The sequence below is a fragment of the Charadrius vociferus genome, unplaced genomic scaffold, assembly GCF_000708025.1.
Source record: "Charadrius vociferus isolate BGI_N301 unplaced genomic scaffold, ASM70802v2 scaffold192, whole genome shotgun sequence".
Lineage (NCBI taxonomy): Eukaryota > Metazoa > Chordata > Aves > Charadriiformes > Charadriidae > Charadrius > Charadrius vociferus.
In genome coordinates, this window is record NW_009647437.1 from 63409 (window position 1) to 128429 (window position 65021).

At 38.3% G+C, this 65021-nt stretch overlaps 1 protein-coding gene across 2 annotated transcripts; it reads right to left on the bottom strand.

Moving 5' to 3' along the window:
* Nucleotides 1–24788: 24788 nt before the first annotated feature.
* On the bottom strand, nucleotides 24789–59817 carry HAAO (3-hydroxyanthranilate 3,4-dioxygenase). 2 transcript variants are annotated; one of them, XM_009880634.1, is made up of 10 exons: nucleotides 59718–59817; nucleotides 55323–55401; nucleotides 46140–46223; nucleotides 44400–44506; nucleotides 41419–41508; nucleotides 40665–40708; nucleotides 28899–29044; nucleotides 27650–27718; nucleotides 26364–26450; nucleotides 24789–24995 (listed from the first exon to the last, which is right to left on the bottom strand). In XM_009880634.1, exons 1-9 carry the CDS (start codon nucleotides 59795–59797, stop codon nucleotides 26364–26366), a joined length of 786 nt encoding a protein of 261 aa, XP_009878936.1. In that variant the 5' UTR covers nucleotides 59798–59817; the 3' UTR covers nucleotides 24789–24995. The 2 variants fall into 2 exon arrangements, with proteins under 2 accessions (XP_009878936.1, XP_009878934.1); XM_009880632.1 differs by having other exon boundaries at nucleotides 24917–24995; nucleotides 26368–26450; nucleotides 59718–59801.
* Between the last annotated feature and the right edge of the window lie 5204 nt (nucleotides 59818–65021).

Sequence of the window (65021 nt, forward strand, 5' to 3'; positions counted from 1 at the left end):
TGATTCTGAACAGCTTTTAAGTTATTCATAATCAACTTAATAGCTTCTAAAGTGACTGTTTCATAAATAGTGACAAATCATCTGGATGTGTGAAGAAACCTTTTTTTTTTTTTTTAATGAAACTGCAGTTCAAAGCAGTATAAGATATTTTCAAAGGCTATTTCATAGTTATGCATAATAAAATCACCTGCAAAAACACTTTACAGAAAAAAGTGACTTACATGACATTTTTTCTTTGTATATAAATGGTTAAGGAAATTCCTACAGGAATTTTTATTTATTACCTAATATGGCTTGATTTAAAGCCAGAAAAGCATGTAAATCAAATTTCTGATTTGACCAAGTGGCAGAGAGCACACATATGATGTATTTAGAATTGGCAAAGACTCATCTTGGTGAAGAGTGCTGTAAATTACTTTTGATTAAAAAAATCAGCAGAGGAAGTGAAAAATCATTACTACCAGAACAAGAACAATAAAACATTAATGTGCGGTGTAAAGATTGATGGGTAGTTGAGAAGTTGATTTGTAAAAATCACCAGTACCACAGGGCATGAGTTTATTAAGAGTATGAAAGAGGCAGAGTAAAAAATGTGCTCGTGCTTTAATCAAGAGAAATGAAAAATAAACAGCTCAATATTTGTAGACTTCTTTCAATGGAATTTTAGTTTGAGGATAATTGGCTCCGCAAAAAGCCCCAAAGACTTTGACCACTTGAAAACCAATATCCCCCAACCCTGATTTGTCTGAGGAGCTGAAGACATAATGGGTGGAGAGGCAGATGGGGAAGGTTGACACCTCCTCTTCTTTCCGATAATTAAAATATACAAGGAAACGCATGGAAAATCTGTGCTTTTTCTTCTTCTCCTTCTTTTCCTATGTGAGTTGTTGTTTTCATATCGTTATGTGTATTATAGGTAGTACCTTACAAAAATAAATTGCGAACTCCAGACTGGGATGAGCTATGAGTCATGCAAACATAGACAGGAGAATTAGGGCTCTAGATTTGGAAGCTGTTGGTGGCTGGGATCATGCCTTCACATCTGTTTCTACACAGGCACCCTATAAATTGTGCTACCTTACTGGGGGTCCTGACCACTCCTGTGTTATGCAAACTGCTACTAGCTTTCTCTGCTTAGGAAAGAAGTGAAATACCCAACAACTTCAGTGAAAACAATTGGCTAAAAGTTAGCGATCTGTTGACCAGACCTTCATGGTCTCAGAAACGGACATCATATGTTTGACACTAATTGTATTTGGCATCCTAGCTTAAAATTCAGAGCAGAAAGTCCGAGGATCTCACAGGCATAAAATATCTTCTATTTTGAGAGATGAGTCACACAGATAAGAAAGTAGAGAGATGCTGATGACTACATGTATTGCTGTGTACGGTTTCCACTGTTGATCTAGAATAGGAAACTTTATCGATAAAAGTCCATGTACAAAATTATGCTCTTGGAAGCTGCCAAATTGACAGTCTTCATACCACTGGCAGAGGTAACATGCATTTCTTATTCTATCTAGCCAGTATGCCTATATTTAACTCTGATCTAAAAGCACTGAAATACAGTGTAAGGAAGATATTTTATCTTCTTGCTCATTTATGGTTTACTGCAAGATGCTGAGCTTTTCTGGGATCTGGTGGGAGTCTTTAATTCCCACTAGTTTTGCTGAAAATTTGGCGTAAATATTTCACAAGAATGCCTGCCATTTTGTGGAGATGAACTCTGAGCCCTTCACCTCTCCTCTGATGTTTTATGAAACACTTCACTTCAAGATGATCAAACACATTGATATAACTGTCAAACAGAGGCTTCCAGGTGTCTAATTATTTAGTTAAATTCCCTCACAGTGAGCTTATTTCTGGGCCTTTGTGTTTGTGTGATTGGATCTCATCTAGAAGTAGGGCTAAATCTAAAAAAGACTTTCAGTGCCTGATAGGGAAAAAAAAAATCACTTGGCCTTGGAAAAGCCTCAGACTCAGAAGCCGGTTCCCTCTTTGGCCTGAGAAGAAGCAGAAACGATCACTCTCTTCTAAGAATGCATGACATGACTGTCTCTGTCTCTCATATGTACAGTAATTATATATGACTACTTCAGTTCATACTTCAATACCATTTACAGTTCTTATTAGTGAGGTTTTATGTGTTTATGATGAGGGGTATTCATTATTGTAATTCATAGAATCATAGAATCGTTAAGGTTGGAAGGGGCCTTTAAGATCATCAAGTGCAACCATTAACCTACCCTGACAAAACCACGTCTAAACCACGTCCCTAAGCACCACATCTACCCTTTTTTTAAACACCTCCAGGGATGACGAATCCACCACCTCCCCGGGCAGCCTATTCCAATGTCTAATAACCCTTTCAGTGAAAAAAGGTTTCCTAATATCCAATCTAAACGTGCCCTGACATAACTTGAATCCATTTCCTCTTGTCCTATCACTTTTCACCAGGGAGAAGAGGTCAGCCCCCACCTCTCTACAACCTCCTTTCAGGTAGTTGTAGAGGGTGATAAAGTCTCCACTCAGCCTCCTCTTCTCCAGGCTAAACAACCCCAGTTCCCTCAGTCGTTCCTCATAGGGCTTGTCCTCAAAACCCCTCACCAGCTTTGTAGCCCTTCTCTAGACATGCTCCAACACCTCAATGTCCAAATTAGTGGTAGCAAGGGACAAATCAGTGGTGTTAGCTCTCCAGAATTTAACTTTCTCTATGTGTAGTAAATGAAACTTTGTTACCACGGAGAAAACAACTACCATGCGTATAAAGTTTTCAAACCCTTTTAACAGTAGGGAAAATGTATAAGGAGTTAATCTGGGTCAATACAGTGTTCTCATGCAATAAAAATATTAATACACAACCCTTTTTTTGTTATAACAGCAGTTGTAAGATAGAGATAGTTGCATTGCTGCTGTCAATATGATTGTCTGAAGATCCAGGAGATACAAAGCTTGTAGGGAAGGTGATATCTCTTCTTGGAACTGTACACCAGAGGGACAGGCAACAAAAATACATAAGGACCCAGAGTCTTGTGGTTATACACTGGTATATTACCAGATTAAATAAAACAATGTGAATTGCGTGTGGGATTAATAGTTTCTTCTTCACAGCCTTGCTCACCAGACTTCCAGTTGCAATACAATGGGGACTCGTGTAACTTGCTTGGTGGTTCCCCATTCTTCAGCTCCCACCATGCTTGGGTCCAGCCACAATTTTTACTGGGATTTTGCTTCCAATTTACAATATTAGTAACATTCAACTGACAGATTTTAAATGTTCTTGTCGTAGAAGGAGCTAAGTCAAACTGGTTTTTGTCTATTTTTAACTTTTTTTTTTCCCCTAAGAAACCCCACATCTATAATGCCTCACTCCTCCTTTGCTGCAGCATTGCTTGTGCATTTGTGTCCCATCCATAGTAATCAGAGATCTGACTAATATTTTATGTCTCTTTTATTGAGGTAGGAGGGGTAGGTAAAAAAGAAAATTAGTGAGAATTCAGTACATCATTTGTTCTTTTAAACAAATGGTGTTACCTCCATGTTACCAACAGCTGTAAGTTGCCGTTTCCTTACAGGACCAGTGGATATGATTGCAGAAAGAGATGAAGAAGGGTATACTTATGCTGTCATATAACACAGCTTCCTGACCTGGTTCCTGGTTCCCTGATTATACACGCTTGTGGATATGTTAGTTCACTCCCCAGCTTTCTTCTGGAGGGACCTAATTAGTTCCCTTGTGCTCTGTCTCGATTTGTAATTCAGCATGCAGTAGCGGAACAGTAGATTAAAATGGATGGCGCTGAGGATCCTCATCTCATATTTGTGTGCTATCAGCATTGTGAAGGATGTCATGGGCTGCTGCCCCCCTGCCATCAGCTAGCTGGGATTCTTGCTGACATGAAAGTTTGCCTATCTCTCATCGTGCACGGTTTTATGTTATGGTGTGCTCTGCCTCCTATGTGCCATTAGAAGCAATAGCATGCCAGCAGGACCTCCACTGTTGCCCCCAATAAAGTCATGTTCTAGGGTCACAGGCATATGACATGGGCTCCAGGCAAGAGGTGTGCCTGTCACACCTGGTAGCTTATGAACGTGACTAGTCAGATATAGAGGGAGAGGAATGTGGACAGAAGGAACTGAGAGAAGGACCCTACATTTAGTCTGAGGACAGGAAGTCACTGCTTTGAATGTGGGACTTTGAAGAGTAAGTAGAGTTTATCTGTGCTCTCTTCCTATAAACTTCACTTTTCATTGAAAGGAAGGACATCTTTTACGGGATACTGTAAAACTGTTGTGTATTGTAAGTAAGTCTGAAGATTTATTTTTAGAGTCCTATTCTCAAGGTCCCTGGGTTTTTCTGAAATCTGGCTATTTAAGCAGTCAGTCTTTTGCAACTTCGGCAATCTTATCTTTGGTGTATTCTTATCTCCTCTCAGCTGTTTTTTCTCATTTAGGAGGGAAGTCTCTGCCCACCCAGGAAGCACAGAGTGTCTTCACAGGACAATATAGGAAATCCACTGCAGCATGTTGTATGGCTGATTAAAGTCCATTGGTAGTAATTCTGTCTGAAGGGACAGCTACTGTGTGCTTGGAATCCAGAACAGTAACTTCCAACACCTACAAAATATGCCCCACACGCTGAGACAATTTATAGTCTATGATGCTGGGGGGGAAGGAGTGTGGTGGTAAAATTATTAATATTTAAGATTGAGAGGTCTGAATAAGAAGCGACTTTTACTTAAAGAACATTCCTTTCAACTAAAAGCTAGCAATCTGTGATTGTTTCCAACTCTCTGCTTCTGAGCTGGGCTAATACTGGGTGTGCCACCAAGAGACATATCTCCATATTGTCATGCTATTTACATGATTTATTTGATTCCTTAGAAATGTGGCAGTTAGCAAGCAACTTAAGGAGTTCATCCCCCGAGAAATGGACATCTGGCTCTGTTAACATTGAAATTATTGATTTTCCTCACCTCTTTCGTTTCTCCTGAAACAGTATATAGGTTGCGTCTGTGCAAACACTTGGCAGAGAACCAGGGAGCAGAGGGAGAGATGCTGTCCCAGTGTTCACAGTTAATAAAGCTTCTGTCTGACCTGTCTTAAATTGTACCGGCATTATCATGCACTTGGAGTTCCCAGATGCTCCAACAAGAGTTAACTGTCAGCTTCTGAGATGGCAAAATTTGAGTCAGATAGGTTGACTAAGATACAAGGTAGGGACTATACACACACACACACACATTTATACAAGCACACTCTAATGAGTGCTGCAAACGTACAGTGCTTTCAGGAAGAATCATTTTCAGCAATGATGTGGCCAGACATCGAAAACATTAATTTAATTTATTTTCAGACATCAACAGGAAGAAAAATGTTGGAAGGATCTCAGGAAAGGAGCTGGTAGAACAGACAGGGATTCTTTCAGGAGCATGCTATTTTTCAAGGAGACACTTGGACACTACAGAAGTCCTGGCATACCTACTATTCTCTGGACATTAGCAATAATAAATGTCTTGCTATGAAAGCCAAAGAAAGTGGTGTCAGGTAGGACAATAGTCCAAAATGTAAGCCCATATGTCTGTATGACTAATGGAACGAGCCCCTTCCAGAAAACAAATGGAGTTAAGGAGACCTTTCCAGAACTTGTGGAATGTGCCCAGTTTAGCATTACACAGAGGTGCAGAAAGGCTAAGAATTCATGTGGCTGTTGATGATACCTGGGAAATATCAATAGAAAGTGCTGGGTGATTGAACAGGAGATCTGATTCATGGACATTTTTCATGAACTGAACTAAAAGCCAAAGGATCCACAAGTCCAGCCTTGTCAAATTTTTTGTAGAGGAATGGAAGGGAAAAAAAAACCAGTGGTAAACTGTGTGATAAAATTTTCTATATAAAGTGTGAATCACTCAGTTTCCAGTTAATTGATTTAATTATAAAGAGTAAAATAAATAACTTGCCCGGTCATCCATGACGAAGCAGATGAGTGATTTTGCAAATAGTCCATGTCTTAAATGATATTTATAAATTAACTGTACTCTGAAGCTAGAGACCCTGCCCCACAAACCTGATTATCTGCCACGACTGTTCAATAACAGCTTACCCTAAAAGCTGTTCCCACTCAAAAACACAGGAAAATTTTTTATCTGTTTTTGTCTGAGCTTTGTTCAGTGATACTGAGATTCTTTCCCCAAAGACCTCCATGCGAATGAAGTACCTAGCTTTTTTTTGGCCCTTTTCAAAAACTGTTTTGTTTTGTTATGATGATAGAGACCACTACTAAGATGAAATCAGTCAGTTGAGTGTCAGTTGAGACAATATTGATAGACCTCGTATCCAAAGCTCTCTTTCAGCATGTAACACACATATTCTGGGGGCAAAGCACACCCATCCCAGTCTCCTCCAGGCTGAACCACAAGTTCTCTTGCTTAACCATTCCTTGCTGAACACAAAACATTATCAAAATCAAAGTCCTTTGTCACTCAAATGTGTGATCCTGAGCCACAGATAAAATGCTGGATTTATTAGTAAGTTTTTCTGGCACACGGTGTTCAACAACTCTTTCTAAGGCTTTAAGGAGACTCTGTAGTCGTAGACCGTTTTAAAATAGCAGATATATTTGGCTGCATTTTGGTATCATGTTGTCATCTCAGTTTCTGAAACTTCCCTAGAACACTGTAGAGGAAATGTGTTCTCTATGATGCTGTTAATTTGGGTACACTCTGAAAGTGGCTTCCAAAATAGCACTGTCACTTACCTGCTAGGATGCCGCTAGGGCATCCCACGCTAGTGCCTAGGGCTTGGGAACTTACATCTCTCTCAAACATTTAGCTGCACTTTTCAAGTTGCTAGAAAGGGAACATCTATTCATAGATATGGCAGTATGATATTCTTCCATATTTATCAGTAATAATTGTTCTCTTCAGTGTGGTGCCTTTCAACCCTGTAGGTACCAGTAGAAAAGCCTCTTCTGAGAGCCATTGTTATGGGGATGAATTTTCAGTGGTTTTTTTTTTGTCCTTCCTTCTTTATCATTGTTACCTTTTTTTATTCCCTTCACACATTATTTTCCATCTGTGCTTGTTCTTTTTCTTCTGTTCAACCTTGAATATCATGAACTATTCCCACTGAAAATGTTTCTGATTACCTTTCACAAATGAGTAACAAGTGTGAACACAGGGATATTGGGTGTACTTCAGTGTCTTCAGTAGTCCTGTAAAAGGCAAGACCTGTCTCACACTGACCTCAGTGATCTCTTGTACTCTTCTGCCTGAGACTGAAGAGCATTTGTGTGACTTGAACAAGCCAGAGTTACTGTATTTAATTGAGCAGGGGGGACGAGTTTTGCCTTTAACCTAAACTTAGAGTTCTTTTCAGTTTCTTGCCTGGTTACAAATTTCCTGTTTTCTTCCTTCCAGGGACTGCAGTCTTTTCCTGTCTGAAAAGAAAAGCTAATTTGTGAAAGACAGGAGTAAAGTTGGAAACCCTAACTCATCAGTGACAGTAAAAATGCTTTAAGATCTGGACAGCAGTGCTGGGTATCTATTGTTTCTGTGATAGTTTATCATGACAGCACAGGAATTTTAGTCCAGCCTTGAAGGATGCCTAGCCACAATTATGCTGTCTTTTATCAATAGAGACTGTGGTAACAAAAATATTATACAGTTATGAATTTTTTTTGAATGAGAAAGGAAAAAAAAAAATCCCTCTAGAAATCCCACAGAAGGCCAATGTCATTTTGATGTCTTTTAAGCTTTGGTTTGAAAACTTCTGGCCTTCTACACAGTAATTACTTCCATTGAGGAAGCGCACACATTCTGCTACTCATGCTAATTACTGATAAGAAAAAGGCAGGAGAGCTCAACGATGAAACATGTTTCATGCACTTGTCTTTCTTTTACTAAGCCAAATTTTGCAAAGCTGGCAGCGGTTACAAAGAGTGCCTTCTGTAATCATCCTCCCTCACTGCAATTTGAAAATTCTTTCACTTCTTTCCATCAAAAATAACAAGGTAGCGGCTCATGTCTTGTCAAAATGGCCTTCACATGCTACATGTACTGAGTGGCAGGCAGGTAGTTAAGCAAAAATCCATGCAGATGAGTAAAAAAAGGGAAAATTGCCTAATTTCTTCAGCTTTGCTACTCACTATGAAGATTGAGGGAACAGGTGCTGTTATAAATATGAGAAAGGGAAGGAGCAACAGCTTGGCTGGATTACAGTCTTGAACCCTAGACACCCAGTTTGTCATTTTAATTCTGATAACCAGGATTGCCAGCTCTTCCTCAGTCACGTAACACTTGGGAGTGAGACAGAGAGGGAGGGAGTGATAAATTCCAGCATATTTCCTGCTTCCTAGATGTCTCTAGCTCTTGAGATAATGCTGTGAAGTTTGTAAAGGAGATGGGTTAAACCTTAAAGTAGATGGGTAAAAATGGAAATTTTAAATACTTTTTTATTTTTTAAAAATATGATTTTTAAATCAGTTTTGTGATTAGAATTTTTAGTATCTGAAAGCAGCAATATTGACTGTTAAGGTTAAACTCAAATTTTGGCAGAAGGCAACTGGTTCCATCTGAGATGATAAACATTGTACCAGATATAACAAAACTTTTATAAACATGTCCTTTGTTTAGGAAATGTATTCTGATACAACTTCCTGCTATTGAAATCAGTACCAATTCCCTAACTTACCTGGTATTACTTTAGATTTACTTCAATAAGAAGTTCGGCCAAACAGTGAGGCCAAAATTAGATAATTTACATCTTTCTCCATGTGAAATCCATGTGCTTAAAAATATTTTAAAATCTAGGCACCCTTAATATTTGCAGAGCAGTGTCCAAATGTGAAGAGTCTTGTCTGGAGTTTGCAAGGTTTTAGAATTCCTTTAAAAAGAAGGCTAAATTGCCCTCTGGGAAATGAAACAGCAATTTATCCTCTTGAGCTGCAGTTTCAGAAGTAGAAAACTGTTACTGAGATTTTATTATAATTCAGTGTTAACACTGGCTGTCCTTTGGCCACTTTGAGGTCATTTTCTTTTAAGATTCTTGACTTTTGCTTGGTAACGTTTGGTAGAAACAGTTCTCTTCTTGTCTATTATGATGTCCTTGTATCGGGGGATGAATAGGTCAAGTCTTTCTAATTTGAAGTTTCTATTTGAAGAATGACAAAAAGAATAAGCACCTGATACAGAGACACTGCTTTACGAATCTCAGGCTTTCAGATTTTATCAGCCGTACTTAAAATCAACATTCATATGGAGAATTAGCCTGTGTTTGTTTAATTCCCCTCACCCCACTCCACCCCCACCCCCACCACCCCCCATGCTGTAGTTTAACCAGGACACCACAAAACTGACATAGAAAAATTTTTAAAATCTAAAAATAAAATTTTGGGTTTTTAAAAGAGCGTAAGATATTGTGGGAATCTTTGGAAGGTGCTCTGCTTTGAGAAGTGTAACACAAACTTTATATGACGGCTCATGCACAAGTCTCTCTTCCATCTTAGTGGAGAAAGTATTCAGATGTTCCATGTTAATCAAAAAACCTAGACTGACATTTTTGCAGGGTGGTTGTATGAGGGGGTGTGGGCATAACTATGTATTGCTTACCTCCCTCCGGAGATGTGGTACTCACAACTGGTAGCAAGACTTGGCCTGCAGCCTTGTAATCCACAATAACCTCCAAATGTTTTCCAGTAGAATATTCACATAGAAAGTTGTTGCCCATGTTTTTATGCAGTAGATTTGTTTGCATTTATGTGCATTCATTGTTGTTCAGCTGTCCCCACTGAATGTAACTTTATTGTTTTTAAAACTTTCTACAAATGTATTAAGAAAGTTTTAGATTCTAAGCCTTACCTCTACAATGCTGGAACTTTACCTTGTTTGGGATTCTGTGTGTTTTAAATTCGTACGCTGTCTGTTGCATCATCCAGATTATTGTGATTTATACAGTATTGAATACAAGACCACTCTGTCAGACAACAGCTAACAATTCTCTGCAGTACTTTGTTCAAGTTTTAAGTATTGCTTAAAGTTCAACTGAGAGTATTTTCACATAGACAATAATTTCTTGATTTGCTTCTCTCCTAAGTGAACCAGTGTCTAATGGGGTCAAAATATGACAGTCACTATTTCTCCTTTATTTGCCTTGTTTCTAGATGGAAATTAGATTGGCTCGACCCAATGTTAGTTATCAACCCATTCAAGCAATTGCAGACTGATATGCTATATGTATTTTTGTAGAAAAAATACTGTTTTGAGATGCTGTTCTATTCTGGGTAATCAGAAGACTAATAAGATATAAAAAGATTCTTTAAGAAAAACAGATTCCATATACCATACATAGCATCAGTAAGACCCAAAGATCAAACAAGGTGGACTGTTTCTGGTCAAACTAGAGGGAAGTCAAAGATATTTATTAAAAATATAAAACACCGGGATAATTTTCTTTGCTTCTATTGAAATATTCTTTAGAATAGTTAATGGGATCTAGCACGAGTGGGAAAGAAGATACTTTCAGGAAGTTCAGTGGAGGTTTTTCAAAATCACATAATATATGGAAGTTGCAAATATAAATTGTGGTGAAACCATCCCGTATTTATGTAAGTGGATTTGGTAGCCAAGATTGGACTATAGAAGTATTTTGATATAGTGTGATGTGAAAGGGGGAGAGCTCTAGATGCGTATGTCCTGATTCTTATGTTTATATGATTTATTAATTCTAGAATTAAATAATATAAAGTACAGCTGAACAAATGCACAGAAAAAAAGTAGGACAGCCAGTCACCCCTGGAGAACACAGTCAGTTAAAATGGTGTGATAGTACAACTGCAGTACCTTACCACAGAAAAGCTTAAGTATCAACAAGTTTTCAAAAAGACTTTATAGTATAACCATTTCTGTCAGATCTCAAAACAGGTAGTGTTTTTCTGCATCCCAGTGGAAATGAACCGCTTAAAGAAAAAAAAGCTTTTATTAAAAGGGATGGAGAGTGGGGGGAAGGAAGTACTCTAGGCCTTGTCATTGTTGAGAAAAATGAAATGTAACCTTACTTCAAAGTAAGGCCTGAGAACTCAGGATTACAAAACGAAACTCTAAGAAACTGGCATAAAAATCAAGATGGTGCTCAACCTACTAGTCTTTGAGAGTATAGGGAGTTATAATACTGAAACGTACTACTAAACCTAAACATATCCTACTAAACATATACTACTAAACCTAAACATAACATAGGTTAGCGGTGCAAAGAAAGACCAGACCACAGACAGCCATATAGCAAACAGATGATATGTACAGAACAATTAAAGTCAAGGTAATGTAGTATTGATCTCTAAGAAGGTTGTCCAATAAATCTAACTCAATCTTTCTTACAGTAAAGGCATAAATATTAAGGGGCGTAAAAATCAAGTGTATAAGGGTAACAGACCAAGAAGCAATAAGCAGCATAAGCTGATGATGGAGGAAAAATCATGTCAGATAAACTTGATTAATATTTTGGAGATTGAATTACAGATGGCTGCAATGGAACAGATGTAATTTGTACGGCTGTCAGAGCCTGCTCCTATTTATACAGATGAAAATCCTGACTGACTTTGTTGACATCTATTGAGTTTTTGCGAACTGAACTCGGAGAACTGGGAACACATCCCTAGCGTTCACTGAAACAACATTTTCATTGTAAATATTCATTCAAACGTGGCTATGCACATTAGTGTAGTCAGGTAAATTTATGCATTATGATAATGAGGATAAATTTACAGATCTGTGGTTGCGGGGGAAGTAGGAAATAAGCTGTGGATAATAATAACATAAACTTGTTTTGACTTGAAAACAAGATGGTCTAAATGAGAAGTTCCTAAAAGTGTGTTTACTGAGAGGACATGGTGAGCTTGAGGAGCTTGTGCCACATGTTTTATGGTCTGGGATGTGGTATGAGGATATGCCAGGAGTGATGGAGAATGAAAACCGTGGTGGGGTGATGCCAGAGGATTGCAAAGGCTGGAGGGAGACAAACTGGTAACCTCATTCATCCTGCAGGGAGTGGTCCTTAGGAGTGCTCTTCCCTCAAAGTACTCCCAAATTTTGAAGGGTACTAGCTGGAACACCCCAGAACAGAGCTGCGGGATGAGGCTGGGAACAGCTCTCAGTCTTGCTTCCAGCACTTGCCTGTTCAGCAACAGAGATGCATCCTGAATCACAGGGTAATCCAAGACGTTTTAATGACTGAACTTGTGCCATTCTCACAGTTCCAAAATGTGAGTAGTTTCCTTTTTGCAATGGGAATTAAGATCCTCCAGACAATGTCTAAACTGGTGATAAAGTACGTATTCAGATTATGAAGGGTATTAAGGTGTGAGGTACTGACAGAACAGTAATATTGCAGAAACTGATCTGACTGAAGTTGAAATATGAGTAAAAAAATAAAATTACTTTAATATAAAGTTATTTTTTAATGTTAAAGAGGATTAGAATTATTTTGAAACTGGTTTCAATAATGCTGGATTTCAAATTCCCTGTAGCAGATTCCAGAGGAATGTGTGAGAGAACCATCAGTGCATAATTACAGGTCTTGAAGTAACGTGGCTCACTGACTCCCGTGTTACTGCTGCCAGCCATGGCAAACAGTTCTCTCTATAAAATGGAAACACAAGTGCTGATAAGCTTCAAAGTTATGAAGTTAGTACAAAGGGATGGAATAATTGGAATTTAATAGTGTCTACAGCGTAGGGATATTTTTAAGTATACTCAATGCACAGTGCGCCAAATACTGAGGAAAAGACATTAGGACAGGAGAGCACATAGCTGTTGCTATATAGCTGGAAGGAATTATTTGATTGCTATATTACTGCTCACCCTGAGAATATAGCTAATTTGATGTTTACACATCAAGAGGTAATATCTTGGTACAAAAGCAATTAAAGTGGCGGGAATCTTTTTCTTAGTCATCTCTGTTCTACTCTAGGTGTCTTTTTCTCAGTCGGGCACCCGAATTTTCACAACACAGAGCGATTAGAGAAGCAAAGTTTCAACACAGTAACTCTTTAACTCAGAGGACTATGCAGTCTTTGTTTCTCGCTGCTGGATGCTTAGGATAAGTACTGAGCATACAGACCTTCGGAAATGCCAGCTCTGAGAAGAAAAAAACATATGCTGTGGGTTGAAGCAAATGGAGGGCTAATGAGGCTTTTGTCAGATGCCTTTCTCTGCTTGTTGTGTAGCTCCCTTTCTCTAGCTTGCTATTTAGCCTACAAGCCTCAGGGAAACAGATTGCCTCGATCTAAGTTTTTACAGTGCCTTGCTGAGCATGGGAGCCTCACATCATAGAGTATTTGCTTTATTGATCACTCAAATATAGCGGGATTTGCCTTCTGTGCAGCTTTTCGTTTCCTTCCTGGTCTCCAGCACTAACACAAGCCTAAGCAGAGAAAGGGTGAGTTTTTTTTTCCTAGAGGACAGGGAATCCTAAAGAAAAACTCCTCTGAACATGCAGCAATAGCAATGTCTGTCTAAGCCACAGGGGACCACACTATGTCTCATTCCCATGCTTTGTAGCTGCATGTGGCAGTGAATGCAGTAAAAAATCTACACATAGCATGTGCAGGAACTTAACATTTTCACCCCTGGTGAAGAAAAGCACTTAATGAACTCAGTGGGAGCAAACAAAGACAAGGAGGGTATGGCATTCTCCAGTGCCTACGTTGAGAGGCAGTGACATTAGCTGCAGGAGGCAGCGAGAATAAATATCGCCTCTCCACTCAGCTCTGGCAATGGGATTGTTTCTGTGCCCAGTCCCTGCTTTCAGGACACTAGCTGATGAGCAGGTATAGGACTTTGTGCATTAACTCTTCCTTTGTTCTTCTCTAGCTCAGCTCCTCCTTTCCTTTGTCCCATATGAAGGGCACCCGTAGCAAAGGCTCTGCTGCCTATCACTCCAATCCCAAGGCAAGTACCTTTAAACCTTGCCATCTTCCTTTTTCCCAAGAGACTAAAGGGTAAAGTATTTTTCAGTGCTAAAAATAGGCAGAGTAGAATTGTTCAGGGAGTTCATGTGTAGCCTGCATGTGTGTGGTTTCCTCCAGCTGACGTGGCTGCTGACAGTCTGACTCATTGCTATTCCTTCGTACGTTTCTCCACCAGTATTATGTCTTTATGAATGAGTCCTTAAATGTCCTTTAAAATGAACAATATGGTTTTGTCATTGTTTGACCAGTCAGAAGACAAGAAGATGAGATGGTTTATCACAGAGAACATTTATTTCCAGGCACTTTTACTGTAAGAAACTGCCTCTGTGACTATAGCTCTGACAAGTGTTTATGGGAAAAAAGGACATCTGTTCAGGACTTCCATGAAGTGACAGTAATATCAACTTAATGGAGAAAACTTCCAACAGGAGACTGTTAAGCTTTCCTGAATAAATTAATGTTATGCAGTTTTAATGGAGGTCTGAAATAAATGCGAGAATCACATAGTATATAAAAAAGCTTTCCTTGATACAAAGCTTTCTTTGATACAAAATTCTTTCTTTCAGATGATTGCATAAAAGTAAACTGTATTTTTTCAAGTTGTCTTTAATGCTCCATATCAACTGCACTATTTTGCAGAAGGAGAGCTTTTAAAGTATGACTTTAGTTGATGAGTAAGGGTATCAGCCATTGGCTCTGTGAGATGAATACATTCAGCTGGATCAAGCAATCACCATGAAGACCAAGGCTGAGAAGAGTTAGTTGGCACCAAATGGTTTAAGGACTTGTTCCCTATCATTCCACGATAAATTAACCTTGGATTGCACCTATACTGGCTGGTTGTGATCACTAAAGCATCTGCAGGTTGGGACTGGCAGAGTGTGTTTAATTCCTGCCCCTAACTCATGCCTGGTAAAATCAAGACTGCACCTGGAGGGAATGGAAACAGGTATAAAGGATCTGGCTGCTCTAGCCTTGTGTTTGCTGAGGCAGGGATCAGATTGTTTTTTTCTTCTTCACTCTGGAGTAATGCTTATTAATTTAGGTTCCCCTTTTTACTGCTATATCATGCCAGAACTTCAATTTGTTGTAGCAGCTTCAGTACACTGGTGAGTACTTATTTTTTTAAATATTTTAATGACCATTGAGCACTTGTCATCTCTTTGGAATCTCATTGCAGGTGAATTTCAATAGGCTTGGAAATGTTCCACAAAATCTGTTTCTGTGCCTCTTTGACTTGACCCTGTTGTAATCTTCTTCATGTAGACACTCTATAGGCTGATGTACTGTATACTAGGTAATTTAAGGAACACATTATTTCAGCTATATGCGTATGTGTAAATGCATTATTTTTTCTTGTAAAAAAATTTGATAGAAAACATAAGGTTTTTCTTAAGTTAGTGAATGATTCTGAAGTTGGTTCCCGTAGAGGCAAAGGAAAGTTAGTTTACCTGGCCCTGAACAAAAGATCTCTGTTTAGGTGGTTTATGTGGTATTATTACTGTAGCTAATCATATCCCTGGGCTTTCAATTTCAAAAATTAACGCTTATGTCACTTTAAGTAGTTGCCATGGAAATCCTCACAGCATGAGCCTCTTCAGTGAAGACCTTATGGCAGATAACTTAAATTATGTCTATTATTTCCCTGAACACATCGGGCACTAGAGTGAAAGGGGTTTTGTGTGCCTTTAAAACACTTGCACAAGAATTGCTACTTGCTTGTTCTAGCATGTTCCCTAACCTTACTTCTTCAAATCAGATAAATGAATGGAGATTCTAATAGTGTGCATTTATTTGAGAAAAACAATACAACGAATTGGAGAAATCTCTTTTAGCTCTTAGTACCCTTAAACATTTTCAGATGAACCTCTTTCTTTTTTAAAAAAATCTTTTATATGCTGAGCTTTTAGGAATACAAATATGGTAGACATTACCGGCATTTGAATGCTTTCAATTGTTCTGCTGTAGGGTCTGCTCTGAGCAGGTGTAAGCTGTGCTAGGGCAGGGTCAAATCTGAAAAAATAGAAAATATGAATGGTCTTTCTGTTTCAAATTAGAACCCTCTTTTGTTTAGTTTATTAACAAGCTAATTTTACAGATTGCTTTGGACTAGATTTAATTTTTAGTTGAATTCCAAAATAATGAGAAAGAAAATTAGTTAACTGAGTTGGGTTTTTTGTTGGTTTTTCTTGTTTGTTTGTTTTTTGAGATGTTCTTATTGATCTCCAGTGCTGTCTTCTCCATGTATCCAGATGTTAACACTGACATCTGGAAGCTGTTCCTTTTCAACAGAATGTGGCTAATAACATCTGTTTTTTTAGCATTTCTGTGAAGACTAACTGAGCTGTAATAAGGGTGTTAAAGCACCAAATTTTTTTCTTTTATCTTGAATAAGGTACACTGTTAGAGTGAAGTTATAACCTGCAGATTAGAAATGTCATGTTGGAGTGTACCTTGTGTTAGGCAGCCTTCATGTGCTGATGCAGTCCCATCATTGTGTCAGGCTTTAGCTATAATGCCTATTTAGACAGACAGCTAAATTGTCCTCTGTTGCAGTGCTGTGAGATCAGGGTTCTTCCATTAGCTACATATTTACACAAATACAGCTGAGAATAGCATTTGTCCCAATATAGATACATCAAGAAATTAATAAAATGTGTTCAATGCAAAATGTTAAGAAATAATTATGGAAAATAAGTTTAATAAAAAAATACACAGGCTGTATAAAATGATCAGTAACACAGGTTTTCAAAATATTTTCTACTATTTCTACATGTCCTATTTTTAAGCAAGACAAATATTAGTACCTTTCACAAAGAGTATCTTGATTAGTCCTGTAGGGCAAGGAACTTGAAGATGACTGTTCATGTGATCATACAAACTGTATTTATCTCTGTCCAGCTCCCACTGCAGCGGTGCTGATGTCATGGAAATAGCATCTGGGACTAACTTGGTGCCAGCTGCAGCAAAGGCCGGTCTCAAATATGAGTGGAGGTAGCACTAACGGTGGGTTAAAGCACACAGATGAGCAAGAATAGGAAAGTTTGCTTTGCTGTTTAACAGCTCCCCCCCCTAGTAGATAAAAGGCGTACTTCATTCTCCTGAGCTTTCAGTTTGTCTCTCCATTCACTATACTCCTTTTAAAATTGAGTCTGTTTAGCTTCCCCTGCCAGACGCTCTGGCACAGTTCCTCAGGCACTTAAATATCATTGTGGATTTGGGCTTCCGAGCCTACATCTTATTTCCCTCTGAGGGGGAGGAAGTTCTGCAAGTAGAGTTAATTTTGCTATAGAGGAAATAAATGCCATGAAACCTTTCTATTAGATTAAAACTGATAATAAAAAACACCTTTGGCCCTCCATGAGGAATGTCTGTGAGCTGCACAGCTCCACTGCCTGGGCTGCTGTGAAAAAGCTGGGTTAGGTGGAGCATTTAGTGTAGTCAGCTTCCAGCGAAGCCCAGGATAGCGCTTCCCTCTTGTACGATCTGCTTTTTCTGTCCTCCAGCAGCAGTATGTATGGAGTGGATCCAACCTTCAGAGAGCACAGATGTAGCTGCTCCATAAAAGCGTCTGAAACATCCTGTGTCTGACATAAATAAAAATGACCTTTAGTATCAATCTCTATCTCTGTGACTGCCAATAATGGGCTAGTCGTGTTACAATACGCCAAGCACACACGGTACGCTTGGCACAAATTTCACCAGTATGGGCAAGATACGACTAATTACTGCATAAAAATACTCATAAGGCATATATAGGTGTGTTGGTGTACATATATATGTGTGTGTATATATAAAATAAAAAACCTGTATGCGACTATGCAATGGTATTTTGGGGGATGCAGAATACAGCAAAGCAACATTTGCATTATTGTAGTGTACCAGCCTGATTCTGTTAACATACTAGCATAAATCAGGGCAGCTACATCTAAAATGGCAAAGATGTAAGTGGTGGCAAATTGCTTTCAGTGAAGAATTGGGTGTAAATTGCCTACCTTATGTCCAAAAGGTGGAAGAAATAGCTTTAGACAACTGAACAGTATCATCCATATTGGAAACAAGCCAGAGTTGGTTAATTTTCACTTTAAACTCTAAGTCTGATGAGATAAGGCAATCTGATTCCTAATTCCAATGTTGTCATACAGTTCCCTCTCTTGGTTTAAAAGTAAAGCTAGTAGGTTTTTGGTGGGTAAAAAAATTAAAGACCATTCTTGTCTTTCTGGGAAGTTTTTACTCAGTTTCATTCATTGTTTACCATTTTCCTCCTGAAGAGAATAACAAGATAGTGTCTAATGTGGGGACCTGCACATTGAATGTTTATTTGCCACTCAGTAATAAAGCATATAGGGTTTGAACCATGTGGGTTGTTAGTCGCCAATATCAGGAAGCAATCAGTAACTGTTAACATTTTTCTCAGGTTGTCATAAACAAAGCTGATCTATTTGTGGTTCGACAATCTGCTGATGATTTTTTTCCCAAGTCAAAATGTGTTGTTCACCTTCATTTTGTAATGTATGCCAAGATGCTATAGACAGCTCAGATCACAAATGTGTTCAGGCAAATAATTGCCACTGCAACAATGGTTTTGTAATGACATGTGCTTTCTGTCAGTACTTGCTTTCATTTTATAGGGTAATATTTTCTGTAACTGCATTTGGGGAGTAGGAATTATCCTCTAGCTCACTAGCAATACTGTGGTGCTTCCTCCATGGTTCAGTTGACCTCGCTGCAATACCACAGAGCTGTGCCAAGAGGGGGTGGAAGTGCCCCTGACAGCAGAGCCTGTGACTGGGAGGTTCCTGCAGGACAGCAAAGGTTTGGGTTTGACTTCCCGCTCCTGTGCGCAGATGAGAGCTGTCCCTGGGACTTCTGCTTCTTGTGAGACTGCTCTTTTCCTGGGACTGTCGGGTAAAGTGAGGTTATAGATCTCTGGCTGTGATTTGCAAGAAGAGAATGAGCTTTGCTCAGCTCTTGCAAAAAGTAAAGTACAGGGCCCGGTGGCTCCTCAGTGGAGGTGGCTCTCTGCAGTACCCTGAGAGCAGAGCGTGGCGTTTAACTAACCCTCCAGGCACTGAACCTTGTGGTTCAGCTGTGGGCAGCTCTGTGTTGTGTGTGCAATTCTCTGCTCAGCACAGCAGTTACTGTGGAGCCTATTTGGAGATGCCCAAATCTGCCTTCTATGTGAAGTCCAGATGCTGCCCTGGGGTTTTTGGAGGAAGAGAGAGATATTAAAAAGCAAGGTAAGTTGCAATGACTGTATTTTGGGACCAAACCCCAGTCATGTTTGGAAATTGTATTCTGAAGCTTTCAAGCTTCAGTTCTACACATTGGCACATGTTTAGTTGCTGTACTCAATTGGATTGTCTAATTTATTTTCCAATCATAAAGCATATGGTTTGAACTTATGGGCAACTTACAGCAGACAAACTCTTCTATATGATGAGTGAAGTACACGCTTCATCACCTACATGCTTCAGTATTGCTGTCTAAGCAAACTAGTTTCCTTCAAGGGGAAAAACATTAAAACATCTTTAAATAATATTTTTGCTATAGTTATACAGCACTGCAGAAGTCCTATTTTTCTCTGACATAATAACGATGTACCCAAATTCCTCACTGCAGTTCCCAATGTGCTCATGCTTACTTTACTTTGTCATATCCATGACATCTTTCATAGTGGCTTATGAGGTTATATAATGTAGTGGTTTTAGAACCCAAATAATTTTGCTCCAATTTCAGTGTAATTTATCTCCCAAACCTGGGACATAATCTTTTATTTAGCTATGTAATGTCCATGTACATGCACCTATTTAGCAATTCTAAAAACACAAAGCAGTTTTCAAATATTCCAGCATGTTGTTCTGATGCAACTTACAATAAATTACTAGGCCAAAGAACTTGGAGGTGTATTTAACCTAGAGTAACAGCAATTGAGAGAGAATTGTATGATTTGTAGACACCAAACAGGAGAAAGGAAGGGAATCTGATGTATGCATTGGGATTGATTAGCCTAGTAACTTTGCCGTTTCAGGGCTTGTTTCTGGAAAGGTGCTGAATACAAACTGTCTGACTTCGTGTGTATGTATATCCCTAGCTTTCAAGCTCCAATCAAAATTCCAGTAGCATTGAAAGGGAGAGTTTTTATGCACTTCCACACTTTCTGGATAATCACTGAAAATATCGCTGACTGGATCCAGCATAAGATCTTTCTGTACCGGATAGTGCTAGGACCTGTAGGTCAGATATTTACTCTAAGGTGCAGGGCAGATATTAACTTTGTCTTCATGCTTATTTTAAAATCAACAATTATTCTGCATACTTTTGATGTTGAAGAGTAACTCTACAAGTACTTGTGTACTCAATCAGAAATAGGAGGTGATGACCTCCATTAGCCTGAAGCACTCATTCAAGTGCACTCTGGATTATTAACTGAAAATAAAATAAATAAAAAGAATACCCAAAGCCCTGACAAATCTGCATTATGAGCACAAGCTGTTTTTGTAGGAATTTGTTAAATAGCTTAAGTAATTTTTCTGCCTTTCATTATATGCAATGATGGTGGGAGGGTTGCTTTCTGTACATCTGTTCTATAAAACAAATGTGACTGGAGAGCTGAAATCAGAGTACAATGAATGTTTTTAACAACAGAATGAAAGCATTTATTATCTTCACACAACAAGATAAGACTGGTATACAGGTGTGAGTAAACGCTCCATGGGTTTGAGGAAAGAGTTTACTATAACACATCTGATTTTTACCAGTTCACTGATCCACCTAGTCTAGTATTCTGCCTCTGGTAGTGTTTGTTACTTCAAAGGAACAAGATCTAAAAATAAAGAAAGCATGGAGGAAGAAGAGTTCCTCTCTTGACTTTTACAAGCTGTCAGTTTATGCATTGCAAGATGAAATGTAGTTAGTGTTAGATCATTATCTTGCCTTAACTGTTTTGTGTTATTTTAAAAAAATAATTGGACAATCTTGAGTTCTGCTGTTGATCTGTGATGTTTACTACATGATCTCTGAGGGTCATCATTTTGCTCTTGTAGTTCTCTTGGAACTACAAAAATACATGTTTTGCATAAAGTTGCTTTTTATAGGTCTTATTTCAGTATTATAGAAACAGCTGGTGAAGACTTAAGCTTTATTTACTGTACCAGGATTATTTTTTTTAAGTATTATGGTTACTTCAGTCAATACTAGTTGTTTTGAACCAGTGCTAATGTATACTATAAACTTGCTAATCAACGTATTTTTGTTACTGTCTCAAATTTTAACACTTAAAAAGGAGGAATATAGTGAGATACCATCAATTTATTTCCATAATTCATGTAAGTCAGCATAGCTCAAAATAAGAAGATAAGTACCCTATGAGGTCAGAACTGCCTAGCCTAGTGGCAATAGGAACACTAAATAATTTAAATACTTTTGATCTATATTGCTAATTTACATGAACTGAAAGACTGACTGTAAGATGTAAGTTACTTGTTCAATTTGAAGTACTATAATAATGCCTATATCACTCATTATACCATTTAAATGCTATAATAATAGAAGTCAAAATATATCAATAGCTAAAAAGGAGTGTTTTATCTTTCTGTTTGCAGAACTTACCAGTTTTCTCATTGGGATTAAACATTTTAAAGGCACTGAACAATGAAAGCCTCTCTTGATGCTTTATTCAACAGCTAGCAGGATTGGGCTGCATAGTCTTTCCCATTTGAAGTGAGGGGAAAGCTTCTGCTGACTTCCAGGATAGGTGAGATTCAGGCTTGGAATAACACTCTATAGATGCTTGTAGGTAGACTCAAATTCCTTTGTGTGTATTTCTAATCTTTCAAGTCAGCTCCAGCTTGTGATTCCAAACAATCCTGCATGTAATAATTCATTTATGAAGCATGGTGCAGGTATGGCTTCCAGTCTGTGTAGGCCTTATTGCAATACTGTTTAGAATAGCTTTTTATAAAAGCTTTGCTTTTGAGTCTTGGAGAAACAGTGAGCAACAGATGGACTGTCTGTGCAGGACTCGAATAACGAGGTTAGCACAGTCCTGCCAAAATGTAATAAGTTTAAGTTAGAGGTGACACAATATTGGTATGATTCAGACAGAAAACGGGTGCCCAAATCAGGGTGCAGGTACATCTTGTATAGAAAGAACTGTAAAGAAAAGGTCCTGTATATGTATAGGACATGGTTTTGTGCTGGTGCGCTGCCATGGACACACACAAACAAGCACACTGACAACAGGAGTGCATTAGGCTACTTTGCAGGCTACATGCCTAACTAAGCCTTTGCCACTGACCTGAGTCTGAAATCCTTTATGAGGCAAGATTAGCATTGGGAGTCCCCAGGCTCCCCCAACAGCTCTGGTGCCAAAGTATCTACTGAGCTGACCACACATACACAGGCATGGTGTCTAACAGCTAAAAGGATGCCAAGAACCAAACTTGCATCTGGCCAACTTCCTCATAGGTAGAGGAGCATGGGTGCATCTAATTGTAAAAGTACCATTGTTGGGACAGTTTACAATATATATATATAATATGGAGGAAGAATAAAGCACCTGAAAAGTATTCACTGACTGATAGGAGCCCCCTGGAACTATTTGAAGACTTGGAAAAAGAGAAGTTGCAGGTTTCTAAATCACAGTGGTTAAACATCTTGGAAGGAGTAAATGACAAGTTCTCTCTGTGCTTTCATTTGTCCTCTGGCTATCAAATAATTATTGAATTGGGGGCAGGGCAGCGGGAGGAAACACAACAACTGAAATAACTCTCAAGAGATACTAAACACAAAATTCTCTCCTCCCAGTCCTTGCTATCTAGGCCTTTTTACAAGTCTTCACATGCTGGTTTGATCCTAATTCTTATGGCGTACTTATGGGACATGACACCTCTTACCTAATCTTTAGATCACAGCAGCTCCTCAAAATAAGTTAACTGACAACCTCTTCAGCCCTTGTTTCTGAGCATGGGCAGTGGCAGAACTGCAGGTGACAGAGCTATGGCTTAATGCTCCTGGTCTGGTTCTTGCTCTGATTTGAGGCAGTTGGCATGGGACTTGGGTAGAATTCAGGTATTCAAGCACAATTTGTCATAAAAGGACTTCAGCACAAATATAGTTTGAGTGGAGCGTTTAATTTAAATCCTTAAGTCTTTAAAGCTGGGATGTATCTAATGCAGAGGTGTCTTAATTTTCTTCTGAAATTGCCATGGCTTACAGTGCCTCTGGATGGGTAAAGAGCTGTTCATTATTCCGGACGTTGTTCTATGTGTTGCTGTGTTTTATCCACTTATCATTCAGTGTGAAATACAGAAACACTTCTGTGATATGAAGTAAATCCATTGGTTGCACTGCACTGGTTACTCTCTAAATGGTGGACTAAAAATATAACACTCTGGTACCCTAGGTCCCTCAGTGATAGATGTTCACTCAAAGACCAGGCAATTCTGTAGACACACAGACACCAATACCAATGGTAATCAAATAAATTACTCCCTTGTTCAAAGGCAATGTTATAACTCCTTTTCATGTGTGATAGCTCACCCACAATAGCCTTAAGGAATGGGCTCAGTTTCTCAAATTAGGTCCCCTGTTATTAGGAGGATGTAGCAAAATTCTGCTGCATGCTTTACTGGAAAAGCTAGTGAACTTAAGTATAAGTTATAGATTAAAGCCAAGCCATCTGAGTCCTCAACTGAAGAATGAACACGTGAAAAAAACCCACATATGACATCTCAGTTTAATGAGCTTTGTAGGTGAGACATATTAAAGAAGTATCTTCTGAACTTAATCAGAATTAAAAAAAAAAAAATCAAGAAAGGTAACTCTCTTTGGTTCCTCAAACATATAATTGATAATACCTGCAGATGTTTAAGCAACTCATTTTCTGATGTTAATATTGTTAAGGACAATTAAAAAAAAAACAACTCCAACAACCAAACACCCACCCCCACCCACCCCCCTCCCCAAGAGTTCCTGGAATAAAAAGCAGGAAAAGATAATTTGACACTTGTTATTTCTGCAAGAAACCTCATTGTTAAAAAAGAAGTAGCACTTAGTAGAAACTGATTATAATCATTTTTCTGCACCCTCGTACCCCAACACACTTAAGCTACTTTAATTTGAACTTTCTGCTGCACAGGAACATCCATGACGTGGATGCTCCTGTGTTAGTCACGTTGCTGTGCTTTATCCTTGATAGTGTAGCGCATAAACAGCATCCGGCATGGTAAGTGTGGCATGTTACTGTTAACTGTGATTGATACTCTATTGTTGGATTTAGTAAACTGATTAGAAGTTACTTGAAGCAAGTACAGTGGTTATCTAAGTAATACTTGATGGTGTTGCAGGTACTGCTTCCCGCTTTACTAATGCACCTTCCTCTCTCACAAAACTCTTGAGGTCCTCGAGCAGTGCAGCAGATTGGATAAAAGGGCCTTTAAAAAACAAACCGAAGATCTGTGAGCTACTGCCAATAAAGCCCCTTACTGTGGGCTGGGTAACTAACATTATACCCAATTTATTACAAATGACAAAACTGAGACAAAGAAATTGAGACTGCTACCTAAGCAGGCATAGCAGCATCTATCCTGTCTTTTTTTCTACACCTTGTGGCAAAGACTTGCATTTGAAAAGCATTTAACTTATTCTAGGTAGTATCATATATATTATTATATATGTAATTCTGCTGCTTGAATCCTTTTTAATTTTCTCTCAGATAAGAACTATTGTTCTGTTTGTTTTGTAAAATATACTGATTGTAGATTTTGCTGAAACTTTAACTACTTGGAGGGGAAAAAGTTTTAATTGGGCACAGCACTTTATTCCACTTGATTTAGTGTAATCATTGTGTTAGACTCTTCAAATTTCCAGGTATTCTGACTAAAAGATCATTAAGATAAGACAAGTAGGTAAAAACTTAGTTATCATCAAAGTCAGCTGGCTCAGGAGCTAGGTATAAGGCTGCTTGCGTTTCGGATCCTGAGCAATGCAGAGTGCAACACATTCTTCTGCTCTCTTCCAGCAGTATCTGGAAAAATAGAAAGAGAGATGATCTAATGTGTACCACATTCAAATCAACAACTAAAAACATAGATGCTACTGAAATGTAGGGGAAAACATACAGGTTCTGTTCTGATTACACATGTTCTTTTTCCATACTGGTATATCTTGTGGTATGTCAGGGAATTATTCTTCGTCATCACTAATATAAGCCAAACATGATGACATGGTGGGGAAGAATGTATATCTACTTACGGATGAACCAAGGGTGAAGGCGTCTACTCTGATCTCAGTGACATGAGGATTGAAACAGAATCGCCTCAGTACAGATATTATTTTAATGAAATAAGTATCTATGAATTCAATAGTATTTTTCTTGTGGTCATCATTTTTGTATTAGCTATTTCTGTGCCAGTTGCAGAGATGGCCAGAGATCAATCAGTGTGCAACAGTGACATGTACAACAAAAGGTGCCTGCTGTACAGATCTGATAAATGTCTTAATCCAGTATGAACTGTGCTGGCAGGTCTCTGCATGTGCATCATGCCATGATTTTGAAAACACACACTCATTGACTGGACTGCAGGACTTGGAATTAAAGTGATTTCACATAAGTGGTGGAAGTAATAGTGAAGGGAGGAGGTGGCTACATGTTGGAATCACAGGTGCAAAGAACAGTTCTGTGCACAGCTGGAGGGTTTCAGCTCTTTCAGCAAACGTTATCGGTGCTATACAAAAGTGCTGTCAGCACTATTTATTAGATTTTTTTCCTGTAGGAAAGAAGGCCATTTTTATCATCTGCCTATAATCTGTTGTATTGCATTACCAGTGAGTATACATTGTCCTTCATCTCCTTCATGGTGGGCACTTTATCAGCGTATGCCACTCTTCACAAGACTTGGCAAATACTTTGCCTTTCCGTTCTTTCTATTTTTAGTCTTTTTTTTTCCCCTTTACGTATATCATGTGTGTCAAGATTATGAAACAGCCATATGCATCCTACTCCAGGAAGACAGCTGTGTTCTTACTCTGAACCCCAAATTTTGCTGCATTGATATTGATTAAGCCTGGTCTGAAGCTTAGAGGATCTGCTGTGATTGCCAATTGGTGTATCTCTGCTGCCTACCTTTATGCATGGTCTTTTGCATGCTGCTTTTTCTTGGTATTGCTTATCCTTCCCCCCCCTCCCCTGCCAGCTTTAATAGTAAGAGGTAAACTAGCATGAATGTCTGGCCTTGTTTCTTCCTGAAGGCACTTCTGCCCTGAGGAATAATGGAGGCTATTGCAAATCCTGCGTTCACAGACACTGTGTTTCTGCCCCAGCTGATGCCCAAACCGGTGTGGACCAAATAAACAGAATTTTTGTTGTTGGAAGTTGGGAAAATAACCATAGAACTCACGTAGACTGGGCACGGACAAGCAGGCTGTCACCAGCAGAGAGAGTCAGGGTTTTACCATCCATAGTAACAGATGATGTGCCCTCCTGAAGGGAAAGAACAGAGAACCAGTTTTTAATTTTCCATGTCCTGTCACTAGCAGAAATAAAACAGTGCAGGTAAGTATGGAAATCTTTCCTACTGCAAGAGCACTTCAAACCTGCTCTGTTTCATGAGGCCTAGCTAAATATTCAGCTGATCTTCCCTGTTTGACACTATTAGCATCAATAAAAATATGCTTCATGGTTCACTGTTTCCCCGTCATAAAGCTGCAACCCATTGCCTGACTCCTGGGGGTACACTGCTACCAATCTAACCTAGCACCCTGCAAGTTGGTACAGCTCTGCAAATTAGAGAGAACTTCTGGGTGTACTTCAAGCTCCTCTTCTACTTTTCTGATGCCTCATATCTTTTTAAGTCTTGAAAAGCAGTTCACAAGTCATCAGGGACCTGACAGATATCATTAATAGGAGTCCATCCACACTGGAATGGTCTCATCATTATCGTGTCAAGCAGAGGAGCCAGGTTCTTGCCAGCAACAAGGTCTTGGTTGCATAGGCTGCTGTAAGCTGCAGCGTAAACAAATGTCTTCCAAGATTATTATGTCTTTAATTAGTATTTGATAGGCCCTGTGAATTTCAACAGAACAGGAACCGATAGAAATATCTGCTTCCCAAGATAGCCTGACTTGTGTAAATGAAAACTAGCTTTTCTCTGCTTTTTCCCTTGGGCTGCAAATATTTCGTAGACGCCAGCTGAATCAAGGGCATCTGGATTACCTACCACTGTGCTTTAGTATAAACAGGTACTCAGACATTTTCCTTTTTTTTTTTTTTAGCTTATTCTACCTGATTCCAGTTTGAATTCTGTCAGAGGACCAATGCTTCAAGGCAAAAGTAATAGGTAGTAGTTTGTGGGGTTTTTTTTAATCACTTGGAGGCATTCTAATATATTTACAGGATATACCGTAGGTAGTCTATATTAAAATCCCCTCCAAGCCCTGAGGGAGGATGCCAGTATCTCTGTCATCAACATACAAGATGAGGAAAAAGAGAGACTATTTTTATGGTGGCAGTAGTTTACAGTTATTTTTAATGATGGTTTAGAGCTGAAGGGTGGTGCCTGATGATGATGAGAAGGAAGGAAATAATTTCAATTTCTGTTGCTGGTGCTAGAAGGCTTTACTACTGTTCAGTCTGAACTGAAACATGAACTCATTGGTTAACAAGTGTGAATTGCCACGTACCAGCTGCCATATCCAGATATCTGAATTCTTCTTACTTTTCTCAGTTGTTCCTGGTCCATAAGCTATAACCTTTTTAAAGAAAAAAAACAAAACAAAACAAAAAAAAAACCAACAAAACAAACAAAAAACCAGAAGTAAAGTAACGGACTCATCCCAGTGACCAAAGTGTACATGTTCATCTTCCCACAGCATTAAAAACATTCTATTTTTACAGGAAAATATTCATAGAAGATGACGTTATTTTTACAGACATTAAAATTCACATTACGTTTGGTATTCTCATATTGATTCCTACTGATAAAACGGGAACTGATCACACCTGCCACTCCTTATGCTCCTCTGCATCCTCACTTATCTATTCCTTCTGCCTCCTCCCACTCTCAGCTTTGCATCTATATCCTTCCTGCTTCTGTTCTTGGAACAGGCACTTCCTCCTCATGAACTCTGGGCCCTGTCAAGAGCCTGTTGAAGTAGAAAAGATTCTTCCATTAACATTAAAAAAGCTATGGAACGGACCTTATTTTTCTCATTAGCTGCCCTTTCTGTGTTCTTTCTGACAGTCCCACACTCTCTGTCACTTTGCTGTCAAATGTATTGGATTCTTCAGAGTGTGAATCCAAGTAACCCAGGGAAAGAATATGTTTTGTAAACTATCATGCATACAGCACAGATATCAAATGATGACAGCTTCATTTACACCCAAACTAGACTGTGTTTCACTAAAATGAGAAGTGCAATGCTTTAGCACAGTCCAGGCTCTCTGGTACTGTCCAGTTTCCCTTGTTTCCACTTTATGTAGATTGAGGGGGAGGGAAAAAAAGTGTATTTACACACCCAGATTAGACTTGGCACCAAGAATGCTGTTCAAACATATAGGGAAGCCGAACACACTTGTGAGTAGTATTTGCATCGTGCTGGTGTTTCTGATTTGGGAAATGAGGGGGGAGGGGGGGTGTAGAGAGAAAGAGCTGTTTTAGTCCTAAAGGTAATGAATGGAATATAAGGCTCAGGTTGATTTGGCAAACAGAAGTATCTGAGCTAGGAAGCCCCTGTCAAATCAGTGGATGAAGACAGGTGCTTCTGAAGGGCAGGGCAGGCTCAGACTGAGTTTTTCTGTAGGGGTGTGTAATTTTCTATGCTGACTACATATTGTTCCCAGGCCTGGGTTCACTCAGTCTGAACAGCAGGTGTCTATCACCCGTACCTTTAAAAATATACCTCTCTTTCAGAGAAATTAGACCCCTCCTACCTCTGTTTCAAAGTTATCTCCAAACATACTCAAGGATTTCTTCTGTTTTATTTCACCACGATGATCATTTAACCAGCCTTGGAAGGAAAACGGCTCCATAACAGAAGTGGAATTTAGTGGGAAAGGTGTTTCTTTCAGGAGTTCATCTGTAGGCAAGGCAGAGGGCTATCAGTGACGCTTGCTTCCCTTGATCGTTGCAAACATTTCACTGTTGTTTACAGCTTGAAAGGTTCAATTTACAGTTATTATCTAGTTAAAAGTCAGTTGTAACAGTAAACAGCTCTATGGTCGTTATCAGGATCTCTTACTTGAGGTTGTAAGATGCATGTATTATTTGTGTATCTTTATGGAGTTGCTTCTTCGAAGCTGTTGTCAGAACCATTGTCAGTTATCTGGGGAGGAATAACCGCATCCATCAGTCCAGGTTGGGGGCTGACCTGCTGGAGAGCAGCTCTGTGGAAAGGGACCTGGGAGTCCTGGTGGGCAACTGGATGGCCATGAGCCAGCAATGTGCCCTGGTGGCCAAGAAGGCAAATGGCATCCTGGGGTGCATCAAGAAGAGTGTGGCCAGCAGGTTGAGGGAGGTCATCCTCCCCCTCTACTCTGCCCTGGTGAGACCGCATCTGGAGTATTGTGTCCAGTTCTGGGCTCCCCAGTTCAAGAAGGACAGGGATCTGCTGGAGAGGGTCCAGCAAAGGGCTACGAAGATCATTAGGGGATTAGAACATCTCTCTCAGGAGGAAAGACTGAGGGACTTGGGTCTCTTCAGTCTAGAGAAAAGAAGACTGAGGGGGGATCTTATTAATGCTTATTAAGGGAGGGTGCTAGGGGGATGGGAACAGTCTTTTTTCAGTGGCGCCCAGTGATAGGACAAGAGGTAATGGGCACAAACTTGAACATGGGAAGTTCCATCTTAACATGAAGAGGAACTTCTTTCCTGTGAGGGTGGCAGAGCACTGGCACAGGTTGCCCAGAGAGGTGGTGGAGTCTCCCACTCTGGAGACATTCAAATCCCCCCTGGATGCCGTCCCTGTGCAACCTGCTGTAGGTGACCCTGCTCTGGTGGGGAGTTGGACTAGATGATCTCCAGAGGTCTCCTCCAACCCTGACCATTCTGTGATTCTGTGAACTCTTGTGCATCCATGCTTTTTAAAAATGCCTTCAAACAGTATGTAATAGACTGCATCCTTCTCGCTGGCATATTTTTCGTTCTCTTTCAGTCCAGATCTTGCACTGATAAAATCTGATATATCACCTCTGAGCCTTTGCTGAGTCATGCCTTACATATCCCCATATAAGTGCAATTAGGTCCACAGAACCAGTTTTCACTTTCTCGTAGTTGGTACTGGCTTTTTTTTTTTTCTTCTCCCTTATGTGTTTTTTTTTAAATACATTGACCACAGTGAAGCAACCAGGTTACCACAACCTTAAATTTGATAAAAGGCCTCTTTTTTGTGGTGTTCCTGGAGTTGTAGATGGATTTAATTTCCAGTAATTCTTTTTCATAACTGATTTGATTTAAAATAGCTGGAGGATCAAATGCAGTTTTAGTGTAGCTGGTCAAATTCAAGATTTGTGCTGCGTGTCGCTGGTATATGAAATTAGCTTTAGTTATTTACCAGCTCACAGTGAAGTGCAGAGACAGCACAATTGCCTTGGTGATCCTAAGTAGTTTGTTCTGAGATGCCATAGGGAAACACCCATAAAGTAATTTCTAGTAATAATGCCAACTAGATGTCAGAAGAACTCAGTAGAAGGCTGTCTCCCAAATGGATTGAGGCAATAAACTTGCAGCCAAATCTTCGTTTCGGTACTAGTAATAGAGTAGGTCTCTTCAAAGTATTAGTGTATTCATTACACAGTGGTGTTCTGTTTCTTTTCTAAAGCTGTATTTCACTGCTTTGTGGTGTTTTGAATGTATCATTTCAGTTTTTCATGGAAAGCCATTTTGTATGCAGTCTTTGAACAATATTTCAGAAGGTCAGTGTATCTAAGGGATAGCAGTGCACTGAATAAGCTACTGCTGCTTAAAGGGTCATAATAAGCACCAAGTATACATCCATCTCCAGACAATCTGGCCGGGATGCTAACCCTTTTATCGTAGAAACAGGTTTTGCCATTCAAATCTCTTGTCTGTTAAATTAATGGAAGAAGGCAACATGTTTGCAAATTATTTGTCTCAGCAATGCCTCTTTCAGGAAATACTGAAAGCAATCTGAAGGAGTCTGCAGCAAAAGAAGGAATTTTTTTGTTTGAAAGCTTTTTGCCTTCAAGCTTTTTCTTTTTTATAAAAAAGCATCCTACTTTTACATTAATTAACTCAAATACTTAACACACTTTTACTGAAAAGCAAAATCCTCTGGAGAAATTAAGAAGCACCAGAAGGAAAAAGAAAATCTTTACATGAGATTTATTCTAATCGGGACCTGAAAACATTAACAAGATCTATTCTGAACATTCCGTATTTTATTGTTTGATAACACTAAAAAGCAGTGTTAAGGTCATTGATGATTTATTTTCACTTTGCAATTAGTCTGTTTTTTTGGGTTTTTTTTCGTAATTTTCACAGGTGTATCAAACTTACTTTGGAAGTAATTAGGAACACTTATACACTTGGTCCTTCAGTTATGGATATGCTCAATTATACCTGTATTGGAAAGTTGGTTTTTGGCTAGGGTGAGATAAATACTAAAGGTCTAAAATATTATCATATATATCCACATACAGCAGAGAAAAGGAAAAAAATTAAGACATTTTATCACAAGGTAGTCTGCAATTAGTATTCCAATAGATTTTTAAATATTTTGTTTCATTAATAGTAATATGCAGATGATAGAGATTTTTCTCTTATCAGAATAAAACAGGTCACTTGAATTTTGAAAAGCCTTTTGGAATACAAGTAAGTTACCCGTTTCTAGCACTTTCTACTAAAATGCATGTCCTCATTGAGGTAGTTCAAAAAAAACCCCAAAACAACAAAACAAACAGCAAACCACAACAAAACAAACAAACACCACCCCTCACCCCCCACCCCCAAAATGACATATAGCGCCCAATATATAGCAAAAAGCTGAGTCTCTGGGGTGGACACTGTTATGTTTTAGGGAAGCAGAACTATGAATGCTCCCCATGAGCTGCAGGAAATTTGGGGTAGAAAAAAAGCCAAGTACTTGTTTGTGTTTTGACCAAGAAGCAACACAAATCTAACCATGAAAAATAACTATAAACTTCTAAGTTTGTAGCTTAACTTTTGTGACTTAGTCTCCATAAACATAATTTTGCTAGCTTTCCTCTTTCTAGTGATTTCTGACTCCAGCTGTCCTGATCAACAGGGACAATGTGCTTCAGGCAACAGTAAACAGTGACCTATGCATACTTGGGGCCAGTGTAAGGTGTAATACGTCCTACGCTTACTATGGAGCACTCTCCTTTCTTGCATGTGATGTACAGGCACTCTCTAACAGTTTCATTTATTTCCAAGTAAAGGTGGACTTTTCTTTTATTTAGACTTCAAGTTCTTCAGGACAAGAGCTGTATTCTAACACTTGTCCTGTCAGAGGGCCCTGGTCTCTGATGGGGTTTTAGCTTATTACTAATTCTGACGTTAATGACACTTGCATAGTGATAGCAAAACAGCCTGTGAAAACTGAGTCTGGACAAAAAGAACCTTTAGTGTGATCCAGTATGATGACTGGCTGGGGCTTGGACTAGATGACCTTTAAAGGTCCCTTCCAACACAAACTCTTCTATGATTTACCTGTTGCTGCAGAACAAGTGAGAGAGCACTGTGATGAAGTACATGACATGTGTCTGATGTTATTAATAACCTACTTGACTGAGTCCTCACTTAACCCTGATAGTTCTCTCTTGCATGATGCTGAAAGCTGCAGGTACCATAGCACTTGTGAACTTGAGCTAAGGAGCTACAATGAGCGGGATCCAATATTTTGTGATGCCACATGTATCAGAGTTGAAGCCTGGTGCTTCCGAAGGAACTGAGTGTTTCTTATCAGGCTAATGGCTTATATTTTGATATTGTTGTATATATTTCTGCTTAGCCTGTACATTAGCTTTCAACAATATCTCAGGAAGCGTGAGTCGGTGTGCTTCTGGAGCTCTTATTATGCTCTAGTAATATGTGAGACAAGGAGACATTGTTTAATGATTAAAGTGTAAAAACATGCCAGCAAAATGCAAGATGATGGCAATTCTAAGCTAGTCAGCTAAAAGTCTTGTGTATTTATCTCCAAGTGATGTATTACTAAGTGGAGCTTCAAATCTAATATTTTCGTACATGATCAGGAGAGCCATTTAAATAGTTCAACAGTAAAGTCCATTTTTGTAGATCATTACTATTAAATATTCATATCAAAAGTAATGTGTTCCTTATGGGTTTTATAGCTCTTTTCAGCTTTAAATTAGAACGTGATGACATCATGTTAAGCTGAAAAATACATCATGTTTACTGAATGAGTTTGTAAATATTTTAAAAAGGAAATTACAAGTTTTAGAGGAAGTTGATTTAAGCTAAATAATACCAGACCATACTGAGACTGAGAACATGAAGCTGTGCAAAAATGGAGAGAACAGCTTGCAAGAGTACAGCCAGTGAACATGCAAGTAGTTAGAGCCTCAACGGAGACCGTCTAAGAAAGTGTTTGAACTTGCTGGGAGCACCATGCTTCTGGTAGCAATAAAGACGACAGGTAAAAGAGGACTGCCTCTGGCCTACCAGGTATATGGGTGTGTACTCGCTTACCCCAAACCTACATGTTACATGGAAGCTCCCCCTTCCCTACCACAGTGATATGCCTAAGCTTTCTTGTCAAGAAATCAGACCACCTCATTCTCCCAGTGTTTCTTGAGCCCTACTATCCTCAAGCTCTTCCCGTAGCTCTCTTGCAAACCTCGTTTGTTTGAGATTTGTTGCAAAGGAAAAGAGCAATAAAGCACACAAAATACAATATTCTGAAACTGTGTCAACTGTGAAACTGATTATATGTTTGCTTTATGAAAAACTATTTTTTTCAGTGACATGCCATCTTTCACTTCTAGGCAGCACACTCTAGATGGAACAATCTTTGAATCTTTAAATCACTTATATGTTCTTACTAATTATGAAAGCCCCTCCATCTTGAGTCACTGTGCTGCCTCAGAAACAGTCCGTCTCTGCGTTCTGTGGCCCCATCTCCACGGAAGGATGCGAGAAAGTCCCCTAGAAATGGCATCTCCCTCTAAAAGCAGAAGACATCCAAAGGTGGAGCAGTTAGCTCCTCTTTAACTGAGCATAAAATGGTCTAGACTAGGCATAAGGAGCTCACAAGTTTTTTTAGAACTATGTGTTCATTTTTTTCTGTCCACTTTCTAATTATCCTTTCCATCTCTTAAAGAACACTATATCATAATGAATAGTTGTGATGTGACAGTTTTGCAGCATTTCACGTTTAATTGCGAATGCCAGCAATAATGTATACTTTAGGATGTTTTTCCTATATGCGCTTACCTAATTCCTATGAAAACTCTGCTTTATTCTCAATGTTAACAGAAATGTCAATGAGACTAGTAGGAGTTTAACACCTCTGCAAATAAAACCTGTGGATCGAGGGACATACTTTCAGGCATCTGGGTTTGAAAAAACAAGTAGTTAGCTTATTCTGGATAAAAATCCAGAGTGAAAGCACTGACAATGACTGATTACTTTGGAGGTAGTTTGTTCATTTCACTGTTGTTGAGTATAGCTGCAGAACCATTTAGCTGAAAATGCAGCACTCGGTGTAATCATACCTTTCCCTGTGTAACTGTATTTGTTTTTTGTAGCATGCCCTGAGAACTGGCATGACTGCTAATTTATGACTTCTGCTTGGAATTATTTTTAGGCACGTTTTTCTTTATGTCATTAAATCTATGTTGGAAACTAAACAACAATTTATTTTTTCTTCCTAATTGAAACAAAGAAGTTTGGAAGCTTTGAAAAATATTTTTGTGATAAAGAAATATAGCCTCTTCAAAAGGAGATATCACCAGCAAGAAGGAAGGGAACAAATTAGAACAATGAAATGGCAAGATTTAGGCTGTAATTCTGTTTAAAGTTTTTTCATGATATAGCTAGGTCATTAAGAATGACCTAAGAATTGTGATTAAGAATGGTAAATTGTACTGGGAAATACTGATCTCTGTTCCAGTCCTAAAATGAGGAATCTTATTTTTTGTTTCTGAATCTGCTTTTTATATGATGGAGCATTTCATTAATCATCTTTGTTGCATAACTTCTGCTTCTATAGAAGACGAATAGGATATTTCATTATAACAGGTGTTGTGGGACCTCACTACATTTGTGAGATAAGGATTTGTACAGCATGTGTGAGCAATTACTACTAAATAGCCTTAGAAACACTAGTGAACATGTCAGACTGACTCCATTAGTGAGTTTTCCATTTCAGATGTTGCTGTCTAGGGAGCATTTAAGAGCGTAAGGAAGAACGAACTTACCTTATTAGAGAAGACGTACTTGCTGTGAAACTGCTCTGAGTTTTAGAACTCTTAAAAATATTATATTTTTTTTCCACTAAAGTCTGACTAGGAAGGAAAAATACTTTATAGGGCATTTCTTCCAATTTCGCTGATAGGTTTATTATATACATTGTGTACTAAAGGTCAGGAGTGCCTTGTTTCCCATAGTGAAGCATTAGGAGAGCTCTTGGTGATTACAGTTTATGTTCTGTGAGGAGGCTTTGCTGAGAATACTGTGGGAGAAGCAGACTTCCTCCTGGAGACTCTTTTGGATTTTGTTTGGTGAATGTTGTCATTAGCAGTTCTGGGCTCTGGGAGCCTAAAGAACTTCTTGGAGCCTAATGAACTTCTTGGAGCGTTCCTAGCTCCAGAGAACATGCAGCCTGCAGTCTTGGCTTTTGGATGATACGTTGTAGTTTGGGATTAAATAGTTTAGTAGAAGTTTTCATATGGCAAATTATAGCAGCCATACTGCAGACACTGTAATTCGACTTTATTGGTGTATTAAATGTTGCTGACTTAGGTTGGTTTGCCTGAGCTCTTCATCTCCAATACCAGCTACATACTCACTGGGGACCGGTGTGGTGTGGAAAGTTGTGAAATATGAAGGGAGGGGAAATGGATGAAGCAAGTGAGAGGTTGCATGGTTATACACCATTGGAGGTGTATATTAGATGATTCTATTCCCTTCTTCCACCTGTGATCTCTTTGCAATTCAGGTGGGCTTCAAGAAAGATATGAACATACTTGGAAGTTACTTGAAGGATTTAGGTAGGATGCGATAAAGATGAACAGTGTATTTATGAGGGCATCTTTGCCAGAATAGAGACAATGAGGATGATATGAAAAAGGACTACATTCAAGTTGTTGATAAAAGTTACAGAGACAGTGTCTCAGAGAATTTTACAATTATGGTGGGTCTATACAGTTTAAAATGATTGACTTTCTGTGTTGGTTTGCATGCTGTTATGTGCTGGACACCTCCTGGTGGCTGTTCACAAAATAAATTCCCTCGACAAACACTCCTTAATAACGAAACGCTCCTATGCTGTTTCTTTTAATATAAGTACTTAAAGCATAAAGAAATAACACATTATATAAGGAGCAATCTATCTAGACATGTTGGAAGTCCTTAAAAGATGAGAGAAAAGAGAATCAAATATTCAGTTTTCTAAACAGTTTCACAGCAAATAAAACATTTCCAAAATCATCATTCTTATTAAAAAAAAAGCACAAAACCACAGTGATAGTATCTTTAGAATTATTTCAATGTACCTACAACAGAAAGGCACAAATATTTGTACAGTTATTTTAAGTTCAAAAGAATGGCTCTATATTTGCTCTAGTGTAAATGAAGACAGAATTTCTCCCTCTCCCTTTTTTTTATTTTTCTGAGGTAGTTTTAATTGAATTAATATTATCCACTAGCCAGTTATCTTTATTCTTTAGCTTTTTCTTATTTTCAGTTATTAACACTCCTCTTTTGATCTGCTTGTTTTTATACACCAGTGAAACAAGACTGAACAGCAAATATCATCTACAGAGATTGCACTGGATTAGCTACGTGGGGTGACACTACAGAAGCTGATTTTTATAGCACTAATCTCACACTTATAACTTGTTTAATAGCACTACTGAAACCAGAAAACATTGGTTTATAGACCATGCCCAAGGCTGGATGGTATTCCTACTCCAACTGACTGAAGGAAGCACCCAATTTTCTCATATTCATTCAGAAGTTTAGGTTGTGTCTGCTCTGAATCACACGCATAGAACTGTGCTGTATTTTAACTGTATGAACCAGATTTAAAGTCCAGACTGTAAATTACCCTAGATACCCCTAGAATCGATGAAAGTTTTGCTAGTGAAGTCACTACAGGACTGGTATTTGTATTCTATATCTGTATGTCCACTGACAGTAAAGCTTTTATGGGAATTGACATTTCATTGATAATTAGAAGTAGATTGATTTGGATAAACAAAAACCTGACATTCCACCTATACCATTAATGTTCTTAAAGGTAATTTTTTAAACAAGCCTAACCTAGAAAAAGTCTTTTCTTTCACTTTTTCGCATCAAATTTCACATAAAAGAAGCCTAGTTTATTTCAGTGAGCATGGTAGGATACACTTTTGAACTTCTGGATACTTTTGTGGACAATATTCAGTCATCGTGGTTTATTAGAGATGTAGTTTGTCTGTCTGAACTGTCTCTTGTTGTCTTGATTATAAAATTGGGATGAAATAGAAACCTTCCTGCCAGTCTGATTCAACTGAAAGTAGTACGAGTTGTTTTGATAACTGTGATTACTTTTGTCAAAAATTGCGTAAAGTAAACCAAATCAACATATCTTGAGCATTCCATGTTTAGACTATATCCTAAACATATTCACCTTTGTTGATAAAGGAGGGGGGAGTTTTCTCAGGCTTTATTTCTACACATGGTAACAAAAGAAGCTAGTATTTCAGTAAAAAAACCGTTCCAGGGAAGATGCCTCAAGTAAGGATTGCATACAATATATGTTTCTGATTGTATTTCACCTGATGATATTTGAGTCCCTCTTCTAACAATATGTCTTTTTAATAGCTACTGCTGCCTCTTTATATATTCTGAGTACCCTGCTTTCAGAGGGACTTGTCCTAGTGTTGGCTGAGCCAGAAAATGCAAATAAATTAAGAAAAAGTCTGGACTTAGGGTTGGGGTTTTTTTGTGTGTGTGGTGGGGTTTTTTTAAAAGCAATTCTAGCTTGATTGATTCCATTTATAGCTTTCCTCTAAGTGAGCTGCAATCAAAGGTTTCTTTCAAGATGTTTGTCTTCAATTTTATTCCATTTCTCTCTAAAAAGGGGAGACACTAGTTCAGGCTTAGGTGGAGATGAACCTGAGAGTGCTTCAGCTGGCACTTTTAAACTGAGGGGATTCAGGATTTTCAGAAGAGAAACCAGAAGAGGCTGAAACCCAGCCCCCTCCATAGGTCAGCTCAAATCTTGTTAAAATGTGTCTTGACTAAAATATTGTGAGAAACTGGTGGTAGCTTGATATATGTTACAAGTGTCATCGCTGGTTATTGAATTCTACTTAAGAAAAAAAAAAAAGTTGTTGAGGGAATCCAGAGCATTATTTCTCTACCAGTTGGGTATGCCTCCAGAAGGAATGTATTACCAGCTTACTCATATCTAAGCAAACTTTGGTGGGCTTTTTTTTTTTTGTTTCTTTGTGTGGTTTTTGTTGATTTTTTTTTCTTTGTTTATTTGTTGGGGTTTTTTTTAACACAAGCCTCACTGACAGTTACAGGAGCTGCTAGCTAAACCATCTGTAACTAAAAATCTGGGGTGTTTTCCTCATGTATGAGACATCACTGACTTTGAGCTTCTTATTGTCCACGAGAACTGAAAATTGGAAAAATGGAGGTGAACCCCAGGCTGAAAGCTTGGCATGTAACTTTGTCAACTGCTTTTTGCTTATAGCAAGAGTTAAGCCAAGAGCATTTCAAGTATTTGTTGTCTTGACTTAGCAGCTAATCCAAGAGGAGAATTTATTCAGGGGAAAAAAAATGTATTGAGCTCTGAGCAAATGAACTACACTTACTTGCTTTATTTTTTTTTGTCTTGAAAAAAACTTTTTTCAGCTTTAATGGAAGTCTCTCGTGCCTTTTGGCCTTTTTACAGCTTTTGAATAAATTACAAGGAAAAAGCTTCTGTACTGGATTTATCAATAACAATTTAGAGTACTGTGTTTTAAAAAAAAAAAGTTTCAAGATGTATCATAGCTTCTGATTGACTGTCAGGTTTGTTCTTTAGCACTAATCTGCAAAAATATTAAAAATATAAATCTTTAATGTCCTTTTTTACTGCACTGATATAATTATTTTGTTACTGACATATAAGCTCTTAGCTCAGACTGCTGAGGGATGCTTATTGGAAATCACTGTATTGAGCAAGGATAGTATGTGAGATTATATTTTTTTTATTACAGCAGCATCTAGAGGCTTCATGTGAAATTATATTTCCTCTGCTAGATACTGTATGAACACACAGAAAGAGACAGTACCTGCTGTACTCCCCCCCAAAAAAAACCCCTCCGAACAAACCATCAACACCCAAACATGTCACACAGGTGACATGCTCAAATTAAAATAAGCTTAAATTAAAATAAACACATTTTGATGGTGCATATAAAGAAAAGTAAGATATTGGAGATGACAACATTTTGTTTGTATGAAACACAGCTTTTTTCTGAGAAGTACATTTCCTAGTCAGTCAAAGAGCCAATGCCAAAACCTGGTTCAGATGCAAAGTCTTTCAGGCAGGATTTCTGACTGGTTTACCATTTGCTAATTGCAAGGGCTTGTAAGGTTGCTATCCCATACATAGTGAAATCTTCACTGTGGTGACAATGATTTAGTCAACTATTTTTAAGAAAGGTGATGTTCATGCAAAAAACATCTTTCCCTGATTTTAGGGTTTGTTCAATTATTGATTGAGACGGCAGATAGTAACAGTTTTATGGTGACTGTCAAGCTGAGAAAGGGGATAGATGTAGAAATAATGTTTCGCTAGAACTTTTGTCTCTATTAGGGTAATTCATAAAAATTGTCTTTCTTAAGACATTTGGGAATGAATATGGAGCTAAAGGACAACAGGTTCCAAAAACTTCTTAGAGAGGGGAACTACAATTTATCTTTAACTTGTGGCAAGAGCTATGGAATTTAAGTTATGGGTGTGACTGAAGGATGACACTGAAGTTTGTCACACAGTTGTAAGAGAAGCATAGCTGGGTATTATGGCTGCGCATGTGTACACATGCAGTGCACCGGAGCCATAAATTTCCTGGTTGGTGCAGGATGTCCCCTGGTCAGTCATCTGCACAGATGAGACAATAGACTGATTTGAAACAATAAACATAGTTGAGCAATGGGATTGACTGAACTGGTGGCCTTCACAACATCATTTGGCTAACTGGTGCAGGAACTCTCCAAGTGGGTATCTCACCCTGTCCTAGAGATCCCACGGGCAGCTCCTGCTGTGCTTATGCTAATTTGTATTTGTCAATGTGTCGATTAAGAACCTGGCAATGTCATGGAGACTCTCCAGGTAGTTCCTGTGGTTGCGATAATGAAAGGAATTACTTGCCAAAGTAACTTTAATTTACATAATCAGAAAGAAAAACAGAAACATAGTCATTTTATGTGGACAGAATCATTGCTGTTCAATCAGATACAATAATGGTTTTAATTCAGAAATTAATTTTCATTACCTGGATTTGGTTTTCCAGTTTGGTATTGCCTTGAATTGAAAAACCTGGAATAATAAACATTTAAACACCAGTAAACAGTCATGTTTATGTTCTGTAGGTTAACAAAGACTAGTCAGTAATACTGGCCATTAAGCTTTGTGCTGAGAATGGATGTGCCAGATCCTCAGCTACTATCACATGCATTCAACAGGGCTATTCCTATTTTATTGATATGGTTTGTCTGAAAGTCCTCCAAAATTCATGTCATTAAACAATTTCCTTGTTCACCTTTAGCAACCATTTATCAACTTGATTAGTTAATTGATGATATTCACGCATTTCCTCAAAAGCAGCTCTCTACCAAATTTGCCACAGCCTTGATTATTCATGAATAATATTGATTAAAAGTACTTAGATTAAAGCAAGAGTGAAAGAAACCCTAAGGCAATTTAGTGTTTCACTTAGTTAACCTAGTATCAGTTCAGTGTTAATTTTTCATTCAATTCTGCACTTAGCAGCAATGTGCTTTTACTTGTTCAAAAATTATGTTCCAGATAGATGTGAGGAACACTTGATTTTTAATTTTTTTTTTTAAATCTGATTTAATGAGTTTGGGGTATTCGAGATATGATTTAAAATTAGTAGAGCAGCAATTAACTTTGAACAAATCTATGTAAAATGCAACATAAATAGAAAATTAACTATGTAAGTCACAGATTAAGATCTATTAGATATTTTTACTGTTCTTTTGAAATTTACACAGAAAAAAACTTACTCTTGAATTATTGGTATAAGTTGAGTGCCAAGATCTTCACAGTGAAACCACTTTTCAAAGAGGACATTAGTTGATTCTCCAACATAGTATCTGACAAAGTAAAAACACTAGTCAATACATTTATTAACTAACTCATCAGACAGTTTCAGTCTTTTCAAGAAAATAGCTACGTAATGTGTGTAAGAGTGTATTATTCTCAAGCCTGGTGTAATTTATTCTCAATAATGGTTATTTAGGGAAACTTTCTGTTTCCCTGATTAGCTGACTGGTGGGTGGGGTGCTCAAACTTCTGTAAAGGACCTTGTAGTTTTGTTGATCAACCACAACAAGCCACTAAATTCCTTTAGCAAACTTTCCAGATTTAATTCTAGAAATTGATTGGTACCGTAGTCCCTTGGAACTAATAGCTCTCATTTTGGATGTAGTTACTACAGAAATAACTGGCCCCAAATACCATTTCCAGTAACTGCTTCCATGCAGCTACAAGATAAATGCTCATATTTAAGAGAGTTGGCTTGCATGTTGCCCATGCATGGATTTATAAGAATACAAGGTGGTTTGTCGATTTGTTTGCAAAAATAATGGTTTTCAGCTGTGTAAATTTGGAAAGTGTTGTATAGCTCACTGCTCTGAAGAGGAACTTAGTGCTTCCTTTGCATTATTTTATGTCTTAAATAAATAAATTGTGCTGAAATCAATAGGTTAAGGTTGCTGTAATCTATGGAATGGCAAACACGGAATTTAGGTACAGATATAAAGAAGACTGCATGGTATGGCCAGGGAGTGATGCTCCAATACAATCACTCATATTGTGACTGATTGTAAATAGGTCCTATGTGTCCTTTGGGTTAAAGTCACTGGAATGTGTGTTTAAAGAGGGAAACAAGGCTTATATGATTATATTGTGCGTGTATGTGTTTCTTATGTTTGTCTTATGTATCTATATAAATATTGTCCAGAAACATTCTAAGAGCTCCCCAGTTCCTGAAGTTTTGCAAAAACAGGGTACCTGGAAGAGAGTAATGTTATTAATGCCTCCAATATGGAAAAAGCTGTGGCACAAGCACAGGGTTTGAACACAGAGAATCTACAGAGAAGAGAGATGTTACAAACGACTCGGTTGGGAAAAGGCTTTGCACCTGTGAAGGCCTTTGCACCTTACTTAAAGAATCCCACCACACAAGTAACATCAAACTTAGTTGTTTCTGTACTTGTTTGCCATAGGATTAAGATTAGCTTGTGCGTTTTTCTTATAGTACAAAGCATGTAATCATTACTTAGGTTGAAACACTGGGGCAGGCTACTTATTCTTGACTTGTACAATAATCAGCATGCTGGGGGCTCTGATTTATGACTGAGGCTTGTAGGCATGATAAATAATGGAACAGTAATATAATATTAGACCTTGAGTCAGCATACTTCAAAGTTTATTATGACTTCCTCTTGTACAGTCTTTGCTGCAGGTGGCTGGGAATGAAGAAAGTTTGAGAAGATTAGAGGTTCTGGTTGTAAATCCCCATCTCTCCCAGGGGCACGCAGACAGACAGTGTAGGTTCAAAGTATGACATGATTGTCCACTTCCAAAACTTCACATGTCTTTGCTCATCATGTCGTTGTGAAAACAAGGGCATTAAAAACCTCTAAGTGATTTATTTTCAGGCACCTGATTAGATATTTTCAATTAAAGACTGTGCTTTGTTAATTCAACTCTTTTTTTCCACCTGCAAACCATATGGTAAATTTTAGTTTAATTTCTTCACAAGAGCATGACTATATTAGAGTGAAAATCCCTAGATCTACCTGGAATCCCTAAAAAGACATTCAGCATCTCTCTAACATACCATTTACTGTCTTGTACCAGACAGGTTATTTTACTTAAAGTTACCTGAAGCTACTTATGTTCATTTATTACAAATAAACATTGTTATCTGAATCACTGGCCAATCGTTTCTAGCTCAAAATATCTTTTTAATAACGTAAGTGCTCACTCTCCACAGAACTGCTATGAAAGGAAAAAAAAAAGGGACAAGCGCAGAGTTGAAAAATGTTTTAAAAGAACTGCATTTGTCTCTAGCTTGGAATCCAATTGGGTGTTTTTTTGAATGGTCCCTTAGTTTCTTATTTCTTTAGCCTTTTTTTTTTTTTTTTTTTGGAATGAAAAGGTGTATCTTTCTAGCTCTGCATATTCACAATCTTCCTGCTGTGACACTGCCCGTGCAACAATCTAAAGTGTAGGTAAAAAGACAAACCCAGCACATTACAGATATTACTGCAGTTTTAAATCTTTATAAATTACATGAATAACTAAACTCTCTTTGGTCAGTCATATCTGGGTAATATCAAAACAGCTTTTCTAACTTGGCTAGTGTTACTGCTGGGACTTGCCTTCTTAGACTTATGAATCCTGTATGACCACAGGACAAGGCTTAGTCCTGCTCCCACTAGAATACAAAGTAAACCTCTCATTTCTTTGAAGATGTTGTTCTCATAAGGCAATAAAAGCTAGGCAGAGGTGTGTACAATGTAGAGGTGTTAGCGTTAAGAAAATTGACTTTCGTGTCCAGCTTCCCACACGCTTGCCTAGAAAGCTGCTCTTCATCTTCTTGCTTTCAGCGCTTACAAAGGAATTAATGTTATGCTGGCCAGAATTGATAAAAAAAAATCTTTTTTGATTTGTGTTCTTAAGAGCTTTGAGATTTTTAAAACTTAAGGCGATAGTAGTAGACAATACATAAGTAGATAGCTATAACCACAACGTGCATTTAAGACATTTCAACATGTTCCTTGTTTAAACAAATGAAATGCTAAATGAGATCTGTGTTTATGTGTGTATATATAAATAGATGTGTGAATAAAATTAGTACAAAATTGCCAGGGTGAATCTGATAAATTATCAGGAAAATAAAATACAGTATTGTATGGACATGAGAAATTAGTTTATATTACGATCTTAACAGATTAGCCAACAGTTTATACTTCACCTGAGCCCATCAATTTCTGTCTTTAATCTTTCCCTCTCAATCACAAGACCCACAGTGCTTGCGTATCTCTGAGGAGAATGAGGTATCCTAGCAGGTAGAAGGAACATCTGTTCAAAGAAACGGGAAAGCATCAGTGTCAGGAAGTCTTTGTTCTTTGTGTTGCCCTTCCCTTGCCCCCCAGCCTGCAAAATCCTCTGCTCCTTGCCCCACTTTTCCCCTAATCTTTGTTAATCCTGTGTTGCTCCTTTGCAGGCGCACCCACTTTGGTACCAACAGTAGATACTGTTTCTTGCTTTCTCAGTGAATGATGACCATTGACTCTGCAATCAGCACTGTCTTTATGACAGTCAGGTGCTCTCCTCCTGGTTTGATCATCATAGCTAGACACAACTGCAATGGAAATCTAACCAGTTACTCATCTGGAATTTATAAATTTACTGCAATTTCTGAGTAGCAGAAATGGAAATAAAAAGCAAGATTGTTGTCAGCTCAAGAAAATTTCTAAACTAATCAACTACATGTATCCCTCCAACACAGTGAACACCTGTGATTGCACAATGAGTGTTATTCTCTCCAGAAATAATTAACAAATACAAGGAGCTACTTACTCATGCAAGTGACAAAGTGAATAGGCAATGTTTGGTTGGGAGAGGTCTATTAGTGAGGTTTGAGAATAAACATTTTCCTAGCAGTTATCTGACTATGTAGGAAGGTGGTAAGCCTGTACTGTTCTTCAGCGCTACAGATTTCTTAGCCAAGTTTGGACAAGTCATTACAATTTCTCTGTCTGCAAGGCAGAGCTAATGATAGTGCCTCACCAGGACTAGTGTCAGGCCCTCTACTAAGGATATTGTGTGCTCCTTTTCATTAATACTTCTGGCACATGCCAAGATCTTGGCTGGATGTACTTTTCCAGTGTGAGTGTATTCCCAGAATCTCACCATCCATAGGTTTGAAAATGTAGATCTGTTTCTTCATTGAAAATGTTGTAATACTTCTAAGGACATCAAGGTATTGGGTCTAATATATGTCATCCATCTTAAAGGCTGGCCCCGCTACATCTAATAATCCTTTCAAAGACTGAGTGCAGTTCAAGCTTGTGACAGTAATGAGCACATCTAGCAACGTATAGTAACACCAAGTAAAACATACAGTCATGCCCTCATTTAGAGCACAGCAATCTATGCTTTAGCAAGTCCACTACTATAAGGAAAAACAACTGAGTGTAGCTAGATACACTGTATCCATAAATTGCTTTTTTAAAACTTCTCCTATTCTGATGGTTGCAAAGGCTACCTGTGAGGACTAAAGAAGGGGCTGAAAATAGCTGAATCTCTTAACTTTCTAAGTTCTACACAGTTTGCTTAAAGGTGTGTTTGGGTAGGTGGCCAGTATGGACCTGATGGTGTGTAAATAAAATACTGATCCACTTGAATTCATATGGCTGATTCCATGCCATGCAGGGGAACACGAACTCCTTTAACTATATTCCTGACTGTCTGAAGAGGTATCCCAAATGCTCAGAGATATTTTTATCTGTTACTGAAATAATGAAATGTTGAACACACTGTATCATAGTTTGCTCTTAATTTGCTGGAAGTTCCTATATTGCATTCAAGATTGTTTTGTTCCTGATGCCATCTCTTGCATAGTAGGGATAAACTGATTTTTAAATACTTCATAAAATATTCATTTAACATACCTATGTACAACAATAACAGAAAAACAACCCTGTTTTACCTCCCCTTCTCGGATGACGATGTCTTTTTGTTTCCCATTTTCAATTATCTTCAAACACATATCTCCTTGAACCTGGTAAAAAAGCTGAAGGAATAGGAAAATAACATTAAGGCACCTACTCCAAAACATTCGGTACTTCATATTCTGTATATAAAGGATACATACACAAATACATTCGATCTGTAATTGCAAATATTTACACATTTTTTTCTAAAAATAAGACTTCCAACCTTTGTTGCTTTTGGAAATGTTACTAAATATGTATTATTTCCATTATCTTACATACATTTGACAATCTATCTAAGAGGTCTGTAACTGTTTACAGAGCTATTCTGTGAACCCAGTGGAATTCCATCGCGCTGTCTTTACTCCTGGGAATTACTCTCGGTAGGGCTGGGATGTTATTGTTCAGACATCCGTTAATGATGCTACACATAAAGCTTCATTTCAGATGTAGCAGGATCTTCACTCTTACATTCAGTCAAATTAAATGTCACTTTTCCAAATAAGCTCCGAATATGCATGCACAGGTTTTTTTGGGTGTGTTTCTTCATTTTTTAATGGAAACTTCTCATATGGGAATAATTGCCCATTTGGAAGCTGTTCTGCTTTATTTCTGTCCGTACCCTCGAAGCCCAGCAACAGCTGCTCCTCTTCCGACTGTGTATGTAAAAGGATTACATTTGAAGCGTGTATAAGGACAGAACCACTGAGCCCATAATTCTTTCTTCTGTGACCTTTCCACAGCTCTGTTTTCAGAGTAGCTTTGCCGGGGCTCTGAGGTGCTCAGACCTAGCCTCAAGTTTCGTGGCAGAACTGTGCTGTGATCTGTAAGCAGGTCTCTCTTTGACCTGGAATAATGGGCACACTTTTCCTTGTTTTATATAATACTGAGCAGTGACACTTCAAAAAGCCAACTTTAATTTTCTGCCACTCTCTGCCAAGCTTCTACATGCTTTCCATGTTCTGTTTGCCATACCTAGAAAGCAGACAGATTAATTCATACAATGGCTAGCTTGGCTGAAATTGTCTGAAACCTGATTAAATAGTTAGAATGATAATGAAAATAATTTTATTTATAGTAATTCACTACACTTTTAGAAAAAGAGAAAATAAATAGGAGAAAGAAGAAACCATCAAAGTGTAGAAAACCCACAAACTAAATCTTTTCCAATATTAGAAAAACTTAATCAATTTTTTGAATCAGGATTATTCCCAAAACAGTTTTGAAATATTAATACATGCCCCTGAGAATTCAAGAAATACCTCTACGAACATAAGAAAGAGTAAATATGCTGCCAAGGGAACGAAACATTAGAGAGAACTGAAGATGCACCAGAAGCTGAGATGCACTCTCAAGCTGAGAGCTCTTACACGATTGAAAAGCTCACCCTGTGCCAGGGACATCACCGCGGATAAATTATAACTCATGTCTAGATGGACACAGTGTCAGGCTACTTATCCTCCTTGCACTCCATTTCCCCATGTTCTTTTCCCGTCATTTTCTTTGGTGTTACTGAATGACCGTATAAAATGCAATAGTAGCCCTCATTACAGAGCACATCGGGCAAGGCTAACTGCGCATTATACAACATAAAGTGATTTGAGTGGGGAAATGGTCTCCCCTTCACTTCAAAAAAAGACTCATCTAAGACCATAAGACTCTGATGGATTATCACACAGGCCATTGGTAATATGGCACTGGTAACGCTGAAATTGAAAGATCCTGTTTGAAACGCTGAGCTTTGGAGTGTTATCTTCCCTATAACTACTGAGGGAGCTATTACTGAACACATGTACAGAACATGTAGACGAGGAAAAGGCCAACAGAGGCAGAGGCTCATTGTGCTTGTGGCCATGAATCATATGGCTAAGCAACTTTCCGGTAATGAGAGACTGGGGAGGAGAAACGGGCCATTCAGTTCAATAGCTTAGCATCACAGCCATAAGGAAAGATTCTGAACACTGGATTTTGAATTCAAAGAATTGTTTTGCAATAGGAAAGGAGGAATGAGGTGGGCTACACGTTGTCACTAAAAGCCTTTTTCTGACTGAATTTAAATAGTACCTTTCACTATAAATTATGGTCTATTCTTCAAAACTCTTTTTTGAAAAATGTCTGAGAGCTTCAGTCATCCATAAATCATCTGATGTAACTGTGATTAATACAAGCGGCGGTAATTATTGATTCTACTGCTGTGCTTATATTATACCCTGAACTTTTCTCAAGAAAACTGTCAACTGTTTTCTAAGTGAGTTACAGTCCATGCCCATTTCACAGGACAGTTTGGCAATACAGTATTGTATTGTCTTTTTTCTGGAATGTTGTTGTTTTTTTTTTTCCTAAATGCTGACTGAGCTTTGCATTCTGGGTAAATCTAACCTCTTTCTGAGTATCTCCTGGAGAAATCAAGGCCTGAGTAAGGAAGTACTGTGTGTGGGTGGGTGGGTGTGCACACACACATGTGTATGTATATACACAAATACATATGCATATATAGATAGAGAGTAAGTCAGTAGAGTTCATGCCACCTGAAAATATGAGCTTTCCCAGTTGGTCCATTTTTACTGGGATAATCTGGTATCCCTTCTCCACAGTACTACTGAAAACTGGGGAAATGTGTAACATTTTCACTCTGTTAGCATCTTGTTAATGAGAAGGTCTCTTGTTATACGTAAAATACATATATATCTATCTTTGCAAAAAAGCCTAGATTTGTACGTTGTTACTGCACAATGGGTCAAAATTGAACATGGATTTGTCCTTCTGGGTGAAGAATGTGGCTCAAGGAAGAGACAAAGGTTGTCACCATTCTTTTTATCACTTTTATTACTAAATGTGCTTATTTGGTTTTATTTTTATTTTATCATTTTTATCCTTCCTTCTTTTCTTCCTTTCATTTTTCCAGACTTTTGCCTTTCATTTAGCTTTCCTGCTTACCCTGTGGCATCTTCTCGTTACATTTACACTAAAAACACCTCCTCTTACTAATTCTCACTTTCCCTCTAGAAGTCAGCCACCTAGAAGTCAGTTGTTACCCTACGCGTATTTTTTTCATATCATTGCTCAATATGATCATTAAAATTGCAGTTATACCTATGAAAACAAAACTGAAAGCCCCTTAATATTGAGAGTTTATTTCTTGATTCATTTAGTTTTCCTTAAATTCTCTTTACTGTAGGAGAATTACATCCTCCTCCTTTAGTCTGCTTCACCCTTCTTGATCTGCTTCAAACCTGATAGTATTGTGTTAAGCCTCAGGGAAAGGCAGCCTGACCAGTGCTAAATCATTATCAAGTCTGTAGAAGGTTATTTCACTCAATTATGCAGGCTCTTAAAATAAATTATGCAGGCATTTCTGCAGAAAACAGGTTGAGATGCAGAGAGGTGGGATTTCACTGTTCTCTTCAGTAGAAGCACCACTGAAGCTACTTGTCTTGGTAGGAATTTATTTCAAGAGGGTAGTAGAAAGTGTGGATGCTACCTTAAAAAGAGCACTATCATCCCCACCATATTATTGTGGTGAGAATTGTATTTCTCCTTCATCCAGGTATGTGTATCCTAGCAGAGTAAAGAAGTAAACAGGTAGGAGGGGAATGACACAGTATTTCTAATTGGTTTGCATAGGCCAATTAAAAAACAAGTCTATTTTATTTTATGTACAGCAATGTATGTAATTTAATTTAGATCCACCTTTGTTAACAAACTCTGCCTAGATGTAGAAGCCCAGAGGTCTGTGAGAGCTTTTGTAGCTGAGAGCTTCTTCACAGACTTCTAAAGATACTTGCAATTTGCAGTGAACTTTGAGTACGGACTGCTTCTGAAAGTGGAATTTGGGATTGCTCAGCCACTTCTGGGATTAGGCCCTGATTTGGCATATCTTGGCTTGTGTTGCTTATCAGATTGCCAAGTATTAAATTCATTTACAGACCAAAACAAATTCTGATGTGGGAATAGAGTCTCGGTGTTCTCCAGACTTCAGTGGTGAATGATCTATTTGAGCACAGAAAAACAATTTTCACCCTCTCTCATCTCAAGGTTTTTCAGCCATCGAAGTCTGGGAGGCAAACAGATGAGAAAGGTAGAGAAAACTATGTTGTAGATTTTGGTTTTGTTGTTCTGTTTTTTTTTCCTCTACTCATTTACATGTCATCTGTGAAATTTGAATGCTAGCCAAGACTCATCCCCATGATTTTATGCAGCAAACTTATTTCTGAAGACATAATCTCTTTCTGATGCAGAAGGATCATCACTCTTATTACTTTGTAATAGGAGCTTGGTTTCTTATTAAAATATTTAAATAGTTTTCACCAGATAAACGTAGGGTTGTTTAAATGTAAAGAAGCAAAAAGGTTTCTCTTGCTTTGCTGCAACTCATGTTATTGGTTTTATTTGGGAGATAAGCACGGCAAAAGTACTTCCTGGAATGTTCACCTAGCCGCTCTTTCCCCTCCTTCTCAGGCATCCAGTATCCCCATACAATGCAAAGGGAGAACTGAGCTACTAGGGAAGAGCTTCTCCAAAGCATGTTGCCTAGAGAGCAGCACATGCTAAAGAGAAGGGGTCAGGCTTCATTTAAGCAGGTAATTTAGTCAGAAACTGGAGCCAAGTCTTACTTGTGGGGTGTGTGTGAGGGGGGAGAAAAAGAGAAATAGAAACTTGGGTTAGAAAATTTGGATGAGCTGTGGCAGATGTGACCTCAAATCTCTATTATGTTTCAGAGCAAGACATTACTATATCTCAATGAGACTGTAAATACGCAAGAAGAAGCTGGAGAGATTGGCCAAGATGATCAAAGGAGAGGGAATTTCTGTTCTGAGAGTCCTCTTTAGGACTGCAGTGTAAGGGCTCTGATCTGTGGGGCTGCATCGGTACTGAGGTGGCAGTATCCACAGGAAACAATCTAGATGTTGAGTGCAGAAACTTTGGGTAAAATACACACGGCACAATGAGAAGCAGGGCTTTTAAAAACAAGCAGAATATTGTGCCAATGCAAATGTGTTGCAGGTGGTAGATGAAAGGCTGATTTGAATTCCTCTGCATGGAACTGCACTGTTTCATGTAGACTCAACATCAGAATATAAATCGTTAAGAAATCAAAGTCAGCTAGTTGAGATTCATTGTGTTACTGAAGTGGGTAAAGAGACAGAAGTCTGACTACTTTTGTGACCTAGGTTTAGCTGTTAGCATATCTCGCTTTCCGCCAAAGCAACCCATACGATGCAGTAAATAAAATCCGAAAATTGGTTTTACTATAGCTAAGCTTTATTATGATCATGTTTTTTATCTGTCATTAACTTCCTACAAAACATACAGTCCCCTTCAGTTTTCACTTGCCTTATTTCTTGGAAGTTATATGGTGAATTTATAAGATAAGACTAGAGGTTTCCCACACACACGCACCCCAGGCTTTGCAATGCTGAAACTCAGAAATGCTACTGTATGATGAAAAATTCAAGAGACAAAGGAGTGTTCCCTGGTACCTGGAATGCATCTGCTACCCTGTAGCCATGAGGGCTTGAGCAGCATGTCAGGGCCGCCACAGAAGCTTTCAGTGGTCTCATCAAGTTGACTACACAAGAATTGTAGTCGCTAGTCTATGTAATCCAAAGCTCTTTTGACAAGTGAGGTATATTGGAATAATGATTCCTATGAAAACTCACAAAACCAGCTATATAGCACAAACACTTTCTTTGTAGTGCATATTATAAAAGTTTTGTCTATATAGCTACATAGGTGCATTCTCACAGCAGGTTTTTTGCCATGTTTCAACAGATGCATTTCCTAGAGCAATTCAGTTTCATTTTGAGAATGAGTCTGATTTAGAGGCAGAGAACATCTGAGTAGATGTTTATTGACTCTATCTCTGTTCTGATGGAGAGGGAGCAAGGGGGAACTTAACATTTACAAATAGGAAAAAGGATGAACATGACATAGTGGTAAAGTCAAGCCAAAGAATGTGAATGGTTTCTCTCTTGTAAGGTGAAGCTTGATTTGGCTCCTTATAAAACCTGTCCAATGGAAACCAAAGACTCAGGTATGAGGCAGTACTTCTGTGCAGAAGGATGGCAAACAAGTAGTATGCAGAAAATTAAGAAGGGAAGTGAAGCAGTACAGAGAAAATTTAAAAGGAAGAAAATGTTGAGTTTACATATTCAGGAAACTCCTGCTTGTTGAGAGAAGGAAAAAAATTGTGTGAGACTAGCTGTCGTTTTAGCCTAAATGACTGTTCAGGAGACAATCCTAAAAGGCTTTGAAGAGAGTCCAAATCAAGCCTCTATTTTTTCTCATAATTAGCCAGTCAGATCTGATCTTCCTGATACACCTGCACGTTAATGGTGCCAGCAGAGAACAGCTTGGGAGCAGGAGGATGCTCCTAAGCCCTCATCTCTGCATGTGAACCCCTTGCTGCTGTGAACTGCCCGCTGACAAGTGTAAATTGTGCCACAGGACGCACTATAAACTGTGTGATAACAGGCATAAAATAATGACTGAACAGATATATACAATTCTAAACTTAACTTCATTTTCTAAACCAACCCTTCTTTGCTACCAGAATAATACTAATAGAGGAGCATCAGCTAAACTTGTGTACAGGATTTGGGGGTTTTTGCATTCATGATTTGGCCTGTTAACAGTATGCCTATATAGTTTGTCTTTCCAATTATCATTCAGAACTATAAATGACTCTTGCCTGCCAAAATAATGAGCTGAACGTGGTTTTGAATGTTGTTTTTTTTAATCCCAAATCTAATTTAGGAATATGCCCTTTTACTAGGATACTCTCTGCCTCACATTTTTTTCTGTAATGAAAAACATGGATCTAAATTAGATCACAGGAATGTACAACTATGCCTGATAAAAAGCTATAGTAAAATGCAACATATGACTACATTGTACCTCCATGAAAGTGGACAAAATCAGCCCATGTGTTAAACTGATATGTAACTGATAACACTTCTGATGTGTATATTGCCAGTTTTTCTATCTGATAGGAATTTTATGTTTCCATTTTTGGCTGCTGAGTAATTGTGGGAAATTTGCTATGTAAATGAGGATGTATTGATACCTAAAAATCTTCTATCCAGTTGAATTAGCAATAATTTACTATACTTTTGCATATTAATATAAATTAAACCTTTATAGGTATCGCTAACTTTTCATACTGTTGGAAAGTCATATAATGGGTTTAGGCTTATTAAAGGTAGGCCAAATTCTTTTCAAACACAGGAAATCTTGGAAAATAAATTTTAAAAAAGAGGTAAATTATATCAATCTAACTCTCATTTCAAGGGAAGGGGAGAAGGAGGAGGTAATTTTTTTAAAAATTAACGGAATGGTTCGGGGGCCAAGGATAATACAGCATGAACTGGGAGATGCAGGGAGAGACAAGATCATTAAGAAAAGAAAAAAAATTTACAATATATTTAATATTGTAGTGCAAACTATTGTACCAGTTAAACTTCAGCTCATTTTTGTGTTCTCTCTTAGTCTATATCTCTAATGTATTCTTCAGAGCAAGAACATAAATTAATTGTATAAAACCAAAAAGATTAAGTTACAGAAAAAATTATTTGGAATCATTAACTTCCACATGTACCTTCACATACCTTCATTTTATGCTTTGCCAAACCCTGATGTCATTGACCTTGATAACAAAGTTCACTTACTCTTTTTCAATCTAACGTATAATACTGAACAATACACCACAACAGCAGCGTTAAGGTTAGCTATTCTTCTCAGTGCTTTCAAAGCAGTCACACTACAGATGTGATTGCTCCTTTCCCAGGGGCATAATCATGTTGACAAAACCACATTTTGTTTTCCCCAGCTAAGTTATCTCTGGAATTTCCTTGTAAATATAATGATGGATACTAAATTCTTCTGGTTAGCAACAATCACTGCACACCCGCTGCCCTGAGACCTGGCTTGCCTCCTTCTCAGCCCAAGCAAACTGCCGGCATCGTCCCGGGTGTTGCCAAAGCTCTCATTGCGCAGCCGCTGAGAAGGGACATCGTGGAGCATGTTGGGTGACCAGGTACGTGACCGGAGGTGCCTGTGCCCACAGCCACAGGGATGTGGGACCGTGGTGGCAATGCAAAATCTGCAGGAGTCTGACAGTGATGAGGTAGCATCTGCTCTTTCAGAGCAGTACGGTCGTAATGACTACAAACACCTGCACGGCACAATTATAACAGAAAATTAATGAAGGCTGTTGTGAAATGATTGGGTTGGTTTTGTGAGAAAAGATTCAGTGATAAGTAAACACAAATTTTTGTTTTCTCTTTAGAAAGATTTATTGAACTTGACTCACTTCTGCCTTCAACTATGTAGATCCTTAGGCTCGGGTTTCCAACATTACTTAAAATTAGGTGGCCAAATCTTACTGGAATTTCATGAAATTAATTTACTCTGCTGGGAAGCAAGGCAAATTCTCTCCCACCCTGAAATCTTTACTGCCAGGCCTCTAGTGTCCCCTTTCCCTTAGGGTTCCTTCAGAGCCACTTGTGATACTTCTGACTCAGAGGAGTCCTCAGGCCAAGCAGAAAATTCCATGAAAAAGGCAATAAGCAAAGTAGCTGTAAATTGTGACAATTTCCTATATTCTGCATTTGGCACAATGGCTACTCACAACTAAAAGCAGTGAAACGGCTTTCTTTTGATACAGAAGATGTGCAGCGAAGGGGACTGCTTTGAAAAATATTTAGAGACTCTATTCTTCAGCCTTCCAAACCTGAAAATGCTGATATTTTTCACAAAATCCAGAAAAATATAATTTCAAGCCAATCAAAATATTTGATTTCTGAATTTCAAAGGAACTTTTGAAATATAGATTGATCTTGTGCAACAAAATATCACTTTAAAAATATCATTACCTTTCCAAAGTTTTGTTTCAAAATGTTGAAATGAGACATTTTGATGTGTCAGAACACTGTCTCTAGTTTCCTGTTGGAAATGAATTATAGCAAAATAGGTCTGATCTCATGTGCTTGTTTCAAAGGAAATGCACAGATGGTGTATGGTTCTGGTGAATGATTCTGTTTAAGTCTTTGAATAGATTTAATAAATACAACATCACCGAGCCTGGCATTGCTAATTTGTAGCTGTAGCTTCAAAAGTAGCTGCATTTTAATCATTATAGATCAATTAAAATAGCTAAATATAAAGAGCCTATAGGTTACCTCTTCTCCTTCTTCAATATGATAATCCTTCCTTTCATTTGGCCCTCCAACAAACATCACATTTAATTGATAGCGATGCCTAGAAAAGAAAGTGACATTTTAAAGCTATCCCCACTCATTATGTTCTTTATTTCATATAAGTTTGTTTTGTTGTGTTTTGTTTTCAAATTCTTTAAGGACAGCGAGTCAGTGAAACAATGCTGAGTGACAAGCAACATCCAGAATGAGAACTCAAAAGACCTCGGGTGCATCTCTCGGCTTTGTCACTGTCCCACCGAGTGACCCGAGGCCAGCTACCTCCCTCCTGGTGCCTCCAGCTATGAAAAGGGGACGACGATAGTTACCACCTGTGGAAAGAGCTTTGAACTGTAAAGATAAAGAATGCTACACAAGTGACAGGAAGGACAGGAAAATGTCTTTTCAACCTGAGCTGATTAGATCAGGATTCTGTAAAGGTAAAACGCTTTTAAAGGTTAATAAAGGTAAAAACGTACTTTTTTTGCCCATTGATAGAATTACCAGAGACACTGAGGGCTGGAATTATCAGCTAATTTATCTTCTATTTATACTGGTTTTGCTAAGGTAGAACAACATTTCAGTGGTTTCATTGTGGTTGTGGCTAATTCAGAAAAGGAGATTCAGACCCTTTATCTTAATTCTGCCCCTTTTAAGAGCCCAAATGAGCACTTGTTTCAGCTCTCACAAATAATAGATATCACCCCAATTATCTATCAGTCCACTTACACTAATAAAGAGTTAAGGTAGCAGGTTTTCATTTGTTAAAAAACCCTATAAATCAGGCCTGTTAGCTGTGATTAAAAATTTGTTCTTAAGCTCTTTTTGGCATGCAAACTGAGGTGTGTTGACCTCTTCAGTGAGGAGATTCTGGGCAAGACTTGGGCTAACACGAGAGCCTAGTAACTCAGAACCATCAGCGCCACGCTCCCCTGCAACATGGAGAAGAAGGATATGCCTCTGTGTCAGCATATCATAAGCCTTAATTGAGAGAAGCTATTCTAAATGGCTGAACATATATATATTTGATTTGCTGCCATTATGATGTTTACTTTGAAGAGTATTTAAATGATAATGAACAACACAGTAGGGACTAGTAAAAGAGAAATTACAAGTAACAGTGACAAATTAGTTGGCCAAATTAAAGTCTAAAGAATTAAATTAGATTACAGTTCTTAAATTGACTGTTTTCACCATAAGAAACTGTATACATTATAGCACTTGGCTTCATGCCCATACCTTAAAATAAGGAACTGAAATCAGAACTGTTTGTACCATGCAGATTTAATATTCATTTTCAAGAATGCACTGTAATACTTCGGCATTAATGAACACTTCTACTAAAGAAGGGCAGGAAGACCAAAACAGTAACAACATAGCTAATAATTAATGAAATACATTAGAATTAACCCTGGAGAATAAAATAAGAGAAAGACAATCTATGGGTATCTTGTAGCCTGCTGTTAAGATGAGTGAATTTTTTTATAGAAACACAGTTTCGTTATTAGTTCAATAACTAGAAGTGAAAATATTGTTCTAAAAATCATTGTGGCTTAACTTTTTGTTTGGCAATTAATTCTACCATTAAGTCTGTTACCCTATGGATTTAGCTGGGTTTTATATAATAAACAGGCAACTGTGGGTTAATAATTCCTATGATTAACAATTATATAATGACACTATCAAAAAATTCCAGCTATGAAATACAAGCAAGAACTCCAACAGGTTTGTTTGTCCATATTGCTAAATAAAGTTGTCTGGTTAATATAGTTGCATTAAGGAGAAAAATCATAAGGAAGGAAAGCAGTTTCAGTTAAAACTGCCAAAATGCCGTCAGAGTATCATAACAGTTTCAGGGGTGTGAAAATTACTTGAATGCACTATTTTTAGAATGAGGTGCTCATCAATGGTCTAGTAAGTTTTATATACTGTTATATTTCTCTTCTTAACCACATAAAGAAAATGGTACCGGCAGGCAACCTTTTAAAAACCTCTCAAGACCATGAAGAATCGGATAGTTCATGACCACCGTTAAGTCTCCTTAGGCGAGTATCATATTCTGAACTCAAAGAAGAGCTTTAAAAGTGCCACAGCTACTCTGTAAAAATCAGCTATGTCAAGGGTTCTGATTTTGCACTAATTGCTTGTTGTTGAGGTTAAAAAGCATTTAAACTTGCAAGACAGTGTCATTAAAATACATCTGATTAAATTGCAGCTTTTACATTTTATCCTTTTCCTTGAATCGTAAAACTTAAAACAGGTGGTGATTCAGGAATTGAGGTTTTATTTTGAAATCCCAAATAGGTATTTAAAACTTTTGATCGTCTCAATTGTATGGAACACAACTGAATAAAAGCTTGAAAGCCATAATAAATTTAGACATCAAAAGTCTTACTGATTTGCTGCAAGACCTAGATTTTAACCATCAATTCTCTCTTAAAACACAGGATCATAAGTTACTTAAATGTTTTGAGGTGATTGACTTCCAGTGATGTAAAAGGCAGTGAAAAAATTGCCTTGTACATCTCTCCTCATCACATAAAGGATCAAAGCCTTTGGAATAGTGTTGGAAATCTATTAGTCACTTCTTGGAAAATTGCCTAAAACCTTTTTGGAAAATCCTGAAAACATTTAGATAGCACAGGAGCCGGTGGCGAGAGACTCAGAATCCATATAATAGATGGCTTTCCTGTCCTTCACAAGCTGGAACTACACTGGAAAATGGATTATTATTTTTTTTTAATCTATGCAATTTTTATTACAAAATATGTTCCTCGTTTCACTGTGGCTTCTTGCAATGTTTATGGGGAAGAACTGTCAACACTGAGCACTTAGGGTTCTACTGTCTGACCTCTGAATGGCACATTCCAGAGTTACACAGAACTGGTGGTAGGGGATGCAGAACAGTGCGCTTGTGACAAAAAGGTTCATCTTACTGATGAAGAAAGAATGCACACACTGTGAAATACTAAAATTTTACCACCATCATTGGTAAGCTTTAGAAATGGCTACGCTTTACAAAATGCTTCCTAAATCCATTTTGAAAATGAAAGAAATGAAAACACTCATAAGGAGAAGATACTTTCCTCATTCTTTCCCACTGTGAAACTACTGTAATGATTCCAGTTTCATAATTTCTCAGTTAAATGTACAACTGTAGTTTCAACACAGTCATCTCAGTACGGATGTGCCCTTTACCTTATTTGTGTCTTGTAACCATTACTTTGAAAAGTAACCCTTGAACCTGTGAATGGAAATTAATATCACTGCTACAGTACTGCCCATTCAGCTTTTGATTAGAGGAAGTGCTTCAGGGTAGGGCAAGAGCCACATTCTTTGGTGCTTTTTTAATGATTAAAGTTGCAAAGCAAGATTTTAAAAAAAATACAATACAAGCAAGAAAAAATGCTTTTTGTTTTCTTGGTAAAACTGGGGTTTGTATCACTCTTTACAGAAAATCCTTTCTTACAAAAGCCTTCTGCATATAGAGTTTTGGACAAAATATACTGTCCTCAACTTCACTGACAAAATAAATCCTTACTAATGTTGTGACTAGAAGGTGCCACACATCGGACCATCTACTCTGGAATTTGCTCATAAGTTTTGACACTGAGAACATGCATGCTATACAACTGCATAATGGCCACACTTCCTTCCGATATCAGCTGTCTCATTCAGAATATGGTTTGTAGCTCTAAGGTGCCAGTCAGCGCTCTGAAACACTGCCCCTTCAGCCTTCCACTGAGCAGAGAGTCCTATCCTGCCTTGACAGCTCTGGAAATGCTCTGGAAACCTGCTCCACCAGTGCCCCTGCCCTTCCTTTCTCCTTATCTTTCAGTGATATGTCCCACTGGTTTTGATTGCTCCTGCAGCTTTCCTCTGCAATGTTGGAATGACCCTCAGCCGACACTTATATGTCCCACTGGGTTTGATTGCTCCTGCAGCTTTGGCTCCTCTGCAATGTTGGAATGACCCTCAGCAGCTCTAGCAGCTGTTTTAGGTTGTAATTTGGCAGCACTAATCTGTTAGTTAAATCTTATCATTTATGGATGTGATGCCATCTCCTCTGATTTCTATGAGTTTATTGTCACAGGGCCTGACACAAATTCTCTTAACTCAGTCTAACTACCTACAAGAGACATATTGAAGCATATATCTTGTATTCAGGTTGATCTTTACAGCTTCTGCAGTTACTACAAAATAGATTTCAGTAACTTTCTGTTCTTCGAAACAGCGCTCTGACTGACTGCAGTCTGAGAGGAACTACAGCTCCTCACTAATCTTTACCATGTATGCATTTTAGCAGCTTTCTCTTATAACTAAGACTATTTATATATCTTAGAACTGAGTTGAAAAAAAAAATAATCTTCATTTACTTACATAAGCTTATTGCACACAGGTGGTAAAAAAGCAGCTTTGTTTTCTTCTATCCATTTTCTTACATTTACAAGAAGCTCCATGGTCCACCAGCTATGAAACTTTTTGACGGTGTTTGCAGAGGGCTCTCTGTGAGCAAACTGCGCGTAAGTCTATCCCCAGAGCTCAGGGGATTGGCTGGTAGAAGAGGTGTCTTCAGGCTTGAGTGTCAAAGGGGACAGGTCCATCAGCCAAAGGTTACTTCATAAAGACTACTAATGCTCCAGTAGCTTAGCTAATAATTGACTAGTGCTTTTAAAATATATATTGTCAACGGATACTCATTCTGCCCAAAGGAGGTTTCTTAGCTCTTTTTACTGCATCAACTGGAGTGTGTATGTTACCTCTGTACAGAGATTGCCTTGTTACATAGACAAACTGAGAGTTAGGAAAACGGGCAAGACTTGGGCATGCACACCCTTCAAGTCTAATAGAGAAACAGGTTTCAAAGCTAAATGCAAGTTGAGAGCAGTTGCGCAAATTTTAGTTACATAGAATATATTATTATTTTTTTTTTAAATACAGGCATAACTATACGTAGGTGTTTCAGGCTTGAGAACAGAGCCCCATTTCCTTTTCACACCTCCCCTCAACCTTGTTTAGCTGAATATTTGGGGGGGTGTGTTTGAAAATATTGCGATCATCTTCTGCTAGATAACAAAAATAAAGATGTCTCTTGCATTTGTAAGACCAAAAGCAATTGTCCATAAATGCTCATTTTAATTTGATCCACTCTTTGCCAGTGTTACAGCAGGGTTTCTCGGACAGCTGAACGTGGTTCTGTGATGCCCTTTGGGAAAGTGTAGCACACTGTCATCAAATTATCAGGCAAACAAGAAACTGAGAACTACCAGGTATTCCAGATCTGTATTAGTCTGTATTCCCTCACTAGCTTCTGTTCGGCATCTGCATAGTTCCTACAGGATTGTTCACTCTGTTCCCTGCCACCCCCATTTTTTACTAAGAAAATGTATAAATGTGTATTTTCAGACTTGAAATACATGAAATGGGTGGTAAACAAAAAACCCTAAGACATTAAAAAAATTGAGCATTTTTCAGTTGCTCTTGACATAGCTTAGTCTTCTGATTAAATTTACACTGTACTTAGTGGGTGAATGTGTATGGGTATAAGGTTATAATATTGGTTAAAAGTGAGTGGTACATCCTCACGGCTTGCATGTATGAGCAGTGCAGCTGCTGGACTGAAGACTCAGTATGCTGGGACAGTATAAATTTGGGAGTTCTTTAGTTTATACCATTATAATTTTGCAATGGAGTGTGAGTTTGAACTAATCCCATGCTCTTATTCCAGTATGTGTAAAGGTGACTCTGTTTTACCTTCATCTCTATCACTTCTTTGCAGTTTAGTTTAAACTAATTACAAAAATTGATCACAACACCCCCATTTATTTTGGGATAAAAGGATCCACATGTAGATTACAGTTGCACTATATTAGTACAATCACAATGGGACTGGCAAAAATTTCCTCTGAAATAAGCCCAAAGTAATTCTTATTTCAGTCAAATAACGTGTGTGTGGGTTTATGATTAGTTAGCACACCATCAGAATGGCTGTGGTGAGACACTAGTGCATAGCAGTCTTTAGGCCTTTTTGGACCTACAGACAGGAACATTTCAGTGCTTTTTGTACTGCAGGCTGCTGGCACACTGTTTAGCTGCAAAGGAAAGAGATCTTCTACTTAAAATAACTTTCACTTAGGGGATTGTGACCCAGCTTGGTGGGATCAGGAGAACTGAAGACACTCTATTTTAATGACCGTGGTTTTGTAAAGCTCTACCTCATCAGTACTTACGTGAGTTGCAGAGCAGGACTCCATTCGTCAGGCATGAAAACCAAGAGATTTTACAAAGCCACAGTAGGAAAAAACACAGATCCTGGAATTGATGGAGCCAAGTCTCGTTCACCACAATATTAATGTGCCAGTTTTAACTGCAGGGCTATTGTCTGCAACCTCTACTCTAATCCCTGGTCTTCTACAAGGTACTATTACCTGCAGAGAAAACTATCTCAGTTGCAGGCTGATAATTCCATTTTGTGGCTAGAGTGAGGTATGAGAACCCGACAGCTAGACCTACTCAGGGAGGAAACAAATGAAGTTCACTTACAAAATTCACCATTAGTATGAAGCTGAGCTTATTATCACAGGGTAGCATTTTCTGCAACCTTCTGAAATCAATAGGTTTTGAAAAATGCTGTTAATGGCCTCTCCATGCGTATAACAGGTATAAAGGAACATTGGTTTGGTTTTTTGGTTTTTTTTTGGAGGAGGCCTAAGCAATAGTCTGCATGGCCTGGACGTACTGGGCCATGAAAACCTATTTCTGTGAAATGTCTTGGAGAGGCAAAGAACAGAGCCAGTGTTGCAGTCTCTGTGAGACTCAAGTAAATTTTTATGCCTCATGACCTGATTGGGGCCTGGATTTTTCTTGCTAGTCTACTTCGCAATGACTCTTCACATCCATCAAAAGCTGTTCCAGCAGCTGGGGTTTCTGCTTTCACTTTCAGCTGTATGCAAAGGTAAGGACTCGATTTGTCAGCTTTTGCTGCCACAGAGGCACAAGACTACTGAAGCACACAACTGCTACCCAAAAATAATCCATCTTTTGCACTAAGGGCGCAGGAAAAAAAGTGGTAGTGGAAAAACCTGAGTTTAGGACAGCACTTACTCTATTTTTCTGCTTTCCTCAACCATCAAACTTATTAGAGACTTAAATTTACTAGCTGGCATCCAGCAAGCGGTATACGTTAACAAAAAGCACATAAGCTAAATATTGTGTTTCTAGTTAGAGGATGCATTCAGGTTCATTGGCCAGGATTTTTATCTGTATTAAAGTGATATTTGGTCATTTTTCCATTACTCCCTGTATTAATTTTTTTCACCTGAAGAACTGATGATAAAGGGTCTAGAGCCCCCCTCGGAAAGGGAGAGGGACACAGACCATAAAGCCAGCAAGCAGGGATGCTGCCTGCTCTGCTCTGCCCATTCTACTCTTGAAAGCAAACAGCATTGTGAAAATTGGCTCTTAAGACTTGTTTTTTTCATACTTAGTGCTAAGAAATATTCTGAAAAATCTTCACCAGGGGAGGTTTGCATTCACCAGCAATTTGAGGACAAAATCCTTTTAGTATCATTTCAACTTTGCCTTTTCTGTCCATACAGAGACTGATTTATCTACATTGGTGTTAAAATAATGGAGCTACACTGCAGTGATAATCTGGAGATTCTGCAAGCAGCAGGAAGCAAGTAACTTTCTGCAGCATTAGGACAGCTTTAACTTCTGCGTTTTATCTTTTTCTTTTATATTGTGAAGAAATGGAAAAAGGAAGACATAGATATGACCAAATAATCCATTAATCTATTGAACATGCTTCCTATTTTTGGTCAATTCTGTGCTACTTCTGTTTATTCTTTGAGAACAAATACAAAGTACTTTTTTTTTAAAAATGAAAATTTATTTATACTAAAAAATCCTATACACTTGCTGAAAACAAAAATCAAATCGGTAACAAACCTACTGAACCCAAGTATAGTTCCCACAAACTAGTTCACGTGGCCACATTTCCCTGCTATGTTCATAAACATACTCTCAAGGGCCTCAGTCTCTGTGGGGACAAACGGAAGTGAATCACATAGCACAATAGAAGAGTTAAAGATCCCAGAAAAAGTACTAGAATTTCCACCGTTATCACCGTTACTTTTATGGGAAGGCTGATTAAAATACAACAAGCTGTGATTATCATCTATATAAACACCAAAATTAGACTCACTGAGTCCTCCCTCTTGCCAGAGTCTAAGGTTAAATCTGCAATAGCTTGTCTGTATGTTCACAGCTTCAGTTTTGACTCTTCCCAACATTCTTGTATTTGCCAAAAAAGCACTTGTTTGGATGAAATTATGTTCACAGCAATCTTTGCATGGTATAGGATATTTTATTTTCTAGTGTAATGACGCACCGCTCAGGGTAATGAAGGCAGCTGGCATTTTCTGGTATGCCAGCTAAACCTATGTGATGATGGAAAATTTCTCTAAGAAATGAACTGTCAGTTTTCTCTTTTTCTCCACGCCAATCACCTTCATCAATGGTCAGATACAGCAATTGCATTTTACTTCACCTGTCAGTGGTGTACACCACTGAAACATATTCTAAGTAATGCCCGCAGTAATAGTACCAACAGCAGAACAACTTTCTTGACGAGTGAGAAGCACTTCGTCTCCATTAAAAATAGTCTCAAAAGGTTTCAGCTCATTTATGGATCAGAGGTGGGGGCAAGAGGTGATGAAGTCACACATAACTGCCACCCAGTCTGCCAAAAGTGGTTGGGAGATCAGTGTTAGTTACTTACAACTGGCTGAGGGCCTGTCACCTGCTGCTGGACCACCAATTTTTACAGGCTTTGGAAATCGCAGCGCTGTGTAGCACTCTACAACCACCCACCCTGTCATGAAATGCCCAGAGCTTGTTGATTTGCCCACAGTAAACTAGCTGTAGAAAGGTAAATGCTCTTTAGTACTTGCGTTGGTAGGAAAGTAAATATGGTGACAATGCCTAACTGTGGGTGAGAAAAAAAGAAAGAATATGTCTCTGTCTCAACTGTGTAACAGTGTTGGAGCATTGCTTCGGTTGAAGTATCTGCTGATGCCAATTATTGTCATGTGGCAGGAAGATGGTAAACATAAGACAGATCTGACTGCAAAATGAATCCATTTTAGTGGTATACTTCAACAATAAACACGTGCATAAGGCTGTGTGTTTTCTTCTAGTACCTGTTTCTGAGCATGTAATACATAATCTATACACTGTGTTGTTTCTATGTATATAGCCTTTTAGATTTTCAGACGAGAACACCTGATTCCATCTTTGAATTTTAGCAAACAGCAAGACAAAACCGTCAGGTATTGGAACAAGCAGTTTAGACCCTGTGTATGTGATGTCTTTATATTATGGATGGTATGTACTTATTAAAGTACTTGTACTACAGTAAAGTAAGATGAAGTCAATCCAGAGGTAAAGTAAGCCCTCAATGAATTATCCATAGGGGATAAACCCAAATATTTCTCGTTATTTCTACTAAGCAGAACTCAAAAATAGTTTTATATAATTCCCCTGAACCTGTACTGCTTGTTTTAAAAGTGCCAGGGCATCCCTCCTGTTGCACGCAACGGCAGTGGAGTAGCAAGCAGACTGCAAAGCCCAAGGCCGTGGAGCTAGTGATACTACAGAGCTAATAATTTCATATTCCTGCCA

Bases quoted from the DNA above. Each gene is read 5' to 3' on its own strand.
- HAAO (XM_009880632.1), bottom strand. From the start codon at position 59,797: ATGGAGCTTCTTGTAAATGTAAGAAAATGGATAGAAGAAAACAAAGCT. The intron at 55,402-59,717 runs GTAAGTAAATGA...TTTCTTTTCTAG, and splicing joins CCTGTGTGCAATAAGCTTAT to GCATCGCTATCAATTAAATG. The intron at 26,451-27,649 runs GTACGTGGCAAT...CTTTCCCTTCAG, and splicing joins ATATCTGGATATGGCAGCTG to GAGGGCACATCATCTGTTAC.